This window comes from Balearica regulorum, chromosome 1, assembly GCF_011004875.1.
Source record: "Balearica regulorum gibbericeps isolate bBalReg1 chromosome 1, bBalReg1.pri, whole genome shotgun sequence".
NCBI lineage: Eukaryota > Metazoa > Chordata > Aves > Gruiformes > Gruidae > Balearica > Balearica regulorum.
The window spans coordinates 84,223,443-84,293,473 of record NC_046184.1 but is presented as its reverse complement, the minus strand read 5'-3'; the positions used below and the strand labels follow the sequence as shown (position 1 = coordinate 84,293,473).

Genomic DNA, 70,031 nt, shown 5'->3' with positions numbered 1-70,031 from the left:
GGGGAGCTGCTCCCCATCGCTCACCCCATGCACTTTCCACCCAGCAGAGGCATGTGTCTGCCTCCAAGGCGACTTTGTCCTCCAGAAGAAGACACAGCAAGGACAGCCCTGGTGATCTCTCCCTGTGCCCCATCTCTTCCAGAGCATCACAGCACTGGCCCTGCCCATGCACATATGTGCACATATGCATGGTGGGGGCCATATGGAGTTTAGGCAAGGATGGTATTCTCTGAGGGGTTCTTCCCACTGGCAAGATGCAGCTTCTTCTGTGCCTACAGCATTGATGGCCATGTCACAGGTAGTTAACTAACAACCACTAACCAGCATGATGGATAGAGCCATGTGAACCTGGTGTCCTACACAGCCCTCTCATGCTCCATCACTGTCCTGTCACAGGGAGTTGTCTCACCTCCCCCTCATGCACCGTCAGACACCTTCACATCTCTCCTACTCTCTCACATTACCAGGAGCCGCACCAAACACTCTCCATCCAAGGATACTCACGCTCCCTCTTCATTAAATGGAGTCTGGTCCACCCAGCGCCACTTGCCCACCTCCTGCGCATGCAGACCAATGTAGTAATTTGCTCTTGTTGGAGACTGTGGTAGCTCTTTGGTGAGGAAAGCCTGGAAATCAGGGAGAGTGCAATGTCCATGAGGTGCAGGACTGAGCAGAGGGAGGCAGCAGGAGTCCCTGTGGGCTGGGGCTGGTGGCAGAGGGGAGCCGGTGCTGAAAGGGTGCAGAAAGGATATCTCCCCTCAGCTGCAGGAGCAAAGAGGGCTCTGAGTCCCCTCCGGGGCCTGGCACTGTGTCTCTGGCTGCTGTGCCCCTCTCTCAGCCCTGCACCTACCTGCTCTGCTTTGCTGTTAATCACCACCAGGTGGGAGCCCATCCCAGTGCAGTTCTGCACACTCTCAGCCCAGCGCATCATATCTTCTGACAGGTAATAGCAGCTTTCTTGAAAGCGTTTCCAGCCCTTTGGGCAGCATGTCCAGCCTTGCTCTGTGCAGGGAGAGACCACAGAGATAAATGCTAATAATGAGAGAGATGGTGACTGCAAGGATCCCTATTCTCCAGGGACAATGCTTGTGTTCTCCTTAGATCACTCTTCCTGACAGAAAGAGCTTGAATAACAAGGATAGTACAGATATTTCTTCCCATTGCTTTGCGGTATGACCAATGAGATTTATATACACAAAGCCATCATAATCCTTGTAAATTATTTCAGGTCTTGACTTGTCAAAGTTATTTTGGTGATCTGGTTTGACGTCTGCTTGTAGAGTCTCCTTTAGGCCCCAGGAAACAGGGAATACTGCTTTTTTTTCCTTGACTAGAGCTGCACTTTTATTATTGCTCCATTGTTAACCTTCCCTGTGGCTCTGTATCTGCCGCTTTTGTTTTGTCAGTGTTCACAGCCACCCTGCCCTCCAGGACATCACTAACATGGCCCTCTCCTCCCCCTAAGCTGCTAGCAGGAAATCCTTTTTCTTTCCACCCATCTCCTCTGGAATCTGCCTCCGAAGAGTCTGCTTCCGCTGCTGCTTGCTGTCAGAGCAGACCCAGTATTCATTGTCCCCATCCCAAAGACCTCCTGCAACCGTGCCAGCACTACTGACCTTTGCCTTGCGACACTGCCAAGATGCACTGCCACTCTGTGAATTTCTGCTGCAGTACTGTGGGCTGGGTACTGCTATGGGAGCGGGAAACAACTGGAAAGGGAGAGGAAAGGCAGCAGAATTAGCCCTTCTTGTGCTGTCATCTCCAGGTTTTTTTTTTTTCCCTCTGCTGAATGTAATTAAGTTCTTTTTTGTGTGGTATGCAGGTAGAGAATTGTTCCACGATTTCAAAGAGCCAAGATGGGGATGTGCAATCTGGGAACACTGAAGAGGCCTCAGGGAAAACAGTGGAAGATCTGGGGGATGTATGCAGACATATACAAAGTCAGGGCAGAAAAGCCTGAGACCTTTCAGAAAGCCCAAGTAACCCTGAAATTCTGAAGATGGCCATGCTTCAAATAAGACATGAGACTAGAGACCACCAGAAGTTAGTTCCCACATAACTCTTTTCATCATTCTAAGAAAGAGGATGTGTATAACAGAACTATCTGGTGTAATGCTGTGGTAGTCCTAGCTCCCACATACCATTTGGCCAAAACATCTGGTTTGTCTGGCCTGCAAGAGAAGAGTTTGTGCCATGTCACAACTGTACCCTTAAATCCCCAATGTTTAAGTAGTCAGGAAAGATTTTGCTGCTTAGTTTTCAAATATTCAACAGTTGGGTTTTCTGAGTCCAAATGTTGGTGCTTGCATCCTTTCTCATGACAGAACAGTTCCTGAGTAAAAGCTCCCTTCTGGTTGGAAGATGTTCCCCTGTGGGCTCTGATTTCTCTGCTTTTCTCCCAGCACTTATCCCAGACCTCTATCTGTAACCAACCTGCACGTACTCACCAAGGAGAACAACAACAAGGGCAATGCACACCAAGAGAAGCAGCAGTGAGATCAGCCACGGGAGCCAAGGTGGGTATTTCTGGGGATGGTGCTCATGCTTCTTGGTCTCAGGAGGTACTAAAAGTGAAGGAACACACCAAACACAATACCACCGTCACTTATGCTTCAGTCAGGCCACATACCAAGGATGTACAACTCAAGGGAGAGCTGCTCAAAAAAAAAAAAAAATGCAGTTTCAGTTCTGATATGGAAGTTTTGGAGAGGGGCACGTTGGGACAGAGCAGGGGACCTCTGTGGTTTCTGGAGAAGAACAGGTTCAGTGACGCTGTTCACAGCCCCAGCCCCATCAGTGAGCTAGCAATGCTAATTGCTGGTATTTGGAGGTGAGGCCTTCACATGGCCTCAAAATCTCACGTGAAACCACGTCTTTCTAGACTGAGACAAAAGCTGCCAAATGCAACATCGCTCTATCTATCTGTAATACTTGAGACATTCACATGAAGATTTCATGTTGACTTCCCCAAGAAACTTTTTATGCCTGCTTCAGTTCCTTCTTAGCTTTTTGGACTTTCTGTGTAGGAGAAGGTTGGTGTAAGTTGAATGAGGGCAGGAGACAAAAAATGTGCAAAGGTAGGATGGCACAGAATCACTGGAAGAGAAAAAAAAAATTCCCTTACATCTCTGCTTTCCAAGTCAGGTTCAGAGATCTGCTGTAGTAAAACTAGGCTGTGCTAGGCTAGATGCCTGGGGAGAACAGAGGGCTGAAGTCAACGTATAAGCTACAAGTAGTGTGTGATCACTTGGACAGACACACCCCAAAGACAGACCCTGAGCACACATCCAAACCTATAGCATGAGCTTGGCATCAGCAGAAAAAGCATACATGGCTGGATCAGGTGTCTTTGGAAGAGGTCATTGGGAACACCATGGGGAACTTCCACCACCTCACCATGATGGAAATTCTAGCTGTAATTAGCACCAGCTAATCTTGGTGCATCGAAAACAGTAAGCTTTCAAGTCAGTCAGGAGTATGTACATGCTTTATTTCCATGACTCATGCCTCGGAGCAGGCAAGGAATAACCTGGAGTTGATGCTTGCTCTGTCTGAGATTGTAAAACTGAGATAAAGCTGTAACTAGGCAAGTTAATATCCTTAACAGCAATAACAATTTATTTATTTATTCATTCATTCATTTATGCACACATACTTTCACACCTCTGGAACCTGCTGTTGTGTAGGGTCCTGTATGTAAGGGTGGAAGCAATGAGCCATACATGGAACATCTCTATGCATTTCTACTTGTGGCATAATGATTACAGAATACATACTGATCAGAACATGCCTTAAATTTGCACAAAGCCTAGTAAAGGCACCATTTTATAACCATGATTTTTAATAGCAATAAAAATTTGTCTGTTTGGTGTGTTATTTATTTTCAGGAGTGGTAGACATCAATTGCAGGATTGGATCTTCCTCTAGATCTTGGATAAGACTTCATCTGTGTATTTTAGGTTGTTTTGTTCGAGCCCATTCTTCCTTTTAACTTTTAGGTCTCTCTTCTCCAAGGACCATTTCTCAATCAACCAAGGACAATGGGGCTATAAGTTTCTGCAGCCAATGCCACCTCTCACAAAGCCGCAGAGGGCAACTGCTCTACTGTAAGGAGGCAGGTTGGTTCTCTACTCCTGCTCTCTCCATAAGCAGGAATCTGTAGCCTCACTCTCTCAGATGCAAGGGCAGTAAGCAGCCAGGCCTTATTTGCTGCCATTTGCTGCCCTGGGAGCCCCTCCACCTTTCTGACATATCAGATTGTTTGTAATAAACCATAGTCTCTAGTGTTGGTACTTAGTATTTGTCAAAAATAGTGTTGTCATCCAAGACTAGATAACATATAGAGAGGCAGCTACTGCCTGCATCGTACCAGGGTTATGCACCCATCCTGGACCCTCTACCATTCACCACTGTTGGTGTTGCAACCAGGAGACTAAGGGAGCCCAAATATGTTTCTTACTGAATGCTCACTTGAAACCTACTGCTTGTGCCCCTAGTAGTTATCTTTGTTCATGTTGCAACTCCAACCATCTAAAGATTCTCACCTTTCCTCTTGTAGACATTCCTTGAACCTTCAAAACTCCCCCAGTGTCCTGTTTATGTAGTGGTAGACAACTCCTTTTGCTCACCAATTTGTCAAGATCAGGTAGGAACCAGAGTCACAGAAGGAAAAGACTCCATTCCCTATTCTTCAGCCCCCCTCCCTCCAGGTCCCCTTCCCCTGCATAACCCACTCTTTTCTTACCTTCGACCACTGGAGCTGGTGATGCATTCTTGAATTTCAGCTCAGCGTAGGTGATTTCTGATGCCATTTAATCATATGGATCCCTGTCCTTAGTTTTGATATGTAAAAGGTGGGTCTTTTTGGTCCCTGGTTCTAGAGGGAGACACCAATAAGTTACTGAGCCTTTCCCATCTGTTCATTCACCCTCTGTCTGTCAAAGAAGGCTGTGCTGAACACTGGAAGCACTGGCAATAACCTGAGAATTCCTGGGAACTCAGAAATGCTCTGAACAGATCTTCAGTTTCTTGGCCCAGGAAATCAGCGTTGGAACAATGGAAACTTCTGAGAGAAAAAACAAAATAAGAACCTAACAACTGAAAAGGAAGTTGCACTCCTTCTTCCCCATATCAGATTCTCAGCTGACGGGTTTCCTTTTTAAGATCTCTTGTTTTTTTCTTTTTTCATACTTCTTCTTTGCCCTCTCTCCTACCCTTATTTTCATGCCTTTCTTTGTATGTTAGTAATTCTGCCATTGCTCTTAGGTTTGCACCTATCATGGGTCTTAGTCCAGCTTAACCTGCAGCACAGCCCAATACAAAATGCATTCTGCCCTCACTTGTCTCTTGTGGTTAAGCTGCATTTACTACATCATATATCGCATGCTATGTCTCATCCTGGAAAGTCAGCCCCAGTTGGCAGCTAGCACTAGAATAAATCTCAGATGAGGAACTGTTCCTGTAGAAGTGAGATTGGGGAGTTGCAGCCTTAGGCAGAGCAACAGAAATAATCAGAAGTTTGATATATCCAAGGAGAAACAGAAGGATGAGGCCAGGGTCAGGGAGGAGAACAAGCAAAGTGGAATAAAAAAAATTGGTGTTGATGGTTGAAGAGGTTATTGGGAAGAGCACACACAGAGACCTCTCTATCACAACCTGATTTACAGTCTGTGGAAGTTCAGAGTAGTGCTTGCTTCAGAGAGTCAGGCTGCATTTCTGAGGCCGAAAAGGGCTGCTTTATATTTTTTGTTGTCATTTATCTCCCTTTTCTGCTGTCTGGTAAAGGCCTCTGATATTGGAGAAAATGTCAGCCTACTGTTTAGCCTGATTTCAAGCTGGGGCAAATGTTGAAAGGAGGCAGTTAAGGGAAATGGCTACTGAGATACACTCTGAATCAGAAAGACTTCTCAGAAGAAAAGCCAATAAGTCAGGATACCCTGGAGAAAAAGGGTGAGAAGGGCTCAGTCAGCAGATAGGACTCAAGAATCACAGAATGGTTTGGGTTGGAGGGGACCTTTAAAGCTCATCTAGTTCCAACCCCTCTGCCATGGGCAGGGACATCTTCCACTAGGCCATGTTGCCCAAAGACCCATCCAACCTGGCCTTGAACACTTCCAGGGAGGGGGCATCCACAGCTTCTCTAGGCAACCTGTTCCAGTGCCTCACCACCCTCAACGTAAAAAAATTCTTCCTTATATCTAATCTGGATCTAGCTTCCTTCAATTTAAAATCTTTGCCCCTTGTCCTGTCACTACAGGTGCTAGTAAAAAGTCTCCCTCCATCTTTCTTATAAGCCCCCTCTAAGTATTTAAAAGCCACGATAAGGTCTCAAAACAACCAGAAAGGAGGTTGGTTAGTTTGGCTAGCTAGAATTTCCTCAAGGCAGATCAGAATGACCCACTAGCAGGACATCCAGGGAGCTAGCATGGAGGGTACACAGGGCAGAGTTGGAGGTGACCTAGGACAGTGCAAGGAAGAACATGTAACAGAGGGGAACAATGTGACAGAAGGTAAAGGGCAAGGGAAGGATGTAGTGGACATCTGAACACAGACTATGGAGAACTGCCCCTAAACAGAATGGTGCATATGTAGCTGGATTTCTTTACCAAGGAGCCTCCTCATGTGCACTGAGCTGGCTTCACTTCTCCTTTTTGTATTGTGTGCAAAGAGGGTGACTTTTATACAAGAAGAAGAGCAGTTACAGGACAGAAGCCCGGTCCCTTGAGAAGATGCATGCTGCCTGCTTTTCTTTCCAACATCCTTCCAGCACTTCCCTTCATCTTCAGGCTTGGCCCTCTCACTGGAATTAAGCCTCCCTAAGTGTTTGCTGAAACCTAGTTATGCTCTAAGATTTCACGCTGAGATTTCAGTCAGGCTAATCCTCTGCGTGGTTCCCCCTGCCCCTCGCCACTGAAACCACAACAGGCTCACAGTCCAATGAGGCTTACTTCCTGGCAGGGTTTCACACTTTCCACCGTGAGGAAATGGGAAGTACAATCAGCAGACAGAGAAGGAAGTCACAGTGTAGCTTCATGAGTTTTTTGCCATTGCCACCTGCAAACATAGCTGAGGAATTTCAAATGCAAATTCAGGATCTAACTGCTGATTTTATTAGAATACACTAGATTGTACTCAAACATCAGGAGACAGCTCAATTCTTCCTGCGCAGCCATCAGAGTTGTTGCTTGCTGTTAGAATTCAACCCTGAACCACACTTCCATAGTATACAATGCTGGGCTCTTGTACAACAACAGTGAAGTGATATTCCTGAAGGTAAAAATTGTGCTTTGAATTTCATATGCACTAATGGCATGTAAATGGGTGGGAGACACGGAGAATCAAGCCTAGCAGTTAGTTGTGGGGCTGAAAATAGCCTTGTCCTCTCACAATACCTGTGTTTCCTCACAGACATCTTTTATCTTATCCCCACTCAGCACTGCCAGGTACCTCGCATGGTACTAACTCCCACATACCTTGCAAGTCCCCTCCTTTCTAGGACTTGTATGTTTGCTTGCCACAACAGTCCTGCTTTGCTTTCCCTCATTACTTATGCTCCAGCTGCTGCCTTTAGGTGGTTGCTCTTCAGTGGGCACCACTTGGGTAGCTGACCCAAACAGAAGGCAGCAGAAGCACTAACACTCTTTCTCCCCTACTTGTCAATGAAGTTTGCATAAGGTAGTATCTGCAAGCCTTTCACCTCACAGCCAGTTTCACCCAATTTAGCAAGCAGGTCCACTTCACAGCAGAGGAGACAGCACCATTGCACGTGCCTTACTTCTTTTAAAAATCAAGTTGAACCAGTTGAGTTAAAATTGAATTTGTAAGCAAAGAGAAGGACTTGAATCCTAAAGCTGTGACCGCACACATTCCAAAAAAATCCCCTTTTGAAGTTGAGCACAGCTGTGGTGGAAGCTGCAGGGAAGTGAGACACTTGTTACAAGCCAGTCAGAATGGAGAGGGGCAGCTGAGGGAATTCAGTCATCACAAGTGGCATGGAGGTTACAGAGGGGCATCACATTGGCAGCCCAAAGACAATACCTAGTACCTCCTGAGAAGATTTGACAAAAGGCAAAAGAAGCTGATGTGGCTAAAATGTTAAGCCAAAGGGATTATCAGTATGCATTCTTCAACAAGCTGACCTTGCATCCAAATGAGGAAAATTGAAATGATCATGACTGCCATTAAGTGTAAAACCACAACAAAGCAAAGGTAAAATAGAGTCTAAAAACCAACTATCAGAAGCCATCAGAACTAGTAATAAATCATTTCCTATGGCTACTGAAGTTAGAAACCTTTTCACAAGCTTTGAAGACAACTGAAGAGCAGGGTATAAAAGAAGCAGTGAGAGAGAACAAGGACATTGAAACAATGCTAAATTAATTAATTGTGACAGTGGAAGAAATTGGAGAAATTCCCACACAAGAACCCTGGTTTTTTTGGACCTGTCCAAAATAAAAGTGATTCTGCATAAGGCATGGAATTAGCATGATGCTGGGCATGCTGAAAGCTTACTTGGCTTAAAGGTGGAAACTGGGGAAAAAATAATGGGAAAGAAATGCACTGAGGACTTAATGCAAAGTAACCATACCCTACCTGGCAAGTTGCTATGCTGATAACATTTGGAATGGGGCAAAAGATAAAGAAGAACATCTTGGATGCTTGCCCTGTGTCTATCAGGTGGAGGTTAGTCAGGAAACAGCATAGCATGAGATTCTGTAGCCAGCAGCATGAAGAATGTTGCTGATGTGGCTGTCATCCTCTTTAGCAGGCTTCAGCTCCCCCAGCCAGCTGGGCTGCCAGTGGTGCAGCCTTTGGTATGAGAGCAATCTTCCAAGGAGAATACCTCTGCTGTTCTGCCAGTTGTGGGGTCTCCCCCTGAGCACAGACAAAGGGAAGGCAACTTGATGCATTCTGGAAAGCAAAGCAGAGAGCAAAAAAAGCAGAAAGACAGAAATAAGGTGGGAAAATTCTCCAGCCAAATTATATTCCGTCCATTTAATGTCATTCATGTAAGTATTTATCATCACTCAGCCTTATGTGTGGTTTTGTTCAGTTTCCTGAATGGAGCACTGATAGAGAAGACCTTCCCACAAGACCTCTGACCTCTTATTCAAGCACAGCCCACACCCAATCCTTTTGTAAAACTCTCTGCTCTGATCTTACCTGGACCCTAGCTGCCCGCTGATAGGACAGTCCTGCCATTACCTGCTCTTATGGTACCTCTAGCTAACACAGTTCTCCAGGTCACTTGGATAAAGACAGCCTAAACCCAGGCCTGGCTTTTTTGTCCCTGCACCTTGGCGAGCAGAGCATCAGAAGTGAATGCACACCACCCTCTTGGTCTTCCCCCTCCACATCACCTTGCTCCTCTCCCAGGGATTAAAGCCCTGGGGGTAAAAAAAGGGAGAGCAGACCCCTCGCAGCCAAGGGAAGAACATAAAAAGGTACGAAGCATGGACAATGGGGCCCCAAGGCCCAATATTGGGCCCTTAGTAAGGGATGGCAGATATCTAATCAAAGGGATTCAGGCAGTGACGGGTCCTTGAGAGCTCCTGAGGGATTTGGCTGGTTAGAGGGGATCTAGCAATAAAGGATCCTACTGTGTACCCTGTTGCAAGGAACCTGCTAGAGAAGGGAGGAGCAGGATGCTGCACTTCTCACTGTAGCAGCTGAGTTCCCCCAGCTTCAGGGGACAGTGTGAGAGCACTGCAGCCTGCTGGGACCTGAGAGAAGGGCATCTTATGCCCTTCTCATGTGTGGCTGACAACAGTGGCCAGAGCTGCAGAGAGAAGACACCTCTCCTGGAAGGCAGTCACCCCTGCTGATGACAGAAGGTGAACCAGGGTGCCATACAGATATACCATGAGACCTAGGAAGAAATGGGTTGTATGGAGCTGTGAAACCTCATAGAAAAGGACATTTGAGCATCCAGGACTGAAGAGGAAACAGAGGAGAACTGAATGGAGAGTAAGAAAGAGAGGTAAAAGCAGAGAGTGGGACAGATAAAACAGAAGGTAGTACTGCAAAGCCACACTAATTTCTGGCAGGTGGCAGCACTTCACCACAGGCAGGCCTGAGTCAGCGGCAGCACTGTGTCCTGAACAAAACCACATCAAGTGACGAGCACTTTGACAGAGCCCAGCAGCTCCCCAAAATGCTGCTGTTACAGTACCACACAGAACATGGTGGAAGGAAAGAAAAGTAGGAGAGATAAGAAAGAAATGTTCCTCCCCAAAAGGGTTTGTGCATTCCTTCTCCCCCCCTGCCCCCATCTCTGTCACATTTTAGCAAGAGCTGAAGTTTTCAAGCAGAACAGACTATGTCCCAAAGCTATCTGAGCTGAGGGAACTCAAATTCAGTCAGCTGCGGAAAGGGAAAAAGTAGTGTGCTCACCTGCGATGACAGACTTCCAGAATCCCTCAGGTATAAAGGGAACCTTCAAACAGACAAGAAGCCCCAACCTACCTCTTTACATATACCATTAACCCAGGATTGTTTCTGCAGAACAGAAAATTTATGTTTCATTTATTTCCCCTAATTAACAAATTATCCAACCAAAACCAACAGAGAACACATTCGGATACGTTACCTCACAGCTTTGGTTTATGCCATTACTAGGAACATCACACCTTCACCTCCTTCCTCTTTTGGATCTGAGTCACAAGTCTCAAGGCCAGAAATTGTTGGAGGTCAGATCCAGATACTGTAGTTGCTTGCCACAGCTGCACATCTGACTCCAAACCTGGGCCAGATCCAAGTCCTGGTCAGACTCAGTGGCCTGTTTCAGAGGCAGAGCTGTGAAGTTTAGTTTCTTAGAATGGGTACAAGGCATTTGCATGAACAAACTGTGGCCACATAATGCCTCCCCACAGAAGCAATCCTTCATGCTTCATTGTCAGTTCTGTCCAAGGATTGCACAGATCTCAATAGCCTTGAATTCAGTTTGGCTACGCCTCTGCCCAGTGAGGTGAATGCACATCATGTCCCTCTCTTGAAGGGGGAGTGGGGGGAGTGGAAGGAAAAGCACAAAAAAATGGAAAACAATCACAGTCACCAAGCAAGGGTGCTATCAGGTAAGGTCACCCAGACCCATGCTGTAACTTTAGGGCCACTCTTATTTGATCTCAAGCTGTTTCCCCTCCACATCCTCATATCCTCTGCATCCATATGCAGTAAAACCTTCTTGGAGGGAGGTTTTGGGGAGAGCTGCACTGGTTAGGCTGTCCCACCAGATGGCACTGGAACAGCAGCATAAACCTCCCAGGACCTGCAGAGCTTCCCTCAGCGCTAGCATCGCGTGGCTCCCTCATGCTGCTCCTATCCTCAAGGACAGATTTATCAGAAAGATTGTAAATGGCCTGCACTGACCCTTGCCCTGCGCCCTAGCAGCACCCAATAGCCAAAAAGGCCCTGCCATTTGGAGCCTCTGCGCCCATCACGTGCTACACTGACAGCGGGGCGAGGGACACCACCTGCCTCCGGAGCAGCATAGCCATCCTTCACGTCCAGTCAGGATGGGACAAGGCAAAGGCCATCTGGAAACAACCATAGAAAACTGAATTAAACCCAGGGAGTAGAGTCACCTCAGCCGGACACTCCCTGGCACCTCGTCACTGAAATACACTAGGGAAGTTTTAATGCCAGTCAGTGAAGGCTCTAGATTTGGGGTTCAACCACATACAGGAGCCTCCTCACAACACAGATGTCAGCATGCTCAGATGGGGAAGGGGACTTTTTTGGTTTTTGAAGGGCACACTCTCCCAGTGCCTGCGTCAGCCATTTCTACCATGCTAGGACACTGAAGTCAGCATCAGCCACAGTAAAGCAAAAGGCTGGCAAACTGCACTCCCGGGTGCCAGCCTCCAGCATGGAGCTGGTGTTGACTCAGAGGGCGAAGGGCCCTGATGCTGACTCCCTGAAGGCCCCGGAGCTGCCAGCTGGCCCTGACGCAGAGGGCAAAGTGCCCCTTGCTGACTCACGCTGGCCTGTGGCACCATGGCCCACGTCTCTTAGGATCTCCCTCCAGTTCACAGTTATTTGCGCATTTAGCCTTTTAAGACTGGGCAGGCATAACACACCACACTGGTCCTTGCACAGTCTCTGCCCTTCCTGAGCTGAAGAACCACCATCAGACTTCAGCATTCCCCACCACCTACCAACCCCCCATGTCAGCTGTCTTGCCAGACACTGCTGGGCCACCACAGGACCCACCTCACCACAGCTGAGCAAAAAAGTTGTCCTAGGAAATAGTTCAGGCTGGAATTATCTTGTCCAACCCTTGCTCAAAGCAGCACTACGTTTGAAGCTAGACCAGACTACTCAGGGCAGGTTCTCTGCTTACAGAAATCTTGTTTCTTATGGAATATATTGCTTAAGGACTTTTCCTGTTCTTCTACCCAAAAAGTATGCAGGGGTCATTTCCAAGAATGCTTTGTACATGTACCCATCATATTGACTTCAGCTTTAGGTACTAGTGACAGCACCCCCTAACTCTGGGCCAGACATGCAACCTATGCTGCCGTAGCTGTAGCCCCTTAGCACATATTCTCCAAAGAAAATGCTCTCCTATCCCTCTCTTCTTGGCACTGCTGCTCACTGGAATCCAGTTCCTTGTCCCTGCCAGCTAATCAAAGCAATGGTTTGTGTAGCACTACTGATGTAGCATCTCCAGGCATCTTTGAACAGTTTGCTTAACACCCTAAGCTCATGGGCAAGTGCTTAGAGTTTACTTCAAAAAAGACCAGGAGGAGTTCAGTTCCTATGGGGCAAATTCTAAAGACAACACACATATGCACAAGTATACGCACTGGCAGATCACAAGACTGGGACATTTCAATTCCAAGCCCTATACTACTGCCTGTGCATGATGGCACTGAAGTGCAGATGTCATTAAGATAGCAGAACATGTCTGCATTTGGAAGCACCAGTTCCATTACTGCCAAACTGTCGGTGGAGTGGGACAGAAGGAGGGGAGAAAAAAATCTGTAAACCGTGCTTCTGTAAACTTGACCAGGGGTCAGTTTTAAGACATTCAGGAAAGCATTTGAATGACAAGTTATGATACCAGTGGATATAAAGGCAAAGCTACTATGGAACTGAGGGTAGCATTCAATAAAAGCCAATACAAACTCTGCTGTCACCCAAAGCTATTCTCAGCCATTTAAAACCAGACCCACCAAAGTTTTTGTTCTGGCATGTTGCAGTTGCCTACCTCCTTCTCCTTTGTGCCTCCTGTGTGCTAAAGTCAAGATATCCTTTCCTTTCCCTTCCATCTCAGATGCTCCTGGGGACACCTGCAGATGCTGCAGTTCTGCTTTGTGGCTTGTTCCTGTCCTGGTTTCAGCAGGGATAAGGTTAATTTTCTTTCTGGCAGCTGGCGTAGTGCTGTGTTTTGGATTTAGGATGAGAAAAATGTTGGTAACACACTGATGCCAAGCAGTCAAGGACTTTTCAGCTTCTCATACTGCCCTGCCAATGAGAAGATGGGGGGTTGCCCAAGAAGCTGGGAGGGGACACAGCCAGGGCACCAGGGCAGCTGACCCCAATTGCCAAAGGGATATTCTGTACCATGTGACATCATGTTCCATTTGTAACAGGGGGGTGGCCAGGAGGCAGGGCAGCTCAGGAACTAGCTAGGTGTCAACATCAGGTGGTGAGAAATTGTGCTGTTCATCACTCGTTTTGTATATTCTTTTATTATCATTATTATTAATCTTCCTTTTCTGTCCTATTAGACTGGCTTTATCTCAACCCTTGAGTCTTAACTTTTTTTTTTTCCCTTTTTCAATTCTGTCCCTCATCCCACTGGGAGGGAGGGAGGGAGGGAGGGAATGGCTGCGTGGTTGTTTTAGTTGCTGGCTGGGTTAAACCCATGACAGTTCCATACCCAGGTCCAGCCCTCGCTCACACCCGGCCCCAGGCACAGGTCTGCCCTGCCCCGAGGAGGTCACTGCAGGCAGCCAGCCCACACTCTTGCTTGCAGGTGCCAGCTGCGATTTCTTTTCAGAGAGCACTTCACCAGTGCTCGCCAGGTCCCAGGTGATGTTTGCCTGTGTCCCCCCACTCCCGACTGCTGGGGGTCCCAGCCGGTCCCTGGAGATGGCGTTTGAGCCCAGAGGTTGCCAGAAGCCTCCCAACATGGGGGTTCAGCAGCAGATGGCAGCACATGGTCACAGGTGGGAAGTGAACTTGCAAGCCCTGGTCGGGGGTGTCACCAACCCAGCAGGCCAGGCAAGGGAGCACCACACCTCCTTACATCCTAAAAAACAAGGCTCAAGCAAAGCCTGCAAGTTACAGGCAGCTCCCTCCTCCAGGGAATGTCTCTTCACACTTCTTCAAGGATTAAAAGACAATCTCCTAAAAAAGTCAGCTGCCTCTGCCCCAACATGCAGGAGCTGCCATACTATAATGCCTGGAAAAGGCAAAGCAGGCTGTTGCAAACTCAGTTAAGGCTCATATCTGTTTTAATCCATTGGAGAAACCAGCACTCCCTCTTATCCACTTCACAGCTGAGAAAGCCACATCCTTTTTAGGCATTTTATCACATGATAAAACTGCAAGGCTGGTTCAATTTCCATTGCTTTTTATGGACTTACAGAACCCTAGGTGACACTGGTTTGGTTCGGATCTCCTCGTATAGCACAGCATGCACTGGGTCTAGTGGGAATAGACTGGGCCAGTTTTAGTTGATTGTCCTGAGCAAAGATATTAGGCAGCTAAGGAATAGACATTGGCCTGCACGAGGGTGATTTTGGGTGGAATTTCCTCATGGCTTTCCTCATTCAGGTCCCTCTCTCCCATGTTTCCCTCTTCTACAGGGGCAAGCGCTGTTGATGGGTGCTGTTCCTGATGGAACAAGTGCAAACACACAAGGCCAAGTGCAGGACCTGGCACTTAGCCTTGCTGAACCTCGTACAATTGGCCTCGGCCCATCAATCCCTCTGAAGAGCCTTCCTACCCTCAAGTAGCTCAACATTCCCACCCACTTGGTGTTGTCTGCAGAGTTGCTGAGGGTGCACCTCATGCCCTTCCTTGGAGGTATTTAGAAGACATGTAGATGTGGTGCTCATGGACATGGTTTAGTGCTGGCCTTAGCAGTGCTAGGTTTACAGTTGGACTCCATCTTAAAGGTCTTCTCCAACCTAAATGATTCTAAGTTACCTGGCTGGCCTGCCCCAAACACAAGTGAAACAAGAAGTTCACCACAGGGTCCCACCAGTGACAGCTGGCAAAATGTGGCCCTGGTCAGGAGCCAGTTACAGGCATCAGCTGCTGCTGACTGATCTTCTCATGCTCAGAGGCAGCTTCGATGAATGTCAAGAGCCCCCACTCTGAATGAGGACACACAGCTATAGGTAATGGCAGCTGGCAAAATAAAGCTGTCAAACTATAAGGGCCCTACATCCTGTAATGTGCTTGTCCACGCTAACAGGAAAAAGATATTAACTTGGAAGAAAGAGACCTAGAACAGTCTCTAGACTGAGGATCTATTGTTCACATAATGTAATGAGCCTAGACCTTGAGGCATTACAATGTACATTACCTACACAGGCTCCAGCGCTCTGCTTTTACACATTAACAGCCCTGTTGTGGTCCCTCCTAGAGCTTTGGAGGGTTATGCTAATTTAACAGGATGAGTTCAGGTTCAGATCCTGTTCCCCCATCACTGAAGCTCAGGAAGACTTTGTCGGTTTTGGTTTCTTGTTTTGTTTTTAAATTTGTTCAGATTTCCTCCAATGGACATATACTCACCTCCATTTCTTTGGGAGTCCACGCACAGCACCAAGGCTTTGTTAAAGCTAGCAAGTTTGTGCTGGAGATGTATAGACCTTCAATCTGAAGGGCTTCCAAAGCAACAACAATTTGACAACTTAGAAGACTCATGACATTCTTTTCCCCAATATTACTTGTTTAATAACCATTTGCACCACTACATCTTATGCTTTATATACATATATCTTTAATTTTTGCTTCTTCAGCTTTTCAAATACATAATATATTATCTCCAGAATACTAACACAATACAGAAGAGGCTCTTAGTTAGTTGTTAATTGGTGCTATGAACTTCCTTGTTTTGGGGAACTGATACGTAGTTGAAATGACAGGACCTCACAATGACTTAAGCAAAAAAGGAGGAAGGAAACAAAAAGCTAACCAGCAGATTATAGCCACGCACAAACTCAGAGGAGACAAGGAGTTTAAGTACAATGAGACTGCAGGAGTGACTATGAAGGCAAGGGAGGGGCACGCAGGGGGGAACACTAAGAGAGCCAGGGGGTCAGGATTAAATGACTACTTAAAATACATCCAAGAGCAGTCTGGTCCCCACTTCCACAAGTGGAACTGTACCAGCTTTAGAGCTATTTTCAAGAATTTTGCTTCCTGGAGGGATGGTCTCAGTGAAACTTTGTCCCCAAAATGCCCTCAGTGTAGTAAGACAAAAAGGACTAGAGACCTTTGCAAGTTGAAGGTGCATATAGCTAAGTACTCTTTTAAAAGCTTCACCAGGAAATCTTTGCCCAAAGGGAAAAACTCACTTGCACAGGTGTGCTAGCAAAGCACACCCCAGTTATAAAAGTGTTGCTGCTGGTTGAGTGTTCAAAACAGGAAGAAGCCTTCCAGTGAAGTAGCAAAACCCTAGTGTTCTAGTAATGGGGTACAGCTGTAGAAGAGTCATTTGAGACCACCTTACCAGCTAGCGTTTTGGCTTATCAGCTGGAATTGAGAGGTTTCCAGCCTGCCCACGGGCTTTGCCCAGAGTAATCAGCAGACATACATGCCAGATCACATCCATAGCTGATGAAGATGGAATAGTGTCCAGATCCAAGTGCCTCAGGAAACTCTTCCAAAGAGAAGAGCAGAGAGTAAGGGCCTTCTACCTCTTTCTAACCCCCTAAACCACACAGGAAACTGAGGGTGTTTGAGGCACATTTAAAAAAAAAAAAATCCAAGTTAAAATAACCAGCTAACTTCCCTAGAAAGTTAGCCTCAGAAGAAAAGCCACAAGAAGGAACACAGGTGGGAGAATTTTGCTGCCACAATCCTCAAGATTTGGCCTACTATACATTTCTTGCCCAAGTGATCAGTGTGAGCTGAAAAGGAGAAGACAACTGTCCCTTCACCAGAGACTAGTCCACTGTCCCACCATAGTTCTTACTGTGGCATGGATATGCAATACTTGTAATACAGTGCCAAGTCACAACACAAGGCCAGGGCTCAGGATAGTGATGCAGGAACACGAAATGCTGAGTGGTGGGATTACCTGGTTGTCATCTAGTGCAAGTAACTACCAAATTATAAAAACAGGCTCTTTTGTGTTTTGTTTGTTTGTTTTTAAAGCTATTTCCAGTTAAAACAGCTCAATGACAATGAGGCCTTTGCATGGGGCAGGAGGGAGAAAGGAGTGAAATGAGAGAAGTTCCTCCAGTGAACCTGCAAGCCAAACAAAAAGCCTCAAGATGAGGTGCCCACCTGGAGCTACAGCACAATGGCAGCAGGTCTACTCAAGGACTTGCATGACTCCTCCCACAAGAGCACAGGAACATCCAGCACTATCAAGAATTGCATGAAAGAGAGGACAAGTAGTGTGTGCATGGGGAGGTCCACTCCTCACCACAGACGTAATTAATCAAAGAGGGTTTTGTGCTAAGACAAGACCTATCTCCTTACAGATTCCATTTACAAGCTGCAGCCAAATGCAGCTGCCCTTAGCACTGCAGGCCAAGCTGCAGAAACTTAAGTCACTATTGAAAGCAGCCACAAAAAGCAACAGTCTAACCAGAGAAAATTTAAAGGACAAGGAACCCAGAGGCACCTACCCAGCTTCCTCCTGCACCTACCTTCTTCAGGATTCTTGCTTTCCCTGTATGGAAAGATAGGGAAAAAGAGCTAGGATGTACCATGTAATGGCCAAGTGGGTGGAAGAAATGAGACTACCTCTCTCCTCCTTGCACATCTTGTAAGGAGTCAGTATGTTCTCTTTAGATTCAGTGGTTTCACTGTGGAATCAAAAATAGTAAGTTTTGACTGAAGTGAAGATCTAGTTTAAAAAGGAAGGATTGTCCTGAATTGTTTTTTTGATTGAAGACTAGAGAGGTTTGTGTCCCCTCTGATCCCATTTGGTGCCTCTAGAGCCTCTTGGTCATCAGTTTGTCCCGTTCCACTGCTTTGACCATTCAGAACTGGACCCAGTTGGACTGCTGAGGAGCTTGATTGGGAACAGCACTGAAATAAAGGAGAATCAAAGGAACAGATATAATTGGACTTCTCAACTTATGGCTCTTCCAGTGCCCATCAAGACACAACCCTTCTCAAGTGCAGTTCCCTTCACCACAGTTTACCTGGATGCAGTGCTGAAGTCTCCCCAGAGGTCTGTGGTAGCTGATGCTGGTGCCTTGGATGCAGATGCAGGAGCATCTAAGTCTAACAGAATATCTAAGGCAGAAGGGGGAGGGGGGAAAAAAAAAAAAAATCAAGCTAATCAAGAAGAAAACCCCACAGGCATTTAAACTGTTGCCTTACACAAACTGCTGGATGCAGGTGCAAAGAATCTTTTGAAGGGACTTCAGCTCTGCTTCCAGAAGAAGGAAGTTAAGACTTTTTAAGGATTTTGTTATAACAGCAGCTCCTTTTGCTGAATGTGCATGAAGCCTCCAGCTCATGCTGCAGGGGTACATTGTCTTCAAGAAGTATTCAGTCTCCATCTAACATACCAACTGGCATATTTGACACACATTACCTCTCCCAGCAGACATAAAGCTCAGACTCAGCCCAAGCTCAGCAATTTTAACAGTTGCGCAACAGGCATCATCTTAACAGTACAAATCACACACTGGAGCCCAGACTTATTCAGAAGCTGTGTACAGCATTGCTAAAGTCTCTGCCTTCACAAGATTATCATCAGCTCTCCAGACACCTTTTAGTACAGCATCCAGAAGACTGCAGTAACCTCAGAATGGTTTGGGTTGGAAGGGACCTTTAAAGATCATCTAGTCCAATCCCCCCTGCCATGGGCAGGGACACCCTCCACTAGACCAGGTTGCCCAAATCCTCATCCAATCTGGCCTTGAACACTTCCAAGGAGAGTGCATCCACAATGTCTCCAGGAAATATGTTACAGTGCCTCACCACACTCATAAAGAATGTCTTCCTTATATCCAATCTAAATCTACCCTCTTTCAGTTTAAAGATTTTTCCCTTGTCCTATCACTACAGGCCCTGGTAAAAAAGTCTTTCTCCATCTTTCTTATAAGCTCCCTTTATATACTGAAAGGCTGCAATAAGGTCTCCCCAGAGCCTTCTCTTCTCCAGGCTGAAGAACCCCAACTCTCTCAGCCTGTCCTCATAGGAGAGGTGCTCCAGCCCTCTGGTCATTTTCACAGCCCTCCTCTGAACCCACTCCAACAGCTCCATGTCTTTCTTGTACTGGGGCCCCCAGAGTTGGATGCAGTACTCCAGGTGGGGTCTCACCAGAGCAGAGGGGCAGGATCACCTCCCTTGACCTGCTGGTCACACCTCTTTTGATGCAGCCCAGGATACGGTTGGCTTTCTGGGCTGCAAGCGCACGTTGCTGGCTCATATCCAATGTCTCATCCACCAGTATCCCTAAGTCCTTATCTGCAGGGCTACTCTCAATCCATTCATCCCCTAGTGTGTATTGATACAGGTGATTGCCGCACTGCAGGTGCAGGACCCTAAACCTGTTGAACTTCATATGTATGTATGAAGTTCAACATATATAATTTTTATATTTTTATTATTTTAATATATAAATAGTATATTATATTAAGTTATATATTTTTAAAATAACCAACTAAACCCAGAATCCCACTATATTCTGCACCTCTTTCTGCTGCTCATACTAAAGCTTCCACATTCCCCATTCCAAACCACTCACAAAAAGTGCTTTTCCAGCATCTTTCAACAAGTCTGTCTATATATTTCTGCAGAAAGCAAGTGACTGTGCAGTACTCTTCTAGACACCCTACACAGCTCTGCCAGTGCCCCTAAAGCACATACAAATTCAGAAAAATCCAGCTATTTAAATTTCATACCCACCCACATCCCCCACCCCCCATCTTTTTGACCAAATCGCTTGGTTTCTCCTTTTGCAAGGACAGGAGCTACAATGCTGTCCTCCTTGCAAGAACAAGCAGGTATTATTAAACAAGCATGGAGGTCCTCAGGTCAAAGAGAGCAAAGCCCTCAGGACACATCATGTCTCATAGGGTACCGCTGGCACTAGATTGAACACCAGTTCCCTGAAGCAGGCCTCAGTCCTCTCTATGCACCTACTAGCACGTGACAGACTGTTTGTTCTATACTAATGTTTACCTGCACTGTTCACATTACTGGATTTCAGCACGGGTGGTGGTGTGACATGGTTGGCAATGGCTGTGGAAGAAGGGGGAGGTATAGGAGGGACTGCAATTTTGCCTCCTGGTGGGGGTGGCAGCAGGCTTAGGCCCCCTGATCCAGACACACGGGGCTTGGCTGCTCCTCCTTTCTTTGTCGTCATGTTCTGTAGAAAAAGAAAAGACAAGTGAGGAAGTCTCTGTTGGCATATCCAGAGAAAGAAGCAGGGTAAACTGGGCTGCTTACCCCAATGTTCAGTTTGATGGTTTGCCCCTCCTTAAACCCTAAGTCTAATTTAGGACGTGTGTCAGCTTCCTGGGACTCCTTGGATATCTCAGTCTCCTGCTTCACCCACCTAAAAAGAAGAGAGGAAGGCATAAGACCCTATAGCAAAGGAGAACAAGGGTTTCAGAAAAATGCACAGTTCCACTCCCCATCCCGCCAAAGAACTACCTTGCCTTGTCAAACCAGCTACTTTCCTACTCTCAGTGTAGTGCAGCAAAAAGCTGGGACCACCACAAACCCAAGAGACTGTCTAACACTGCACCTGTAGCATCACAGGACCTAAGCTTAAGACTTCCAGATCTGACCCTGCAGGACTCTCAGCTTGCATGACAGTTAGCAGCACACTCAAGTGTCCTTGATAGAGCCAGAGTAGGGCTTCATGACCATCCCAGGAAACCCTGTGCTAAATGAACATGCACCACCCCCCACCATGTTCTACAGGCCAGAGGAAAAACAACATTCCAGAAAAGCACAACTCACTTGAAGTGATCCTGCAAAGAGACGTTGAAGTCAAAGGCATCACCACGATCCGTGAAGCCAATGCCTATAAAAGCACTTCGTCCTAGCAAGGAGACAGGAGGAGTCATTGGAGGTGCCCTGCAAATGGGTCCTTGTGTTCATTCACTCCAAAATCCTTCTGCTTCTCCTAAACCACTCTCCTACCTCCATCTGACACACCTGCTGCTGGACACCAGCTCATAGCAGTTCATTGTTCCTAGCCTTCAGGACACACACTTCTTCCCATATGGCACTCTCAGAAACTCAATGTTCCTTCCCAGCTCCTGGACTCCGTGCAATGTAGAGAACCCTCCTCTGTTAACCTTGCCTGCCTACCCCTCCAGGCACACTACCCAGACTTTTCAGTGCTCCCAACACCATTTCAATCCACCTGGCATACATCCAGCTCCATCAGTCTAAGCCTTCTCCACCCCTAGCACTTGGCACGTACACGACCCCTCAACTCACCAGTCCCATCCTGAATTCGAATGACAAAATAGCGGCTGGAATCTGTCACAGTCTCTACTGCAATGCCAGGGTATTGATCTATAGGAGCTTGGGCGAAGAGTTCTCCTGCGGACAAAGAATTGGGTGTTAAGGAGAACAACCTCTTGCTAAAGTGCTGCCAGGGCTGCCATGCACAGCTCTGAGCAGGCTTAGAAGCACAGGCCCATAAGCAGCAACCAGAGTCACAGTCTTGCCAAGCCACAGCCTTTCCCTTACCTGAAACCTTATCCTCCAGTTTTATGTAGGCAGTTTTGCCTTTGGAGGTGACACGAAGCCGCCCTGTCCAGTCCGGATGGTCCAGTTTCCAATCAGATGCCCTGAAAAAAAAAAAAGCAACTGTTCACTGACCATACATCAACCCCCTCCACTTCTGCAAACCTCAACAAAAGTGTCTGCCATCAACACATGCGGCTGCCTTATTCCACTTCTCTCCCCAAACAATATACGAGGTCTCAGCTCCTCTCTGTTGCTGCCAGTCGACACATGTGGCTCTGACTGGCCTCTCTTTCCTCTGGGTAAAGGGAAACAGATACAGTCCAGAGAGCATCAACTCTGTCTTCACCTTCATAAGCTTGCAGAAGAGGGGAGACTGAAACCCAGAAACTCATGTAGAACAGTAAACCCAAAAGCAACTAATAAGTGACTTGTGAGCACAAGGAAGACCCCAAAAACTTAATTAATAGCATGCTGAAAAGCCACTGTATTATTCTACCTTGTTGTTGTAAAATAATGTCAAGTACCTCTGAACCTAGAGGCAGCTAGCTTACACTAACTAAAACATCATACACACTGCCATCTTGACTAGCCCATCAAAGTCTTTACTACAGGCTGTTGTAAAGGGGAAAAAAAAAAGAAAAAAAAGAGAGAAAACAACCCCCAACCTACAGGATTCTACAACTGGAAACAGACAGTTGTGGCCAGGCACAGCATCCACTTGGCAACAGTTTGCCAAGTTCAGCGAGTACCAACAACACCCATCGCTACTTCAGAGCACAAGCCCATTTCTCCAGCAAGCCTGCGGGCAAAGCTTATGAAGTTACACTCCACTGGTTTCAGCTAAAGAGAGAGAGAGAGCATTTGTAACTCCTGGTTCTACAGTCTCTTCTTAAAAGACATGCTGAACTCCTTCTGGCTTCCTCCTTGCTACTGCAAGAGCCAACAGGCCGATTTCAGCACACCGTTATACCACATCAGACTTGCACCCCAGGGAACTGGGCAACCTCGGAACAGAGATTGGCTCTGCCTGGAAGAGCCCTCATCTCCTCCACCCAAATAAAGGGGCAGCCGCTACTGCTACGCGGCACGGAGTGAAGACTCCTGCTTTTAGGCACAGACCACCTACAAGAGGGGACTCAAGCCGGCACGTCCCCCGAAGCTGCAGCCGGTGGGGGGTGAGGCCTCAGGGAACAGGCCTAACCTGCTTGGGGCCACAGACCACGGACTCCCAAAGCCCCGCTCGGCGCAAGGAAGCCCCTTCCCAAGCCCAGCCCCTGGCTGCCCTGCCCGCGGGGCTGCGGGCAGGGCGGGCAGGGCAGCCAGGGGCTGGGCCGCACTAAGCCGGAACGGCCCCGGGCACCACACACTCCCTCACCTGTACCCCCGGTTGGAGGTGCGCGGCGGGATACGATAGACGTTGACATCGGGCTTCACACAGAGGACAGACTCGTACTCCAGCTCCGCCGCCGCCATCTCGGCCGCGAACCCCAACAAAACAGCGAGGAGCGAGGGGTGGGAGCCTAATAACCAGGGGCGCTTCCGACCGCCATCTTTGATGAGGGCAGACGCCACCTAGGGGCGCTGAGGCGGTCGGGCGAGAAACAAGCTACGTTGAAGGCGTGGAGGAAGGCATCTTGGATTCTGGCAGGCAAAGCGCAGGGGTGGGGAAGGCGGCCATGTTGGAGCCAGTTCTGACACAGCAGCGGAGGCCGGCGTCATCTTGGACCCTGGCAGGCCCCCTCCTCCTAGGGCCTGGCGCGGCCATGTTTAGTTCGGGCTGATGAGGCGGTACTGGGCGCTGTCCGGGACCCGGGCGCAGCCATGCCGGGAGCGGGCAGAGCAGGGCGGGCTCACGCGCCCTTGGGGAGGCCGGGTCCCTGCCCTGGGTGCTGGGGAGGTGCTGAGCTGCCGCCTCCCGTCAGCCCGGTGCGCGGGGAGGGGGGGCCAAGACGCCGGCCGCGGCCTACGAACCGCGGTGGCACCGAGCAAAAGACGCGGGTGTCATGCTGAGCTGGGAAGCCACGGCTGGGCCCCCCGTATAGGGCTGGGTTTTGTGCCACCACACGAATATCTGGGGGGAGCTTGTGAATCCCTGTGTGCCCTCGGCAGTGGGCCTGGGCGCTTCTCCTCTGCGCGGTTTTCTTTCCTGCAGCCTTGGGTCAAAGCTTGGGTTTTAGGTGAAAAATGGGGTTTTGTGTGGCCTGTGGTGCTGGGATCAGGATGCCTTTGGTAAAACAGCAAGCCAAAGAGAGAACACAATTGCAAGTCTTGCAGCTAGAAGTGGTGAAAATGCCTGCTATGTTAATTTCAGGAGTGTAACTTCCCAGAAACGTGGCCAGAATAAGTCTATAGATACTATTTTATTTATCAAATAAGATAGACACTATTAGTATTTAAACTGCTGTTTTTAATAGTGACTTCTCATTGAGGACTGGCGTTAAAAGTGTATTGCTATGCAGCAGGCTGTGACTGAGTCTCAAAAATACTAAATGTTTACTCTGAAAACTGGAAGAAGGTGTAAGAGAAGTTACAAAGTTATATATCCACAGAACCAGGGGTGGGCAAATTGTGCTGAGGAGTAATTTAAAGTTTCCATGAGTGAACACAGTTTATTGCTGAGGGTAAAGCAAAAAGTGAATGAAACAGCACAAAGTTTGAGGAATTTTTTTTTTTTTTTTTTTTCTGGTATGGAATAGTGTTAGTTAATGCAGTGAGAGCTGAAATGGTATCTGGAGATTTGTTTCTTGCTGTTTCTAGAGATAAGTGGAAAAGGATGGCAATGAACACCAATCATAGCTGTCAAACAGGCTGTCCTGTCAGGTCAAGCATCGAATTATCCCAGCATTGTATCTCTGGCAGTGCCTGGTGCAGAAAAACTTTGAAACACAGTCAGTCTGTGCTGCTGATTCCATAGATCTGGTAAGTGGAGCTTAGGACAGGAATAGTCTTGTGTCATAAATAGGATACTTGTAGTTTAACTAGCACATCTAAATGTAACTGGCCAAGTTTTCCCCAGAAATGATGTTCACAGCTGATGAGTAGATACATGGGAAAGGCCTGCGAGCCAAGTACCTGAAGAGATACAGAATGATGCAAATGCACATCTTCCTTTTCCCCTTCCCCTCTGCTAGCTTGGTCTGCCTCCCTGCAGCGGGAAGTGGGTGCTGACACACTTGGTGTGGTGGCAGATCTTGATGCCCCAGGGAGCAGAGGCCCAGGCTCTGCTGTGTGGGTGCCCTGCCAGGCTGCACGCTGGGGTGAACAGAGACCTGCCCAGGAAAAGAGATTTGAACCCTTTCATGCAGCCTGCGCAAGAACTAGTAGGAGTACATGGCACGAATGCTTCATGCAGATATGTGCCATAGTGTAAAAGAAGGCTCTGTCACCCTGCTTGCACTATGCCAATGTGACATTGGTTGCCAGGCCAGTGTTAAGGCAAAGAGGTTGATGAGAGGCAAACCTTGGAGAAGAACAGAGCTGCTTAAGGAAACCCTATAAAACAGTACAGAATTACACTTTCCTAGTATACTAGCCTAGCAATCTGTAGTGTAAGGGCTTTGTGGACCAGGGGTTTGGTGTGCATTTGTTAGAGTTAGTGCATTTTATAGACTTCTTCTACAGATTCATCTAATTGCTTCTTTTAAACTTATTTATGCTTTTGATTACCCATATCATCCCTGGAGCCATGAATATAATTGTGCAATATGGAAAAAAATGTAGTTTTTTGTTTTCAAACTTCTACCTGATCATTTCATTTGATACCTCCTAGTTCTTTTGTGCTATAGGAATTAATGTCACCTTCTCTATGTGTCTCTCATACTGCCACTTAGATGTCTCTCTCCCAAGGTGAAGCATTCTCGTCTATTTAGCTTGTCTACCAAAATAAGCCATTCTGAGCCATGGATGTCTAGCTGTGGTGGGTTGACCCTGGCTGAGGGCCAGGTGCCCACCAGAGCCACTCTATCACTCCCCTCCTTCTCTAGACAGGGGAGAAAAAGTGTAACGAAAAGCTTGTGGGTTGAGATAAGGACAGGGAGAGATCATTCTCTAATTATCATCACGAGCAAAACAGACTGAACTTAGAAAGGAAATTCATCTAATTTATTACTAAGCAAAACAGAGTAGAGGAATGAGAAATAAAACCAAAACTTAAAACACCTCCCCCCACCCCTCCCATCTTCCCGGGCTCAACTTCACTCCTGGCTTCAACCTCCTCCCCCCCCAGCGGCACAGGGGGATGGGGAATGGGGGTTACGGTCAGTTCATCACACGTTGTTTCTGCTGCTTCCTCATCCTCAGGGGGAGGACTCTTCTCATCGTTCCCCTGCTCCAGCATGCGGTCCCTCTCATGGGAGACAGTCCTTCACGACCTTCTCCAATGTGAGTCCTTCCCACGGGCTACTCCACGAACTGCTCCAGCATGGTCTCTCCCACGGGGTGCAGACCTTCAGGACCAGACTGCTCCAGCGTGGGTCCCCCACGGGGTCACAAGTCCTGCCAGCAAACCTGCTCTGGCGTGGGCTCCTCTCTCCACAGGTCCTGCCAGGAGCTTGCTCCAGTGTGGGCTTCCCACAGGGTCACAGCTTCCTTCAGGTGTCTCCACCTGCTCCGGCGTGGGGTCCTCCACGGGCTGCAGGTGGAATCTCTACACCCCCTCATCCTTCCTCCATGGGCTGCAGGGGGACAGCCTGCTTCACCATGGTCTTCACCACAGGCTGTAGGGGAATCTCTGCTCCAGCGCCTGGAGCACCTCCTCCCCCTCCTTCTGCACCGATCTTGGTGTCTGCAGAGTTTCTTACATCTCACTCCTCTCTCTGGCTGCAAAAGCGCTCTCCAACTGTTTTTCTCTTTCTTAAATATGTGATCACAGAGGCGCTGATTGGCCAAGGCCTTGGCCAGCGGCGGGTCCGTCTTGGAGCTGGCTGGCACTGGCTCTGTCAGACACAGGGGAAGCTTCTGGCAGCTTCTCACAGAAGCCACCCCTGTAGCCCCCCCCCCCCCTACCAAAACCTTGCCACGCAAAACCAACACACTAGCCATCATTTTCTGTATAATTTCTGAGTCTATAATTGTTTTTAAGATCGAGGACCACCACAGCATTCAGCATTCAAGAAGCAACTGAATACTTCCAGTTACATTTAACTTTTGAATAGCATTGCATGTTGACATGATTTTTAATAGAACCTCCTGCAGTGACTGCTAAGTTTTTTCTTTGAATGGTAACAATTTATTTAGAGTATATCACTTTGTGTATATAGTTATGGTTGCTTTTCCAAATTTAATAATTCATAATTAGCAATATTAAATTTTGCCTGCCTCTTTATTGTGCTATCATTCAGTGTGCTACAGTCCTACAATTCTTCTAGAAGGAGAGTATCTAAGATGAGAGCATGGCAAAGGGCCAACTTCTCTAAGGCACGCAAGGAAAGGTGCACAAGTAGCACCAGCACACCAGGAATACATCCCCCATTCAATTCCATTGAGCCTTAACCAGCAGAGAACATAAAATTCTTCTATGTTTTTCAAATAAGCATCTCTGGACCAAGAAAATACAAAGCACTGCCAATAATAGCTGAAGGTTTGTGTTTTGTTTTGTTTTGCTTTTAAAGGATTAAGCAGTGAGGTTGAAATCTTAAAGGAGAACATATTTAAAATCAGAGTATGAAAGCAATGGAAGATCCATATTCTTCCCACACAGAAATCTTCAATGAATGAAAAGCAAGGAATAGCAGAAATCTTGGATGGAACTCCACAATGTTCAATCATATGAGGTGTGCAAACAAAAAAGCCTATGCAAGCAGGGTAAAATGCACAATTCATGCCAATCCATAGGTAGCTTCATAATAAACCATACAGAAGAATAATTTGGGGGTTTGCTTTGCTTTTTGTTTTCTCACTTAAGAGAAAAGAAAAATAAGGCATTTTCTAGGAACGTACTTAATGGATGGACCCAACACTTGGAATTTTCCTTCTCTGCACAGCAGGTACAGGGGAAACCAGTCTCATAAAATGACTCATTAGATAACTTAAATGTTAATCCCAAGATCAGCATTTTTACAGTCCAGATAATATTTCAAATGGTGCTTCCTTCACTGCAAATGCCCTGGCAAAACATCTGACCTGAACACTCACCCAGTACTGAGAACCTGTTATAGTGAAGAGCTACTCTTTTAATTATGTATGATCTATGTATGTATCATTTTTGCCAAGCTTTGTTCCCTTCTTGGTGTCCAAAGCTTGTGCTTACCTGAGTTTACTCAGCAATGTACAAAAATACCTTGAGGTCATACAGTGGATTTTCTAAAGAGGAGAGTCTGAGGAATACCAGGGCAGGGCAGATACTTGATGTTACTGGAGGGTCCCTATGAAACTATGTGCATGGTTTTGACAATGAAAACAAGCACATAGCAAAGACTGACCACCAGACCACTGCAGTGTGCTGTCTAGAGAAACAGTTGTGCTACTTATGGCTGAGCTTTATATGGAGAGTTTTGGACAGGTTTTTTTTTTAGGAAGATGGGTTTGCCATATACACAAGGAATATTAAGGGTCTGTGAAAGATCATAACTCTCTGGTGACTCCACCTGCAGAGAAACAGATGGGAAGTCTGAGAGGGGCTGCAAAGCTTTGTAGAACTGCAGAAGTAGTAGTAGAAATATGAAATACAAGCGGAATTCTCAGTTCTTGCCAAAGTGTTTTGGAGACAACCTGCATACTCTTGCAGGAGGGAGGCTTTTGTAAATATACTGATCACATTTTTAGGATTGTATATGGGTATAACTATTTAGTAACTGATAGACTGGTGCAATTTTGTAATAACAAACCTGAAACAGCAGTATAAATGGTAACTTGCATCGAGGTTTTAGCCAACCTGGACATGCTGGAAAACTGAGCAGGCAGGAACCTCGTGAAGGTCAGCAACAAGTGCAGAGTTCTGCACCTGGGGAGGAACAACCCCATGCACTAACACACGCTGGGGGCTGACCACCTGGAAAGCAGCTTTGCGGAGAACAATGATGGTGTGGTCCTGGTGGACAAAAAAAATGAACATAAGCCAGCAATGCGCCCTTGCAGCAAAGAATGCCAATAGCTGCCAGGGCTAGATTAGGAGGAGTCCTGCCAGCAGGTCGAGGGAGGTGATCTTTTCCCCTCTGCTCAGATTTGGTGAGGCCACATGTGGTCTGCTGGCTCCAGTTCTGGGCTGCCCAGTACTAGAGAGACATGGACATAGTGGAGCAAAACTCTGAGGAGAGCCATTAAGGTAGTTAAGGGGCTGGTACACCTGTCATGCAAGGAGCAGCTGAGAGAGCTGAGACTGTTCAGCCTGGAGAAGGCTGAGGGGAATCTTATCATCTATCTGATGGGAGTGTTTAATGGCGATGGAGTCAGACTCTTCTCAGTGGTGCCTGATGACAGGACAGGAGGCAGTAGGCACAAACTGAAACACAGGAAGTTCCATCTGAACACAATAAAAGTTTTTTTACTGTGAGGGTGGTTGAACACTGGAACAGGATGCCCAGAGAGTTTGTGGCATCTCCTTCTGTGGAGAAACTCAAACCCAACTGGACATAGTCCTGGACAATCTTCCCTGTCTGTCCCTGCTTTGAGCAGTGGAGTTGGGCTAGACAGTTTCCAGACAGTCTTCCAACTTCAGCTATTCAGTGATTCTGTGAATTAGGGCCTTTCTAAGCTAACTCAGTCTGTTTATCATGAGAGGAAAGGAGAGATCCAGAAGAGAAGAATGCAGTATGCTGATTTGGGATTACCATCAAAGCTGCAAGTCAAAGGTCTGGTCTGATGAAAGTAACAAAATGTCTTTTTTTCCTCCTTGCACCATCTCCTTTGAGAGTCTACATCATTAGGCCCTTTATGTGGAGGTGCAAAACACTTCACTAGTCAAACCATTTAAAAGGTTCATTGATCTGTAAAGTTATACAGAGAGGTACCACATCATCTCATCACCATCCAGGGTGAGCTGGCTGGACTAAAAGTGCTTACTGTGTCAAGGTTGGCTGCAGGGGAGAGGTTTTAACTGGGAGGATCAGAGCTGGCCAACTGGTGGAGAAGGACCTTCTTGCAAAGGAGGGTTTGACTAGAGCTAGCGAGTCATATGGTGGTGAAAAAGCCAGGCGTCCCTTGGCCAACAGGAGCCGATAGGAGTATCCTCCTATCAACACTTTTATCTGGGTCTGAGGAGTCCCCCAGGAAAGATGGCAGCTGAGAATAAGATGCATCTAGAAGAATTTTCCTGGCTGGTTGCTGACAGATCGTCCATCTTTGGGGGTACAGCACAGCCCTGGCCTGCCTTTCTGTTTCTGGTTTCATGGATTTTTGTGTTGGAGGCAGCATTCCTGTGTTTCACAGAGACATGCTCAGGAGCAGAAATCTGCGCTGTCCTGGTTCATTTTCCAGACCAAAACCAAAATAACAAGGCTGATTCTTGTATGTCTGGGCTTTGTAATTTCTTGATTTCCCAAACTGGGAGGGGTGAGGGCAAACCCCATTGTTGCCATTTTGAAATGCCTTGCCTTAGATGTCTTGTCTTTTTATAGTCTTGCCACATTTTATGCTATCAGCATTTCAGTTCACTACTTCTAACTTTTCATCAGTCAAGTTCCTTCTTTAAAAAAAAAAAAAAAAAAAAAAAAAAAAAAAAACACAACTTTAAATACCCTAAAAAGGTCAAAAATCAGATTAAAATCCCTTTGACATGACCAATTATGGTTTGCTGAGTACAATGTTCTGTATTTGGTGAACTATGCTGTCTCAAGCTGGGACAGAAGCTGATCTGGATTTATAAGAATCCTAGAAATTAGATTAGCTAGGTGAATGTGCTGATCTGATAAAACATGGAAGTGGCTACAAGACAACGGATCAGACAGCTGATAGTGGCATGGCAAGGTTTGGAATTATGAATTACATCTGTGGTGGGTTGGCCTTGGCTGGATACCAGGTGCCCACCAAGCCGCTCTATCACTCCCCTCCTCAGCAGAACTGCAGGGGGAAAAAATAAGATGGAAAAAAACTTGTGCGTCAATATAAAGTCAGTTTAATAAAGCAGAAGCAAAGGTCATGTGTGGAAGTAAAGGAAAACAAAAGATTTATTCTCTACTTCACATCTGCAGGCAATGTCCGGCCACTTGCTGGGAAGCAGGGCTTTGGTACACTTAGAAGACAAATGTCATAGTAACAAATGCCCCCACTTCCTCCTCCTTTTTGCTCAGCTTTTATTGCTGAGCAGACATCCTATGGTATGGAATTTCCCTTTGATCATTTTGGGTCAGCTGTCCTGCCTATATGTCCTCTCCCAAGATCTTGCCCACCCCCAGCCTAATGGTGAGGAGGGGGAATGTTGGAAAGACAGCCCTGATGCTGTGCCAGCACTGCTCAGCAGTAGCCACAACGCTAGTGTGTTACCAACACCTCGCTGACTGCCCGTACACAGCACAGCACTGAGGGCTGCTGTGAGGAAAATTAACTCTATCTATCTCAGCCAGAGCCAATACAACGTCAAGCAAAGATCAGCATTATGCCACTAGGCAAGACATCTGATTCAGTCATCTTATGGAAACTATAGTAAAGTATATATCTATGCCTGTCATTCCCTTGCTTTCTATTATTCTTTAACTCAGGGCACTTACATTTTGACAGTGTTTGGACAGCTGCTTTTGGTTCGATTGATTATTTTATCAGCAGATCATATCTAAAACTTCAAATAGGAGTCATTCTAAACCTTTCCGTCAGGGTGAAAGAACATACTTGGCACACACGTGCACATAGAGGAAAAAAACAGTTCCTAAAATGTCATGTGAGTTTCTTTTTTCAGTCACTCCAGAGACAGGACTGACGATACTTGCTCCCTCACACACCGAAATATCTGCTTCACTCGGGTAAGTATAATAAGCTGCAGAATTCTGCTTTCCTCTTGAACTTGCAATTTCTTATTCTTCACTTCTGAAAACCTCTCTCTCTCCCCTCCAGTTCCCCCTTCCATTTTCATAACCACATAGCTGCCCTTTTAGCACTCTTGAAAACATAGTGTGGGCAGTATCTTCTTATTGATTCATCCCTCAGTTTGCTTTGGAATAGGATTTGTATACCTATCTTTACAGCATTCCTTGATTCCCTATCCCCTTCATACCATCTTCTGTAGCTATCCGGGGAGGCAGTAAGATTCATCTCCTGCAGCACTGTTCTCCAGCTATCTCTGTAAAAGTTGCTTCTGCAAGACCACAGGAAATGTAACAAACTTGTTAGAATTTTAAGTTAAGTCCCCAGCTGCCTTCCAGTGACTTCTTTCATAGCTTTCCTTGCAGGTCACCCTCAACTAAAAGCCTCTTAGCAGTTATTACCAAAAAGTGGTAAATTGCAAAGTTTCTTACAACTGTTTATCTCATTTTCTTCCTGACGAAGCGGTTCTAACACGCATCACTCCACATTTAGACTATATGTTATGCAAGAAAGAGATTGATGATTTGGAATATTATTTTTAATAATACTGATATTTAGTCCTGCATACAACAGTCCCTGACTGGCATTTAAGTACTGGCATAACAGAGGTTAAAATAGATTCAGTCTGGGTTGTCTTATTCATGTCTCCTGAGTTGCTTCTGCAGCCTGTATCCAGCTCTTACCTATGCAGTTTCCTTGCACTCTGGTAATGCTTTTAGGGACCTTTCAGCAACACAACTGTCTTCATTGATTTGGCAAGAGTTTAGTTAACAGGATTTTATAAACAATTCTATTAATGCCTAAAGGATGAAGATCAGGCTCTTCTTCTCAGTTCTATTTTGACATTACTAGATTTCCTTTCCTTTCTAAATTTACTAATATCTAAGTCGAAGAATAATTGAGCAATTAAAGTTTTTCCACTACTATTCTCATAGTTTTGAAACATCACTTTGGTATTCTGTGGCTCAAATTCATTGTCTTACAATAAGATGCCTTTTCTTATATCTAAAATGGCTCAAGAATATTACTGTTTTTACTCTGTATTTTAATTTTTATTTCTATGACTAAATCTGTCTGTTCTTCTTAAACCATTCATTTCTTGCCTTTCTCCTCATCAAGACTAGCTTTTCAAGGTACCAGCAGACAGCTCAGAACAAAAGCAGGGAAAAGGAAGTGGTCACTGAGACTTCCCTAAAAATACCCCTTAGCAAACAGAGTTGCTGTCCTATCTGTTCTATTTGTAATGTCCAGAAAGTGACGCAGGGTTATTTCATTACGACAAGCATTGCTTTCTTAATGTAAACCAATTTCACTGGTTATGCCAGAAGAAATCACTTGTTTTAAAGGGGAAAAGGAACTAAAATGCTGACTTACCTTTCGGAAGAAAAGCGTATGCAAAGCTGGAAGTCAATCAGGAAAGACATCTGGTGACAGTGTGGGCATGTGAATAGAGAGTTCCACTTTAGAGTGGAGATTAAGAAGCAGCAGACTGAAATCAAAGGGAATGGCAGAGATAGGAGAACTTAAGTGTATACAATCCGTGTGTTTGAATAGAGAGGCTTACTAGCTTAGCCATCATGAGAATGATGAAGGTGTATAATGGTCAGATTAGCAAGAATTTAGCACAAACTTGCATAGACCGAAGCCTTTGTACCCTGCCAGCTCTGTACTCTCACCTGACTCACAGATGCTTCAGTACAGATAAAGAGAAGAATGTGGGGAAGAGGGTGTGAATTGCTTACTAATTTTCTTTCTGTTTTATAGCTACAGCATGCCTGGACTCCTGGGTAACAGCAGTTCATATGAACAGGCTGCTGCATATTATGCACCAGAATCCATTGTCTCCATGGCTATCTTCATCATCGTTTTCATCGTAGGTATCCCAGGCAATGGACTGGTAATCTGGGTAGCTGGTCTGAAAATGAAAAGGTCTGTGAACATTGTCTGGTTTCTAAACCTTGCCGTGGCTGACTTCATGTGCTGCCTGTCCTTGCCATTTTTCATTGTTCACCTGGCCCTCCATGAACACTGGCCGTATGGTTGGTTCCTCTGCAAAGTCATTCCATCAGTCATAACGTTCACTATGTTTGCTAGTGTCTTCCTACTCATGGCCATCAGCATTGACCGGTGCCTCCTCGTGATGAAACCTATCTGGTGTCAAAATCATCGAACGCTGAAATTTACATCACTAATATACAGTGGCATTTGGATCCTGGCCTTCATTTTCTGCTGTCCTGTCTTCCACTACCGTGAGACTAGCACTCATGATGGCAAAATTGAGTGTGGATACAATTTTGGAGGTGACGAGGGGGTAGATTACATAGATGAATACTCACCTTTAGCCTACAATGGTAATGACTCATGGGTAAATTTCTATGATGAAAATGATTATTCTGTATCCCTTGCCTTAGTGGTAATAAACATCACTAGGGCTGTCTTTGGCTTTGTACTCCCCTTTGGCATAATGGCAGTTTGCTATGCCCTTATTGCTTTCAGAATGCATGCAAGTCAGTTTCACAAGCCACGCAACAGGACGCTGCGAACAATTGTGCTCGTGGTAACTGCATTCTTTATCTGCTGGGCTCCATATCACATAGTTGGGATTCTGTCCCTTGTACCTACTCTTGGAACAGGACTGAAGGAGTCATTGATCCTCTGGGATCACCTCTCTACAGCACTTGCATATGCCAACAGCTGTATCAATCCCTTGCTCTATGTTTTTGTGGGACGGGACTTCAGGGCAAAGGCACAGCAATCAGTGCGTGGAATCTTGGAAGGTGCCTTTAGTGAGGAACCAACACGTTCGATCCCGTACTCCCTTGACAGAAGCAAGACTTCAACAGAGAAGGACATTAGCAGTGCAGTGTAAACGCAGGACTGCCAATCAGCACAGCAGAAAAAGCAAGCTATGGCCCTGCACTTCAATCACTCTCCACCTAACAGCTTTTCTTGCTCCAACACATTTGATTAATCGGCAGATCCACACACATGGCACCAGAACAGCTAACTCCTATTATATCCTACTCTGGAGAGAGGGGAAGTACCAAGAGTAATAATCTGAGGGAAGATTCCTGGTAAAGCAGGAGACACAGAGTACTTGAACCTTTAAAGAAGAAAGCAGGTTTGCAGAATGATTTGTGGTGGGATCATGTAGTTTAACCTCTGAATTGCTAGATGAGAATATCCTGTTATTTGCATATGTCTATGTTCTACATCTCCTGTCTCTGATAAACTGCAGATGAAACTAACTTCGAATGTCTCTCCTTGGAATCTGTCATCCCATCTTTCCTCTCCTTGGACTATACTTTGGTTCTGAGGGTTTTTTTTCTGAAGATTTCCCTGGAGAGTAGTGCTACATTTTCTTACAGCCATGCATTAGAATAGCACTTGCCCCAGTCAGCTGCATTGAACTGACTTTTATGCCCTTGTAGATGCCCAAGATACTTCTTTGTCCCAACAAATACATCACTGTACTTAGCACATGCTGTAGCTATGTTCATTAGCATCCACTCACTCATTGTCTCCCTGACACTCCCTCTACCACCAGAGTCCCAAATCTTCCCTTTAGGAAGTAGTCTGAGATTATCCAAATGTACCTACTGCATTGTAAAATGGCACACAAGCAGAATTTGAGCAACTGCAGCCACTGATGAACCAGATTAGGTGGCTGCTGGACTATCAGCCATTTGGTAAAACCGTGGCATTGAGAAGCGTTACCCTCCAGTCTGATCCCAAGAAGGTGGGCAGCGAGCCTGTTGCAGCACAGTCAAGTCCTGCTCTCTACAAGAGAGATGTGCTTCTCATGTCTTTCTGGTGGTCAAAGATAAAATTTTCATCCAGTCAGACTATTTGGGGGTGTTACCCAAGCTTGAATGTTCCCTGCTCCTGAAAAGCAGAAGTATGTTTACTAGGTACTCTAAGGAAGTGATTTAAAATTTGCTTTCTGTGTTAGTCTTTTCTTAGAGGAGTAGGGTCAACAAATGGTATGACAAAACAGCCACTACACATCGGTATAGTTTTTTTCATTTTGCCTTTCTGGTGAGCATGAGTTGAAAGACTCACTGATCCAAGTGCCCTGCGAACAGTCAACTGTGAGAACTTTTGACTTTGTCTTGACATCCTAAGTACATATAGGTGCAGGCTGTTAATTTAGCCATGTCCACACCCAAATTCTAAGGTAAGCAGGTGGGAACCGAGCCCACCTGACAGGCGTCGCTGAAAAAAAAGTCAACACTGGCACCAAAAGCGTTAAACCATAAACATTCACTTTTTCTTTTTATTAAGAAAGCATGCACAAAAATAAACTCGTGAGACCACGCCCCTCTCTCCCTGACCACTGACACAAAGCATGGGGGGGCTGCACCGTGCTGGAGGGGCTGCAGGAACCCCTCTGGGTGACAGGCTGGCATCCTGCCCCTCCCTGCAGAGCTCCACACCACCCACCCAATGCCTTCCCACACACTAACAACGCACATTTATTTCAGGGGCAGAGGAACGAGGCTAATTTGCACACTGACCGGCATGTATTTACATATGCAAATGAGGCACAACTTAATATGCAAATGAGGCAAATATGCAAATGAGGAGCACTTGGATACGCAGAAGGAGCCATCTCTGTTTTAATTCTGGTGGTGTTTTCAGACTTCCACAGGGCCAGCTCTCAGTAACATCCTCTGCAAAGCACTAACTGGCACCTACCAAAGGTAGTCTCTCATGGTTGTCTCTGGTGCCACTTTCCACAGAAACCTATTATCACACGTGCTTCCAAGTAGTAGCTTCATTCCCATCATGAGGCAGCACGGATAACAGCTGACTCCACACTGAAGTTGGCTCTGGGATTCCTCATTTCTCTTGGAAACACTCAATGATGAACTCCCCCCAAAACACACACTTAAAGAAAGAAAAAAAAAAGGAAACAAATGTCGTGTTCCCCCCCACCCCACAGTACAATGAGATTCTGTCCACTTCCCTGACAAAGATCCAATTGGTTTATCCCTACAGCAAATTTAAGAAGCAATGCCAGTTCCCCACCTTCCTGCAGTCGGAGTAGAGGTTATTATTCCCCTGCCCCAGGTCTGTCAAGCGGCCGTGATGTTTTATTTATTTCTATCTTGGTTCCCTTCACTGGTAAACAGGGAATAAGGGCTGGGGGGAGGCTTTACAAAATATGAAGAGGAAACAAGAGGTTTAAAAGAACAGAGCCATACCAGAAAAAAGGAGAACACAGGACACAGCTTTGGGGAGGAGGCATCTCAACACTCACTCCTGCACCTTTTCCACCTTCCCAATTTGCAAGTGCTGACAAAACTCATCCTTCTAGATTTACACTAGATTCCATCATCTCCCCAGCTGAACTGAAAGGGGTCTGACCCACCCTCCTCCCTTTTATACTACACTCCTTGGCTGTTTGATTTAGAAATCTGCCCCACTTCATCTTCTCTTCTAATGCACCTCTTGCAAAAACAAGTGGTTTTTGTAACGAGCCTCCTCATTACTTGACCAGAGGGTCCAGCCCCGTGACCAGAAGTCTCCTAATTCACCTCCCCTCTGAGCAGCAGCTTACTCTTCTCACATTCACAAAGGGGGAACCACTGATGGAGAATCTGTTGCTGGCACTCTCAAACCACAGGCAAGGACAGTCTTCAAAGAAATATGAAGGGCAGAGAGCCAAATAACAACTGAACAAATACTGATGGGAGAAAACGTCCAAATTTGCATATGCAAGTAAGAGCCTCACTACATATTTTGAGGAAGGGCTTGAAGGGGTGGGGGGGTGAAATTAAAAGCTCTGGGGAATATAATTTGCTGAATCACACGTGACACCCCTGACTGCTTCTTTTACCTGATGGGTATGTAGGCTTCACCTGGAGACTGCAAAAGGCAGTGTAGAAAATAGGTCAGGATTCCCTCAAAATCTCTCAGTCCTCACAGGTGGTGCTGCATTCTGAAACCCAACTCCTTGCTGAAATACCACCTCTGCTACATTCTCCTTTCTCCAAACTCAGGTCTACCTTCCCAGCTCAGCTCAGCTCTCCCTACCTCAGGGATTACCCTCTCTTTGTGCTAAGGAACTCTACTTCTTTTCTTGCTTTTCCTGCTGGTACGAGAAAGTTCACAGAGCTAAGATCACCCCTCCAGTGTCCCTTTAGCCCCCTGACCTTTACAACATTTACGAAACAACATGACTACAGGCTCCCAGGGTCCACTAGGCTCTCTCACTCCAGTAGCCAATACGACAGATTCACCGGCCACCTTGAAGGGAAAGAGGGATTGTTAAACGCAAAATGACGGAGGCAGAGAAAGATGCACTCGAGGATTCAGCCTTCCGAGGTCTTTTGATGGCACCAAGGACCCATCTTTCCACCCTCCACAGGGCACCACGCAACATGAAAGAGCCGATCTGATGCGTCTGAGGCCACCAGAAGAGGGGGAGGGCTGTGCTCAATTATTGGTAATAATAATAATAATAACAATAATAATAATAAACAAAAGAAGAAAAAGAAGATAAAACAGGACGCAAGGAAGGATTATCTTCGGCAGCATCTTGCGGTGGCTTCTCTGGCAGAGATAGAGAATATATATCTATATACAGGCAAGGCAGGGAGGCTGGGGAGGGTGGTGCTGGCACCATTCACCCCACGTCCCCCTCCCCTCCCTCGTCCTTCACAAAGGACGGGCTATCAAGTCTGTAACTCGCTAGGTGATCAAGTCCCAGTCGAAATCATCGGGGATTTCCTCATTGGCGCCTGGAGGAGGCCCTGGAGGCCGAGGGACCAGATGGTGAGCTGAGCCAAAAACAAGAAGGAAAAAAAAAAGAAAGGAAAGAGAACATTTAGAATAAAAAAAGTCACACTTTTTCACAGTAGGGCCTTGGGCAAAAGAAAGCATAAGGGATTCAGGCCTTCTCCCTTCCAACAGTCTAACAAGCAAGAACACTCCTGGCATGAATTCCTCCCTGTCAGACAGCACCTACCAATGTCTGTAGGTGGTCTGCTGTGAAATTCTCCACAGCAGCTTCTACAGAGGTTAAGCTTCAGCCTCCTTAACTTTCCTTACAGCTGACTGCTGACAAGACTGCAAAGGACTTCATCAACAGAGGCTTCACATGTAAAGTTGCCTTCAAGCAACGAACTAAAGGTGAGGCTGAGCTAGAAGACTATTTATGTGAAGTGAAAGAAATCAGGCCACTGATATCCTAAACCTTGCCAGACCTATGGCAGAGGCCTAAATGGAGGGTCCCTTGCAGTCCAGGCTCCCTCTCTACCCTCAGTGCTTCACTTGATTAGTATATGCTTTGGGAGAAACGCACAAAGGTCTTGGGAACTGGTTCTTTAATGTTCATTGGTATACTATGCATTAATGTCACCCCTTACCTGGGCGATTATATCCTGGAGAGTCCTGGGTGGAAATCTGGTACATAGGAGATGGCCCAGAGAAGAGATGGGGAGGCTGGGGCTGACCATAGGAGTTCACTGTGAAAGGAAAGGAATAAAACAACCTGTTAACGTTCTGGTCAGCTGTCTTGGCCCTGACTGGGTGGCAGCTCAGCCACAGAGCAACTCACTCAGACCCACGGGATACTGAGGAGATGTTCAGCTGTTGGGTCCTAACTGCAAGCTATAGCTTGGTCAGGGATCTTGTTCTTGGAACCAGCAGGAGTTTCTCTATTATTATAAAAGAAGAAAATTTTCATCCAGAAACACCACAAGCTGGCTCATTATCATCCATTTAGTTCAGTACTAGATGACACACACCACCACAGTTCTGTCAAGACCATCATATCCTCTGTGCTCTCCTCAGAGTGCATCCTCCTATTCCTTGTCCAGTCAGTATTACTCCAACATGTGTGCAAGAGCTTTCTTCTTTACAGCTCCTGCCATCTGGAATAGCACTCTCTCTACCTTGCCATTCCTTTCTGTTGGTCACCTACAAAAAACACCACCCCCTTCTCCTTCTATGGGTTTACCTTTAAAGGTATTTCTGCCTGGAGAGGTTGCCTGTCAATGGTATGCATCACACAATAACAGTCCGTCTAGGCCACAGATATGGGACACCCTAATTCTTTAAAGCCAGAGGAAGCTAAGTTGCTATGAACTGCTCTGACAGCCCAGCCCTGAGTTGCTCAGTGCTACGTTGCCTGGCAATGCAGCAAGTAGCTTAGGGTATTGACAAAATTGGGCCTTCATTTACATGTCATTTTTAGTCTCCCTCCTAATTACCTTGGTTCATGGATTGCTCCTGTTTGCCACTGTTCAGGGCACAAGAATCAGAGATTCGGGGGGGTTGCTGTGGGCCAACCAGATGAGGGAGCTGACCAGTCTGGGTGAGGAAGTGATTAAGGGAGTCACAGAGGTTGGCAATATGGTGTTGATCCAGCGTCCAGTTCTTCCGCTCAGCCTGGCGCAGACTTTCCATCAGCTCTGCAGGAGACAAAGGTCAATGTCAAAGACAGCACTCACACTGTGGTCTTCCCTGCAAAGAGTTTCTGTCTTCTACCCCTAAATCCTACCTTCTCCCCACAAACCCAACTTCATCGCTTCGAATCTGTCACCAAACTCCTGGAGAGCTCCATATCTAGGATACTGTCTCACTGACTCAGGTAGGGGAGGGAAGAGTAGGAGGGAAAAATCTGTTAGCTTTCTGACATACTTTTATGCAGTAATTCCCCCTGCCCCAAATTCCTGCAGTATTCAAGTACTTCAGGGTCTTTAACAGAACCCATGAAGCAGGACACCACGTTTTACAAATAGGAGAGTTGAGTCACTGAGAAACCCATGAACTTGACATGGTTACATTGAAAAAAATATCTGGGCATAGCACTCTCATATCCTAGACTACAGCCCTAGTCACTGAGTCACTAGACCTAGTCACTAGGCCAACACTGACCTGAGAATTGGGAGTGCTCAATGCTAGACCAGTTCAGCCGGTTTACCATCTTGAAGCTTTCCTTCAGGGAATCAATGTTGGAGCACCAATCAGGAGGAAATGCTGGAATGAAATGGGGACAAGATTATTACAATACAGACTGCCCTTTCCCTCAGCCCCTTAATATAAAATGATTGGCCCCTCTTCACCAAAGGGCCTGATACTACAGTAGCTAGAAATCATTTCTCCCTTGGAAGACCATGGACGGTGCCTCCTTTTTCATTTAGCTCCTGACTTCATCCTGCATCCCTAAGGAGAATTCCAAACCCAATGTGGATACATCCTCCTTTCCTTTAGTAAGGGAGCAATTTCCCTCCCAGATTTCAATCCTAACTGCCTTTCACCCTTTTTCCACACACAACGTAGGCACCACTTAGGGAAAGCTTGCTTGTGGAATTTCTGTCTGGGGGGTCCTCACCACTCCCTTTTCCCCAGCTGTTCTTTCCATCACCCCTGACTCACCAAAGCCAGCATTGTTGATTGAAGCCTGTGACTGCTGCTGCTGCTGGTGCTGATGTGGCTGCTGCTGTGGGTGGGAGTGTGGGTGATGTTGTTGATGCTGATGGTAGCCTCCATGCTGCATTGGAGGTGGGTGCATGGACATCACTGGTGGAGGGCCATAACCTTCACCACCCTGCTGCTTTCCCCCTTGGGATGGGCAACCCTCTGGGGTTGGAGTGTGGAGTGGGGGAGCAGCACCCACTGATGAGGGGCCTTGCTGCTGCTGCTGCTGGTACATGTAGTAGTTGTGGTTGGAGGGCTGCATGTCACCAAGGAGAGAAGAGAAACCTGCCAAGTAAAAGAAAGAGGAGGGAGCTTTAAGAGCTGCCTGGATCAGACCTCTGCTTAAATTATCCATGTCTAATTTCAAACGGCTCATCCTGCTATTTATGAAGCTTTTGGAGTGCCCTCTACAGGCTGCCAACAACTGTCACCTGCACAGTTTTGCTCTGACTGCACTCTAGATTCTGTTCAAAACAAAAGGCTGTACAACAAAGCCCCAGCAGCAGTTAAACTTTTAGTACAGAGTGAGGCACTTAAACTCCTCCCTGAACGTTTCCTATATTTACCAAAGTAACCCATGCTCTCCTGAAATTTCACATGCATGTTGTTTTCCTAGAAATGACCATTAAGCAAACCTAAACAACAAAACATTCAGAAAACAGATAACTTGATAGACCTGACTTGCTGTTTCCAAAAGCTCCCTTCAGTTCCTATCTTACAAGCAGCTTGGTTGGGAACCTTCACAATTTTTCTCACACAGATCATTAGAGGTCATTTTACTGCTTTTGTACACAGAGCACATTGCACACATCAGGGCTCCTTTATTACTTTCATTCCTCCTGACTCATTGGGTGTGTCATTTCTATCCTCTCAGGCATCCCCATGCAAGAGCATCAGGTGTTGCCATTCTTCGCCACATCAGGAGCTAAGCATATTTCTTATGTCTGCTTCCCTGGTTCATTTTCCCCTTATAATGTGGAACCTCTAAGAAAAATCAGAGTGAAGGGCATTACATATCACTAACCTGAGCTACTCATTTCTTACTGTGAGTGCCCTTACCTGACCATCCACAAGAAAGCCTCCATTTTTCACCAGATCCAAAACCAACCCTTACAGCATCCTATTACTGCTATGGGGCAAAAGCATGAATGCTGCCATCCTGAATCAAAAGTTGCCCACAAAATTTCCCCAAAAATTCTAAGTTTTCCTAGACTACCTTACAGCTGAAGACTTGGGAAAAAAAGAAAAACAAAACAAAACAACAGACCGCTGCTAAGCTTTTAAAACAGAGGCACACACCAAGTCAAAGTTCTTCTCTACATTTTTGTATCATAGAATCATAGAATGGTTTGGGTTGGAAGGGATCTCAAAAATCACCTAGTTCCAACCCCCCTGCTGCAGGCAGGGACACCCTCCACTAGACCAGGTTGCCCAAAGCCTCATCCAACCTGTCCTTGAACACTTCCAGGGATGGGGCCTCCACAACCTCCCTGGACAACCTGTTCCAGTACCTCACCACCCTCACAGTAAAGAATTTCTTTCTAACATCAAATCTAAATTGACCCTCCTTCAGCTTAAACCCATTACCCCATGTCCTGTCACTACACTCCCTGATAAACTGTCCCTCACCAGCTTTCCTGTAGGCCCCTTCAGGTACTGGTAAGCTGCAATTAGGTCTCCCCAGAGCCTTCTTTTCTCCAGGCTGAACAATCCCAACTCTCTCAGCCTGTCCTCATAGGAGAGGTGCTCCAGCCCTCTGATCAGATTCATGGCCCTCCTCTGGACTCTCTCCAACAGCTCCATGTTTCTCCTGTACTGGGGCCCCCAGAGCTGGACGCAGTACTCCAGGTGGGGTCTCACCAGAGCAGAGTAGAGGGGCAGGATCACCTCCCTCGACCTGCTGGTCACACCTCTTTTGATGCAGCCCAGGACACGGTTGGCTTTCTGGGCTGCAAGCGCACACTGCCGGCTCATGTTGAGCTTCTCATCAATCAATACCCCCAAGTCCTTCTCCTCAGGGCTGCTTTCAATCCATTCCTCGCCCAGCCCATAGTCATGCTTGGGATTGTGCTGACCCACGTGCAGGACCTTGCACTTGGCCTTGTTGAACTTCATGCGGTTTGCACGAGCCCACCTCTTCAGCCTGTCAAGGTCCCTCTGGATGGCATCCTTTCCCTCCAGCATGTTGACCACACCACACAGCTTGGTGTCGTCGGCAAACTTGCTGAGGGTGCACTCGATCCCACTGTCCGTGTCACTGATAAAGATATTAAACAGCGCCAGTCCCAATACTGACCCCTGAGGAATGCCACTTGTCACTGTTCTCCACTTGGACATTGAGCCGTTAACTGCAACTCTTTGAGTGGGACCATCCAGCCAATTCCTTATCCACCGAGTGGTCCATCCATCGAATCCACGTCTCTCCAATTTAGACACAAGGATGTCATGTGGGACAGTGCCAAATGCCTTGCACAAGTCCAGGTAGATGACGTCAGTTGCCCTTCCCTTATCCACCAACGCTGTCACCCCATCATAGAAGGCCACCAAGTTTGTCAGGCATGATTTGCCCTTAGTGAAGCTGTGTTGGCTGTCACCAATCACCTCCTTATGTTCCATGTGCCTGAGCACAGTCTCCAGGAGGGTCTGCTCCATAATCTTGCCAGGCACGGAGGTGAGACTGACCAGTCTGTAGTTCCCTGGGTCTTCCTTTTTTCCCTTCTTAAAAATGGGGGTTATGTTCCCCCTCTTCCAGTCAGCGGGAACTTTGCCAAACTGCCAGGACTTCTCAAATATGATGGCGAGTGGCCTGGCCACTTCATCGGCCAGTTTCCTCAAGACCCGCGGATGCATGTCATCAGGTCCTATGGACTTGTGCACCTTCAGGTTCCTTAGATGGTCTCAAACCTGATCTTCTCCTACAGTGGGCGGTTCTGGACTCTCCCAGTCCCTGCCTTCTGTGACCTGGGCAGTGTGGCTCAAGCATTTGCCAGTGAAGACTGAGGCAAAGAAGTTGTTGAGTACCTCAGCCTTCTCCATATCCCGGGTAACCAGGTCACCCGTTTCACTCTGGAGGGGATCCACATTTTCCCTCATCCTCCTTTTCTCACTAACATACCTATAGAAGCTTTTCTTGTTGTCCTTGACATCCCTGGCCAGACTAATTTCTACCAGGGCTTTGGCTTTCCTAATCTGATCCCTGGCTGCTCTGACAGTTTCTCTGTATTCCTCCCAGGCTACCTGCCCTTGCTTCCACTCTCTGAAGACTTCCTTTTTTTGTTTTACTTTGCAGAGTAGTTTGTAGCTTGCTCATTCTACATCTCACACAACAGGCTCTTACTAGGAATCTCAAGTGCCAGCATAATAAAAGCAGTAAAAGTAATAAATTTTTATTTCACTGAAACTACAAGTTCAGGAGGCTTCTCCTAGAGTAGCAAACTTTGCCTGCACTATATGATGGCTGACAGGACAGGTGAGAGGCTCATCTATTAATATATTCCTTTTTACATCAGGCTAATATTTAGAAGAGTGTTTCAAGGTGGGAACAACTGGAGATTTTTCTGAAGTGTTTTCTGTGGACATCACATCTCATCCCTACAGCGATTCTGCCCTCTGGTGGCTGCTCCCTCAGTCCCAGAAATGCAAGCTATGAATGGAGTTGTAGGCTCGCTCTTCCATGCTTTCAATCCAACAAAGCTCAATTCTCTAAGGCCTTGTACAATCCTACTTTTAACAGATCTGAGAAATGATGACTTTCCGCTCTCCTTTCAGAGAAACTCCACTGCCTACATGGAACAATCCCCTCCCTCTTATGGTTTCTAGCCTGACAGATTGTGAATACTGCTCCGACATGCTTTTCTTCAGGACTTCATTTCTCTAAGTGTCTGCCATTTCAGTATTTGCTTTTGTATCAACACGAGGTATTTTTAAATCGTTATCCTCTGTATTCTGAGAAAGCTAAGGGGAGCAATAGATAAAGGACATGCAGATTTCTTATCTGCTCCTGGCAGAACTAATTACAGCATGCCAAAGAAGGAAAGTCTGTTTGCACAGGCTCCTAAACGAGGAAAGATCTGAGAGATACCAAGGATAGATCAGTGGACAAGACTGTGTGGGCAGATACCTGCCCACCCCACATGACGCATATGGTTACTCACCGTGCTGAGAGGAAGATGATTTCTCCAGCATGGATTTGTAGAGATTTCGGAAGGACCAGCTAAGATCCTGGAAGTTGATCTCAGAGTAGGAGAACTTGAAGTCATGGTTGGCACTGTACAGCGGGGGTGGCACATCAGCCCCTTCACGGCCCTGCCCCCCTGCTACAGTAGAGGCAACATCCACAGGCCCCGCACTCTGCTAAGGAAGGTAGAAGTAAGGCCTTTAGTTTGCACTAGGCTTTGTAACTTGAGACAGGGATCCAGAGACTAGATACAGGTAGAACATGCACTGATATTCCATATCACTTAGCTCATCTCCCAGCAAATCTTCCCAAATGCCATCTTCCTTGACAAAAATCAACCACCGCCCTCCCTCTGCAGCAGACTGGCTCCAGCCTATTCTTCAGCTATCTAACACCATCATGCCTTTATTCCTTATCCCCATCCAGCCCCGTGTTAAAATTCACTTCCTCCTTATTTTCTGTCTGTGCAATTTCAGCTTCTTCCCTTCTTTTTATTTTTGCCTCTGTATCATCATTTTCATGATTCCCTCTCTTCTCACCACTTTGCTTTTCCATTCATGCACCCCTTCCCCTCTCCTTTTCCCCTTTTTCCCCCCCACCGTAAGGCTTCTATCCTTTTCCCAGCTGCTCACCTGACTGTAGTTGGCAATGGGGGTGGTGCTCTGGAGTGACAGCTGAGGGGTGGCCTCAGGTGGCAAAGAGGCTTCTGAGCTGACTGGAACAGCCCCTCGGGGGCTCTTACTCGCCTCTTGCTCTGGGGAGTCTTGTGGTATCTGTGGATAGGAAGAAAGAGAAAAGGAAAGGAGCAGAAATCAAGAGCAGATGGAGAAGTGAAACTGCAGATGGGAAGCCAGCTCCCCCACTGTAGAAGTTCATGGCTTAGAAAAGGACTGGGCCTTAGTCACTAAAGAGTCAGGATAAATGACTTTAAACAAGATTAACTTTGCTACTGAACACCAGCAACAACAGCCAATCAGCAGGACATACATGCTAGTTAATTCAGTCCTAGCCTTTGTCTCCCCATCTGTATACCCTGCCCCCAAAACAATAGCATGGTCTGGTGCTGGAAGGACTCCTTGGAACAAGAGGGAAATTCCCCCTCCTGCTCCATGCTGTCTGGGAAGAACAACACTCACGTCATCATCTGGAGGATGCCGCCTCTTGCGAGATATATCTGGACACGTATCTATTGTCCAATAAGAGCCCTGGAAAGAAGACCCATTGGTGAATGCATGATTAAATCAGAGAGCTTCCTGCAGCAGGGGGTTACTGACTCAAAGAACCCAGCACACACTAAACACTAGGACCACAATGACCACCTTCCAGAACCTCAGACTGCTGAGACTTGGGTGTTGGAAGGAGATTCCTCTCTTGCATTGGGGTGTACTGAACAATGAGGTATGATGCTACTGGGGGAAGGCAGAATGCTCTACATTTCTATCACTCTGAGACAGGACACCAAGAAGAGCAAAGGACATTTTGATCCAAGTTAGACCAACTCTTTTGAGCCTGCACACCCCTTTCAATGCCTTCCTCACAACATGAATTTGTTATTGACTGATGAGAACCAATTCAATGTTCAGACTGGGCAGAGGCAGCTAGAAGGATCACTCTTATGGTGGTGATACTCCACTTTGAGTACTGTACCCATTTGGGAGGTTCCCAGTGTAAGACAGACACTGATGTTCTAGAATGCATCCACAGAAGGGCCACCACAATAGGCAGGAACTAAAACACAGGATGTACATGCATGTACACACAGAAAGATCTGTTTAGCATCGACAATAGAAGGCTAAGGGAATCTAACCAACTGTCTTCAATTGTGTAAGGAGATTATAAAGACAACAGAATCAAACTCTTCTCAAAAATGCACAGCACAAGAATAAGAGGCAACAAACACAAGTTACAGCAATGGAAATTACAATCAGATATAAAGAAAAAAATTCTTCACAATGGTGGTGATGCAGCACTGGAACAAGTTCCCAGTTGTTGTATCTGCATCCTGGGAGATATTCAAAGCTCAGTGAACACCTCAACAACTCAATCTAATTGTCTCTGTCTGGGAGGAGGGTGGAGGCACTTGCTGACCTTCAGAGGTCCCTTTCAACATAAAATAGTCTATAATTATGTCTGTTGTTTTCTGAATCAGTATAAAGAGAACTTTAGAATGTGATTTAGCTCATTTTAACTTCCAATTGAAATCTGAATAGTCAGTGAAAAACAATATAAACCAGTCCAACATGTCAATGAGCACCTGTAAACATGTACAGTGAAGTCAGTTAGGATTTCCTGGAATAAGCCATATAATCAATGGTATTTTTGAGCACAGATCTTCAAAGATATATTACTTCCATTTATAGATGTCAACTGAACACCACTTAGTCCTTTAAATATAACCTGAAATAAAAGGCCTGCACAAGAGGCCCTTTCTGGTAACTTTAGGATGGGGGCGTAAAGAGACAAACTTTCTGTCTGAATACATAGCTTCTTGTCCCCAACATCTTCTGCTTGTTTGTTTTTTAACAGTAGTATCTACATGCCAAGATGCCAAGTCTTGGTTTTGCTAGCAATTCCCCTTTACAATCTATATAAACTATCAGAGCTTTATTAGCCCTTACTTAGCCAACAAATTCCTAAATTCTTGAGTTCTACTTGTAACTGATTTCTACAGATTTGAACTATCCGATGGTAACATTTTTTCCCCAACACCAAATGTTTTACAGTCTAAATAAGTAGTAGTTCTGCTCTCACTTCCATGGACCTTGCCTCCACGAAACCCATGATGTCACGTCATAGTCCTGCCATTCACCAGCAGCCACTATGGTCTTTCATAATAGAACAGGTTGGACTAGACCCACATTTTACACAGAAAAATCAAGAAGAAAAAGAAACAAAACTGAAACTACATTCAACCTCATTTTTTTCCTTCGTCCAGTATCTTTAGAGTCAATTGAAGATCACAGTTAAGAAAAAATAATTGCTAGAACCATTAAGGCCCCTTCACATGTTCCCTTTAAGTGAGCGCTTCTGTAGCCAAAGCCCTGCAGTAAATCTTACTACTGCTTCCATTTTTGCCTACACTTTAGGTTTCAAATTCCAACCATGAGTTAGAAAGGGCAACCCTGGCTTATTCCCTGCAGTTTTAAATTGCTTGTCCAGGAGCATGCAGATTTCTTACCTTCCCAGGATCATCCCTCGGTCGAGGCACCTTCCGAAAACATTTATTCAGAGAGAGGTTATGACGAATAGAGTTCTGATGAGAGATTGAGAGATACAGGTAAGTGCTACAACAAAAACATACAGCCTTCTGAGTATGCCCAGGAGCGCGTAGAGAAAATAGAAGAATAGTGCATACTCAAAAGCCAAAGCTCACTACATATACCCAGAATGGGGCAGAACAGAAGCTGTGGATAGGAGAGGGATTGATTAGGATGAATAATATGGGGTTAAACCACCTATACATCTACAGAAGGTGCAATGAAAATAGTATTGGTGTGATACAGAGGTTGGTGGTAATGTGGGGTTTGTGGGGGTTTTTTATTTTGTTTTTCTTGGTTGTTGTTGTTGGGGGTTTTTTTGCAGGCTCCTTCTTAAGGGGCCACCACACACATACAATAAAATTCTCAGAGTAAATGGGACTTCTCTTCTGGCTCTGCATTTTCTCCAGTTGGTCAACTTAGTTGCACATCTTTTTTATTTTGCTCAGTGAGGATATTTTGCACAGAGTTAGTGTCTTGTAAGTAGGCAAAAAGGGTACTTTCGCAATGCAAGTCCTCACCTTCCAACCAATACCAGCATTTTTGTAGTAGGGAAAGTTGTCACAGATCCAACGGTAGATCTCACTAAGCGTCATCTTCTTGGCAGGTGATGAGTTGATGGCATATGTGATCAAAGTGGCATAGCTGTAACGTGGCTTCCCATCTTGGTGCACTGCTGCCTCATCCTTACTCAGGGTGGCATTAGGATCTGTCGGTGAGCCTGGGGGACACTTTCGGGCAGCCCCTGGAGGTCCTGCTTGTGAGGAACCCCCTAATTTTTCAATAGTAGCCCTTAAAGTAAGCTGTGGGAGCCAGTCTATGGAAGTGAGGCTGCTTTCCAGGTCAGAGGCCATGATACTGGAAGCAGGAGTATCTGTGAGGAGAAAGGAGCAGAAAGGGAACTCCTGAGATAGAAACAAGGTGAACCCTAAGAATAGAAACATCCATTTGCATTCCTCCTCTGCTTCTCCCCCTATCACAAATACCTGTGTGAAGATCATCCTACTTCATATACTTTATTCACAGCCAGACAGAATAATCCAAAAAGGCCTATAACTGTGTCTCTGGGAGGACCATCCTCGATGATAGTAGCTGGGACAGTGCTGATGGTAACATTGCTACGACAGTCTTACCCAGAGCATCCCAACTGTTCCCAGGTAAAGAACTAAGATCTACTTAAAGGAAGTGGAGCCTTTTCAGCAGCTGTATCACAGTCACTCATTTACTATGTAAGCAATATAACCTTGGGACACTTCACCAAGTTTACCTGTAATCCAGTAGGTTTACTGTGTCAGGTTAGAGGAAAATCACAGCTAAAAGTGAATACTCCTTCATGCCACATACAAGCCACAATTTAATTAGATCATCTGGAAAAGTCAGGACTGTGACTATCTTAATTTTGGGGGGAAATTCTTTTCTCTAAGGTCTAGCCTCTCTTTTTGCATCAGGTGACATTATAATGAATCCTATTCCTTACAGCTAGGATTACATATCTCATTTTAAAACACGAAGATCATGCATAATACTATATATAGATAATTACATCTAGCATGTCGAAGTGGAACAGACTATATTAAGCTCATAATAGTTAAAGCTTTGATTACCATAACCCACTTTTCCTAAACATACATATCATTTTATTGAATTAAATCTTGCTTAATTCACAACATAACAGGCAAGTATTTTCCCCAAATCTGAGACACAAGAAAAACTTACTTGTCCAAGGTCACACAACAAGCTTGCCACAGGGTGGAAACAGACTCCGTATCTTTCCTCTCATAAATATTATATATTTCCCCTCATAAAACACACCTGTCCAACATGGCTAGCACTTGTACCCAGGGTGTTCTACTTAACAATTCTTTTATATGAAGAAAATATTTAGCAGCATGAACTTGCATGAACTTGTACACTTAGCACACAAACTTGTATGCTGTCTTTTGCAGTACTGACTACAAAAAGGCAGCAGAAAGATCATCGTTCTTACTTGTAATTGGCTGCATGACTGTACTAGGAGCAATCCCTTGAAGTCTGGAGACTGAGGTAGCTAAGTTTCCATGGCCACAACCTGCACTGCTCTGCGCTTATTCTTTGCATAAAGAGAAGAATCACGTCTTGAAGGGCTGCAAGTTTTGTATCTTTCATTTTTGAAATTAATCTTCTAAGAGGATTAGATGATAGTATCTTTGAGCATGCTAGTGCATACAAAAGGTAAACATACAAAGATGTGCACATACTTATGTACACACTCTGTAACAAATTGAACACGTATATGTAAGAGAGAACAGACCAACACGAACACACTCTGCTTAGGAAAGATTCATCAGCAGACACCTCCCACCAAGTGCATCACTCATCTGAGTGGATCAGATGAGACAGGGAGACACCCATCTGCATGAATACCAATTAGATACTCATTCTAAAAATAGGTATTTGACAATAACACAGTGTGGATGCACAGATCCAGAGACAGATGCACCCAGCATTTTGACACAGAAGCTTCCCGTTCTTCCCCCATCACCACATGCGTTATACCTTGCACTTCTGCACTGAAGTGCTCTAACAGCACAAAAGCACTGAAGAGTCTACACTCCAACATGTTTGTATGCACTAAACCTTTCATTTTTGTACATGTGCTCATCACACCTCTTAGGGCTCAAACACCTACACAATACCCCAACAAAATCCATTCCTCAACCATCACAAGCAGTGGCTCCAAAGCCTTGGGCTCAGAAAACACCTCCTAACTGCACAGCTAACATCATCACTCGCACTCATATGCATGCACAGACTGAAAAGTAAAACTGCAGCACTACAGTATCTGTAGTGAGTGGAAACATTTTTCTGTCTGTGGAGGAAAGGAAAAGCCCAACTGCTACTAACTTATCTATCTACTCATCTGCCACACTATCACATATGATAGCAATGACTACTTGCTACACAGCTAACCAGACGATCAGAGCTGCAAAAGGCTTGCCATTTATCCACCCTCCTCAACTTGTTGTTTATTGAATATAGCTCTTTTTGGCTGAATTGACCTAATCTCAAACATTTTAAATTCTAAAAAAAAAAAAAAAAAAAAAGAAGAAGAAGAAGAAGAAACAGCACTATTCCTTCCTGAATTATACAAGGGTAAAGCAACAATGTATTTTCATCCGGTGGGGATGGACAGATTGCTGAGGTATCCATGTACCTGAAATGCAGGCACATCTGCATGGTAACTTTACAGGCACAGCCCTCACTAAAAGTAGCGTTTACCTTGGGAGAAAACAAACATGAACTAAATATCAGCTGAATGCTTAATTTTGTAAGTGTGCCTCATATAAATTTTAATTACCACAGTGCAATCGGAGAACAAATTACTTCTGCTTGTCATATGCACGTTAAGCCATTATGAAATAGCAGTTGTGCTAACAATACAAATCCAAAGGAAAATAAATACAAATTTTGCAGCCACCCCCCTCCTTTTTTTTTTTTTTTTTTTTTTTTTTTTTTTTTTAAGACAAGCACAGAAATCAAGAACATTAGGTTATAAAAGCCTATGGCAGATTAAGATACCAATTCGAAACATCAGAAATTTGAGAAGCAGAAGAAAACACTGCAGTTTTCACAGAGCTTCAGATTTGCCCAGGTTATGTCAGTAGAGCACTTGGGATGAGTGGTTATGCAGTAAAATGTAAGGTTGATATGCAACACATCAATGGTCAAATGCACAAACTTTTGTGTATTCTTGTAAAATACACTTGTCATCGAGACAAGCAAGGTTGTTACACTAAGAATCTGAATATTTTCATTCCCTGGTTTATAAAAATCTTTGACAGGAAAACGCGCTCCCAAAATCTTAAATAAAGAAATTCTGTGTATACATATGCACTAATCACCCAGTACTGAAACAACTACTTTCCAGTAAAATACAGCAGCTCTTAAGAACATATATACTAGACAGTAATTTAGGACAGAAAGTGAAGACTCAGACCCAACAACAATCACATGGGAAATTTCAAAGCAGTGGAATAACCTCTTTTTTTTTCCCCAAGTTTAAACTTGATCATGTTATTGGATTTATAAGCCTGTATCCTGGCAATATGGGATCTGTAATAATCAGACATAGTCAAACCTTAAGTGGCAATTCCAGAACACTGTCAGTTCAAAAATAATTTGGTATAATTAGCTATGAAATTATTTGAAAGAATACTTACTATAACAGTAATACTTGCTATAATTTGTACTGCATATCTCATTCACTTTATCCAAGCAGTACACCAGCTTGACACTACTTAACGGTACAATAAAACAAGACTGCAGCCAAACCAGAGCAGCTGATGATTCTTCCAACTTTCCCTTCCCAGTTTATTGCCTGGCAAATCTTCTTTCAAACTCTTCTCTTATGATCCCACTCAAACAAAGAAAAAAAAAATTACTAATGACTAACAAACACACTGAACTGAAATCAAGGGTGTTAAAAAAAAAAGTCCTACCGCATTAGCAAGCCAGAATTAACTTTGAAGAAGTAAAAAAAGTCAAAGACTAGAATTCATAGTCTCCACTTTACATGGTAAATGGTATCTGTTTATGTATTTGGCTGACTTTAAAAGCCAAGGATAAGGTAGCCAAGTCATAACCACCATCAACAGCTGGAAATTGACAGCAGAGTCTTCGTTTCTGAAGAACTAACTAGTTCCAGTACAACCTCAAGTCAAGACAGGTCAGAGAGATACAAAAATGACAGCCAAGCACTGATCCAAAACTACAATTAAATAGACGAGAATCTGTCTGATTCATAAGAAAAATGTATTAATCATTAAAGAAAATCCTAGCATTGAATACCTTTTAATAACCACTAATTCACTTGGGATTAGTAATACTTCACTACAGCTTTCCAGGAAAGCTACTGCCTTACTTTGAATATTTGCAAATACTTGCAAATTGAACCTCAGGCTGAAAATGCAAGGCGGCCTTCTGTCTATCAGACTGTACTATCCCTGCCACTGGACTGAAGAAATCTGTACTTTGCCTGCCCTGCTATTTTGCAAATACTTGCTCTCAGCCAGTCAGATCTTATCCAAGATTGCTGCTACTTATATATCAGGACTGAAAAAAATGTATGAGATCTGGGGAACAGCACTCTAAGGGTCATATTGAATGTAGTTAATAAACATTTATAGCCCGAAATATTCTCTAAGGCTGAACTCAAAGGCTGGCCAGTCAGAATCATTTTTGACTGAAGCAGAGTGTCATACAATGAATGCAACTACACTGTGCACAGCCTACAGAAGATGCATATTCTAGAATAAATCTCTACATTTACTCTTCTATATTTACTTTCACTGTTGCTTTATTTGCTGCTATTCTAACCCAATGAAACGCAACTGGCAAAATATTCAAAGGAGATTCAACTTAGGTTTCTCAACATAAATGTTGAGAAGGAAGAAATGCACAATAGACTACCAAGCAGTGAGAGACATTGCTGTAGAACACCTATAAAAATAAGGCCACTTCTATTTAGGTGCCTGAAACACAGATCCAGTCATCTAACTAACAATATCCATCTACTATACTCAGAGATACACCTAAACTGGCAAAAAACCCCCATCTGACTGCCAACCTTTCTGAAACTGAAAGGTGAGTGGGATGTCAATTAGAGGAAACTGCCTCAAAAAGTAAGGAAGAAAAGTAACACATAAGAATACCACGTGCATGGAGAAACAGCTAGCTTCTACTTTCATGGAAAAAGGCAATTTTGACATACTTGTGTAAATTACACATGCGAGAAACCTATATTGTTACACCAATACAGAAAGGGGAAAAGAATAAATTTTGCTAACTCTAGCAGGAAGAAAAATTTGCCATTTTAAGACAAGTGCTTTCCCTCAAAAATAAGGAGGTGTAAACTAACAGGGCAAGAAAAAAATCACTTAAAAATCTTATCTTCTCTAAGCAAACATCCTCCCTGAGAGATATTTGTTTCATGTAAGACATTAGAAAAAAAGGATACTGATTACCTGCATAGTCTGAAATCATTATCCGTCATTTTGGTAACTACTTGTGAGAGCCTTGAGGAAATGTTCCTGTTTCTGGTATCAAATCCAGAAGGAAGAGTGAGGCTGCTGAGTATTGTTCAAAAAAATCAAACTTAACCTGAAGGAGCGGTAGGTGTCACGTTAGTATATCAGCAAACCAAAAGAAAAGCACTGCAGTTTGAAAGTACTTCTGTCTGCAGTGCGATATGAAAGGAGGAAAACCACTCCCCGGGGCAAAGAGGTAAGAGAAATCATCATACCCTAGAACTACATTTCCTTTCTTTGGGAGCACTAGAACAAGCCAAAAAAACATTTTCCCAATAAACTATAGGCTTGCAGATGTGGTAATAGGAGGGCACACAGTTCTCATTAGTCATGAACCACAAAGGAAAAAAGAATTCAACCAAAGGAAGTTACTGTCACCCAAGAGCACACAGCATGGTATCACCTATACGAACTGCCACAATCTGCACTTTTCCATGTCACAGTGGTTTGACTCTGTACCACTACTCAAAAATACTTAGTGTGCAAGATGGAATGGTTTTGAATGTTCAGCGCTATTTTGTGTAAAAGAACACAGGTGGTACAGTAATTGTGGCATCCTGAACTGGAAATTTGCTAAAAGTTGTAACGCAATGCACAAAGATGGTACTGAAAAAATCACAGTTAGAGGAAGATGAAAGCTTTTAGACCATGTACAGCTTAATATAAATCACTGAACTAATTGTTTTAATGAAATTCTTATACAGATATGGTTTTCCTTTAGTGAACAAATCTCAACAACATACGGTTCATATTAAGTCTTGAGGAAAAATAAAAAGAAAACAAATTTGTTTTCATAATATTTACTACTTACATAAATATCATAACAGTACATTTTAACACAGGACCTTTCAATTCCCTCCATTTTGTGAAAGGTGCATGAGCAAGGTATAATCTTGTATTTTTAATTTAGTGAATGAACGGCACTGACTGTGCACACATTCTTGGTACTAATGAAGCACGAAGTCTCATGGGGACCATAAAGTCACCAAAACCCCCATGTTGGAAGTACATCAGGATCCAATTCCAAAAGCAATTATGTACAAAACTGACAAAATGGTATAGTTTACAAAACTTGACTTGCTTATTTAAACTTATCAACAGATGGCATTATAGCCAAAGTCTCAAATATTCTCAGATCAAGGGAGACAGTATCTTTACAGGCATAGAAGGCTAGGATCAAGCACAGCTAGTGCCTTGCCAGATTTTAATAAGACCAACTAATCAAATATTTTTGTTGTCTCCTATATAAACATGCAGCAAAAATGCAGAGAGAAATACTACACAAATGTTGCAGAAACCCCTCAGACAGTCTGAAAATACGTGTTAAAAGTTAAGATTAGTTTGCTTATTTATGGTGCTGCATAAGTGGGGAATACATAACACCTGTCAAAAGAAACAACAAATGATATTGAGAATACTGGTATGCCTAAAATACTTTTGAGCCGAAAATTATTTTCTTTGTAATAAGACTACTATAAAAGATTTATTCTAATAATAAGCCAAATGTTCCATGACAATCCTCCCAGTAACGGATTTGAAGTAAAAAGTAAACCAAGCACTTTGAAGAAGCACAATGAAAATATATCACCACAGTAGAAATGTCTCTACAGCACCCCTCCACCCTCACTACCACTATGCAACATTTTACCATTGGAAGTAGAAGCTGTAATTCTAAACATACGCCAATGCAGGCAAGAGAAATCTTTGGCATTTGCTTTAAGAATATTAACAGAACAATTATTCTTACACTGAGAAAGGTACAAGGTATTGTTTTTGGAATAATTCAAATTTATGAGCACATATCTGGAATGAAATTTTCCCTTGGAAACCAGGAAGTCCGTGGGAGAGAAACTGTATCTAAGGGAAGGTATTTTCCACAGCCTTGTGGGAGCACCCAGGTTGAAGAGAAGGATTTCAATTTTAACTGCCTAACAGAATCACATCCAATAGTAAACCTTCAGTATAGAATACTGATGATACCCAGATTGTCTCTGAAATTAGAGACAACATCAGAAGTAGATCAGCATGCAGAAAATCCTGCTCAGAAGATCTTCACATCATTGCAAAGACAGGTACAGAAACCCAGGTTAAAAGAATGCACATGCACTTACAAATGAAAACTGTATTCTTATTCCCATTAAAAAATGTGTCTATCAATGAAAAGTGACTGTTAACCTTGCAGTTTAGTAATAGTAATACTACAAAGCTTCTATGTAAGAGAGCTCCCATGGCTAAATGAACGCCAGCCCTGCATAGCGAAAATGAAAATCTGACTGCAGTGGTCAGAACCAAAGCCTGAACCACTGAAAATAAATTAGTCAATACTCTGCAACAGTTGCTGGAACAAGCCACAACCCATCCCATCCTACTTGTAGAAATAGGTATCAAGCACTAGCAAGAACTATGTACTGAATTTACAGAAAATAGGGAAATTGGTATCAAGTGCAGATCAGTTATGTACCATGCGGTCAAAGTGTACATACAGCAGATGCTCCCAGAGTTAAGATTACCAAAGCACTGCAGAAAAGCCTGCTAAAGAGGAGTTTGGAAGCAAAGCATAGCTGAAACTGAAGTTGGAAAATGATCAGAAGAATCAAGTAATACTGTGTGAAGGTCATAAATTAGGTCTCAACCACTGTTTTAACATAATTCCTTTTCACTATTCTGCTAGCTGTTATTCTGAACTAAAGTGACTGAACTGTCTTCCAGGAGACAGAACACCTGACAATCCCTAGCCAGGCTCACAACTTGTAAAGATTTGTACCAAGCTTGAAGGTCAAGAGGATTCAGAACCACACTAGCAAGGAACACACACACATTAACAGTTTCAACTGGCTTAAAACACTAATATTGCTACTTGACTTTCTGCAACCTACTCATAAAATGCTTCATTTTGTGTATCATCCTAAATCTCCTGTTCATTTCTTAAAGAAGCCCCTTTCTTCCACGCACATACTTGCCACAGTTGCAACCTTGCAACTGCAATAAATATTCTGCTCCAATCCCGACCTTCCTAGTCTTTGAGATGTTGTGTCTTTGCTTATAATCATCTCTATTTACTTTTGGAATCATCCTTCTTTACAAAAGAAGCCAGGGAGAGGAGGGTACACGTAATAAGACAATAACCTCTGAGTATCAGTTAGACCTTTTGAATAATTTTAAAATATGCAAATAAGTAGTTTCCAGTATGTCCAGCCTCTATTGGCTGGCAGCTTTCCTATATGTATCAAGGTATGAGTCAGCTGAGGAAGAATGTGAAGAGATGCTTATGCAAGAAATGGAAAAGCACAAAGTCATGCTTGTGCTCCTGGCAGAGCAAAGGACAATACAGTAAGAGACAGCAACAGATAGAGGAGAAACATAAGTGTGAAGAGCCCTTCGAGTACAAGAAGCTGGAACCTTATACGGTGGATGACAGCCAACAAACACGCTTGTCAAGGAGGAGATGGAAACATGTTGAGAAAACATGGAAGGAGGATATATTCAGTAGTTGCATTTTTAACAAGACAAGAAAGTAACAATTGTCAGAGGCCAGCAAGAACAGCTAGCAGTAACTGAGATGGTAAATGAAGGAGAAAGCATAAGGGTTACTCAGAGAGACTCAGAAAGCAGCAGCAGATTTAGGCCATGAAACTGGAAGATGAGTCCCTATCCTCCATGTGCAGAGCAAGATGAGTGCGAGAAAACCCATGTTATAGGCCCAACTGTGGAGGCTCACAACAGAAGAAAGCAAGAAACAAAGGGAAATCTCAAAGGAGGTTTCTGGAGTTCCATCTTGGCCTCAGCAGTCTTAAGCTTGTAGCAAATCATTTAAAAAAGATGTTAAGGTAGTATGCCAGGTTGCATAATTTAATATCACTGGCATGAAGGAGGTAAAGAAAAGCAAAGAAAGGACACCAGAGATGAGTCTTTGTGTCTAACTTATGAAACTAATAAATGGAGGAAGGTAAATAGCTTAGTGCAGAAGCTACTGAATGAATGACTAGAACAGTAGGACAGAAACCAGGAAAATACAGACACAAAAGTCAAGGGAGGACAAGATTTCAAGACTGGGCATGATCAAGTGTCAAAAACAGCAGGGAAGCCAAGAAGGATGAAGATGGAATAGAGACCCTGAGACCTGGCCAAGAAAAGGTCATTAGAGATCTTAGAAGAAGCTTCAAGGGAGTCAGAATATCTATACTTAAGTCAACTTAAAAAACAGGTCTAGGCTGCAGACATGTTACAGGATCTTTCAGTTTTGGAGTCACAGATCCTTCCATGAAACAAAAATTAATTGGAGCATTGTGCTTTCACTGTTTCATAATGCTACAAAAAGCAGCATACAGAGGTTTTGAGTTCAGTATCACATTGTAATTAAGGTAATCAACAGCAAGAAGAACAGCCAACCTTTATAAAGTGTTTTTCATCTTTATACTTTGGAATCCTTATAAAGGATCAATAGCCTATTCCAGGATAAATGAGAAGCCATGCATGGGGAAGCATGCAGCCCAAGGTCACCCAGCAAAGGAGTAGCAGAATCATGCAGAGAACACAGGTCTCCCAAATCCCAGACCAGTTCTCTACATTCAAAGCTTGTCTGCTTTGTTCAGGTAGAGATAAAGGGAATTTCAGAAGTAACTATTTTAGCAGCTTGTTTATTTTTCTCTGCAAGTTCCTGATGGGGAGGGAGAATTGTTTTGGTTTTACTTAATTTTTTGGGGGGGAAACTGAGAATTCAGAAACTTTGCTCTTTAATTTGTAACCACAGAAAGTTCAGATTCCTTCCCAATTATTCAGATTTGAACTTTTAATAGTAATTACATATTTCTACTATAATCAGCCACAGTCTTCATACAGCAGAGAGCATAAACAAAATTTGAATTGCTAATTGTAAAAAAAAAAAAAAAAAAAAAAAAAAAGCAAATATTTTTTTCCTGGAGGTATAAAAGCTCTTGCTCCTCATCTCTCCCTCATTACTCAGTCTCTCTTATACATAAAAAGGGCCAAAAAAAGAATACACATTCCTTTATTTCTTGACTTCACATCAAGTAAAATGACCAGCTTAGAAAGACAAAGAACGAGGTACTGGGCCTTGCATGAATTGCTCACCCCAATTCTCAAAAGATCCTCGAGTGCTGGAAGGAACCAGAGAACACAACGCATGGGCTTTTCATTCTAACCAACTAAAATCCAGCTATTCCTGAGGAAGGGAAGGAGGCCGGGAAAAAGGGAGGGTGGAAGAATGAATGAGTCAGATGGATTATGGAGAAAAAGTGCCATTCCTCAGCCTAGCAGAACTGAGTATTTTCAGAGGAACAAAATTCTATTTATTATATAATGGTATAAAAGAATAGGTTTCTTGACATAACCTCAGACAAAAACCTCTATGTGTCCACAAGCATATAATCTAATGAAAGCCAAACCAAGAATGGGTCAAAATGCAGGTGTGGAAGTAAGAGCAAGGCCTGTGAGATGTAGTAAGAAAGGATTCCTGCCAAAGAATCCTAGAGAGGAGATGAGGGATGCTTGCTTGATGAAGAAAGAGGCAGCATTCTAGGCTTATAGGACCACAGGACAGAATGCCAAAGGGACAGCATAGAAAATGAGATGCAAAGAGCAGTACAGAGAGAACTGGGAGGAGGAGTGGGGTGTAGGAGGAAATGAGAGTAAAGAAGTAGGCGGGTGGAAACATGCTGGGCCTTAAAGGTGCAGGAGAGGAACCTGACTGTGATATGATGCTAGGTAGCCCAGGACAGGATTCAGGAAAGGGTTCACAAAGGTCAGGAATTAGCAAAATCTGTGCATCATTTACCTTTAAGACACAAACTCCAAGGTTCATAATAGGATGGGGTAGAGGATGGGCCAGGTCAAATACAGAAGGATAAAACAACAGTCTAGCCCAAATCTTGGCAAAGCACCACAGCACACAACATTAAATCAGTCCCAAACTCTGTTGCGAGGTCTCTGAATTTTGAAACATTCCCAGTATTTCACATTTTCATTCCAAACTTAAAAGGAAAACTTGCAATTAATTAATTGTGAAAACGTACTGCAGCATGCCTAATCTCTCTCCGTAATACACATACACGAACTGCCTTTAAAAGTGAAAAGGTAAGTACAGGGCAGAAATATGCTATAGATTTTAAGTTCATCATACATCCCTTAGAAGGAAGAAGGAAACAACAGCAGAATAGATAACATGTAGCAATACAGACTCCTACCAAAATGATAAGCATTTGGAGGTTGAACACATCAACTGGATATTCTTGCAAAAATAACACAATGTGCAACATCCAGCAATACAGAGATTTAAATTCTTTTCTTTAGGGTTCAGAGTTAACACAACTGGAGAGTTCAAACATTTCAGAGATACTATTTCAGCGTCCGTTAATCTGGACAGTACTCATTTTCAAAGTTGGCTTCCAGACCGAAAATGCTAGAAACAGTATTTTTTTAAGTTTCAATTCTGAAGCATCACTCATCAACAGATTCTGCAAGTGGAGTACTACAAAACACAGTGGGTTCTGTGTGAAAGTCATCAGTTACAATTCCATCCAAGGTTGGGAGAAGCGAATGGAAAAATGAGTCTAAAAGCATTTCATCTTTTGGTTGCTAATGACCAAGATGTAATTCCTCCCTGACAGCTGTGTAAAATGAGATAATCATCTCAGTCTTGCTCTTGAGGGACAGCTGTCCATATCACAGTTGCCATTAACCATACCTCCTTTCTGACACCCGAAAGGCCAAAGATCCAAACTGTGATGCAGAATGAATCTCCCACTATATGAAGGTCAGCTGAAGTTTAGGGGAGGAGGTAGTAAGCAAAGATACCTATACCTATACGTCTACCTCTGGGGTAAGAGAAAACTTCTCCAGAGCTACCAGCATTCAGCTGTATTTTTATACAACAAAGTACTACAGTACTCAAACCTCATCTTGGACTGGGAAATTACATCCAAATTCCTCAAACCGTTTACTGTATTTCATTCCAAGTTTTCTGACTCCTTATTGTATCCTAGAAACTTGCCTATAGAACCAGATTTCAAGATAAAACCCAGGAACTTGCAGAACACATACTTAAATATTAATATAACCGCATGATCTTTCAGTAACATAATCCTTTTCCCATAACTCTCTAGACCTTCTCATTTCATTTTACTTAAGGGCTTGACCTGAGAAATGCCACACACGGTTCTCAGATGGGAGCAGAGCGCACATAGGACAGGATCAGACTGCTTCAACTTTACAAGTCAACTTTTGGAAGCATGCATGTCCAAATTTAAATTTACAAACCCGTACACACATAACTGTCTCTACTCAAATGTTGAAGACTTCATTGCTTCTACTGAAGTCAACTCTATGTTCCTGGGCACTTACAAGAATTAGGCTATTTACTTAGGTACCTAAATGAGGTTTTTAAAGTCTAATTTTAGGTGTTCAGGTTTAACATTCTTAATGTAAATTCTTAAAGACGTAACATTTTCATTTAAATGTGTCTATAAAGTACCTTGCACTTTTATGAAGATTAATAATACTCTCCCTTTTTCTTTTATGGATACTTTTGTATAAAATAAATGGTGCAGAACAGCTGCAGTATCCCACCTCAGTGGAAGCTGCATTTTAGTCAGTGATAAACATTTGATGTAAATACCATGATCACACTGAAGAGCTATGCTCTCTAAAAATGATTCCCTCCCTTAAAATTTATCAGTATGTCCTAGCTTTTGTATAGCTATGTTTTAGACTATGAGATCTTCAGAGCAGAGATTGTTTTAATTTTGCGTGTCTAAGTCAGCACTGAATGCCCTGTCAGCAATTAACAAATAAATAACAACTACTCTACAGCATATGACTTTCAGCCTCATATGTCTGTGATGAATATTTAAAACTCAGGCAGCATATACAACATCTTAATCTTTAGCATTAATAATAAAGAAAAAAAAATGTTTCATCTACAGAAAGATAATTGTTGTGGGAAAGCAGAATTTTGTAAGGCTGGCATATAGGTAAAGTGCCCTGGCATCCATCAGAGCCAAAAGCAATTGAAAAATGTCAAGTCATTACTGTGAGGAAGGGGGCAGCATGAGGTAAATTAACCTCAAGAGCATGAAAAGTCAGTTACCCCCTCGAATGTGCAAAGGCCAAAATGCCTCAGTTATCTCTCTTCCCTTGTGCTAGATAACACAGCTGTACTCGAAACAGGCTGATTGCATAACTACGGGGCAACAGGTAGGAGGGCATCTAACAGTACCCCCAGAACATGCGTATGCTTCATGGTTCAGCCTTCCCTTAGAAAGGGGTACCTTCTGAAGCTACGGATAACCGTCAAAATTCTCTGCCAAAATGGGGAATCACTTTGGAGGGACCTGGCATCTTTTGTCTGATGTTGTTAGCAAATTACACCAAGGAGTCCCTTCTTCAGGGACTCCCTGTTAACCATTGTGCTCCCAAATGGATTCCAGAAGGGTTCCTCCCCTGGCCAAGGACCCTTTGATCTTGGATTTCCTCACTGCTATCTAGCTGGAGAACAGAAAAAGGAATATCTCAGGTGAGATATCCCTAGGCATCATTCTTCTGCTACGGAAATCTGCTTTGGCTTCATTTGAGATGTAGCCTCCCTCAGACTTGATTTCTCAGGAAATCACTACATTAGTGTCAGAATACTCATTTAGGACTGGAAATTAACTGCCTCATTTACAAAAAGCAGCCAGCTTGGCTCACCACAGCATTAGCATTAGGATTCACATTCCTAGTCCCTGAACACAGCATAAAATACAAATGAACACTGGTGGCAACGGAATGGCTTCTTTTGGCTTTCAGAGCAGGTTCCACCAGCACTGTCATGACTTTCATTCCCAGGCCCCTGAGCACCACAGAACCCACTCTCAAGGGCATGCTTTCCAGAATTCATCCCACAGCCCCTAGGCACATTAGCACACACATCTTGGAGTACTACCACTGGTATCTGTACGTTTGGCTCCCAAGCACAGTGAGGTCTGCATCGCACAATGGCTTTATTCTCACGGTTACAAACATAGTAGGAGCCACATGGAGAACAACTGACACTCCAACCCCACAGGTGCATCCTTGGACACCAGCACTACAAATCACTGCTCCTGTCTCCTCAACACTTGTTTTGGCCAGTATTATCCATCTCAATGACCCCTAAATGAAAGAAATTAATTTCACACCAGTGATGCTAAAAGCTGAGCCTACCATGAATACCCCAGTGAAAGAAAGCAGAAGAGAAAGGGCAGAGAGATTTCTTACAATTAAATAGGGCTAAGGTTTCCCATAAGCTACACAGCAAGGGAAAGAATCAGGTCAATTCCATATAGCATATAAAGGAGCTAAATGAGAGAGATGGAGAAAGACACGCAGAAAAAAGGCAGCTGGGGAGAGGTTCAGAAACAGAAAGAGAGCAAAAAGATTAAAAGGAAAACAAATATAGTGAGAGAAGAGACATGGAAAACAAGGACAGAAGGCAAAAGAGAAGGACAGCTAGGAATAGAGAGGTGATATAATGTGGTTACTCACTCTGTTTGGAAGATTTTCTGGAGGGAGGTGGATTATCTTCAGTGCTGGTTTCTGGGGTGCTGCCCTTCACACTCCTTCTCTGAGACCCATCCTCAGAGCGTTGTTGTCAGCTATTCCAAGAGCTTCTTCAAGAAATATTTTGAGGACCAATTGTGGATGAAATCAGGATCTTGAGTATTAAAAAAATCTGCTTGGGATTGTCAGTCCCCTAAAACTGCTGGGTTTATCCCAGGATGGAAATCCTCTCTTTTGGCAGCTAACTACTAAAGGGGTGTTCCCCTGGGAGACAGCCTTTTCACTGATTGTCAGATTATTTCAGAGATCAATTTCCCCAATCTCCCTACCTGTAAATCTTTCTTCTCTCTCCTGTAGGTACACCTTGTCCTTAAGGGTGGGCAAATCTTTCTCGGAAAAAATTCTTGCTATCTCTGTGGATATTATCAGCGAAATCTGCCGTTCCTTTCCCTGTAACTGGGAGGTGTGTCTTCTCCTCTCCCTGCACAGGGTATTTGAAGAAAACCCTCCTGGGATTAGGTGATGAGGGATCTTTCCTGGGATGAAGGAGGATGAGGTCAGTATTGGAAGTTACCTTTATGTCCAGTAGTTAACAGCAACTGGAAAAGGGAAGAATATCTAAATCTGCCTCTGCTTTCTCTCCCTCGTTTTGCTTTCTCTGCTGCCTGCTGAGCCAACGTAAATAATTAAAATTACTAGGTAAGTATCTGGAGCTCCTGCTTATTTCTGTCTTGGGGACTGCCTCTCTTGGGAATACAAGTTTTTTTCTGTGGAGACTCCTCTGTCACTATCTGGTCTGGTGATCAGCTGGGGAAGGGCTGTCTCCTCTGCTTCAGGGAATTTCCTCAGTAGCAGGGGGGAGTAGGTGGTAAGGGTTATTCTCACAACCCTCAGAAATTGGGGTCTGAGGACGCCTCTCCCCTAAACAGGTATTGAGAGAGCTCCAGGAGGCTCTATTCCACAGCGAGGAAGAGCAGACCTGCTCCTAGATAGTTACCAGGGCTTGGTGCCGGGGGCCTCTGCCCACCCCTTGGCTCGTTAGTGGAGAAGGGGGCAAGAGTTAAGCTCCTTCGCCAGTAGCGGGGAAGGGGGATGACAGGCGGGTGCGTCCCGGCCTGCCAGCGAGGTGGGGGCGGCGAGGGGCCGCCGAGGCGTCCCCGCCGCCGGGAGCGGGGCTGCCTAACGGGGTGTCCCCTCACGGCCGGGATTGGGCGGGGGGCGGCGGGCAGGGTCTCTCCCCAACCCTGGCAGGCTACGGGGGTGTCCCCCCACCCCGGCTGCCCGGAGGCTGTCCCTGGCTTCCCCCCAGGCCCCAGCTCCTCTTGCCCGGGCCCGGCTACCACAGGAGGCCGCGGCGGCTCACGAGCCTACGCGGGGCTGAGCGACCGCCTCCGCCGCCTTCCGCCGGGCCTTGGCTTCGTCCCCGGGGGCTCCCCGGGCTCCGGTGCGGGGGGCCCCAGCCGGACGGCGCTGAGTCTCTCCAGGCCCCACCGCTCCGGCGGCTGCTGCTCCGGGCTGCGGCTCCACTGCAGGCCCCAGCTCCTCCCCGGCCTCCGCTCCGCCTCCCCCGGCTCCCCCCAGCCGCGGCCGCCCCCGCCTCCCCGGGTTAAGGAGGCGCCGTTCTCCGGGAGCTGCGGCTGTTCAGCGGGGGCCGCGCCCGCTCTACCCGGTGGAGGGAGAGCCCGGTTCCGCCCAGGAAGCCTGGCTGCCCGTCGGGACCAGCCAGGGCTGCGGCCTACTCCAGCACACCTGCCCCTGCCCCGGGGGCTCGATTCACCCCAGAGAGGGCCGGTGGCCCGGGGGGTGTCCTCGCCTGTCAGGGCCGCTGCCAGCAGCAGCCTCTTGCCGCCCCCCAGCTGGCGGCAGCAGCTGTTGAGCCACCCCTGCAACAGCCGCTCACCCAGCCGGTGGTCATCTCTTCCAGCCCGAGGGCACTCCCCATCCCACCCGCGGGACACTGCGGCCAAATGGCCACCTGGGACCGGGCCTGGCAACCCCACCGTGGGTCCGGCTTGATGCTGTTGGTGACCTGCTCCACTCCCTGCCAGCTGTGTAATGGTTGCGGTCAGCTCCAGTCCAGGACACGCAGCCTTCTGTCACCCCCCCAAAAAATCAACTCTCCATCCCTGGTAACCTTCCCTTATGCCTTATATTTGTAGTATTGCAGTAACCTATTGCAGTAACATCCCCAAATCTTAAGAGGTGTTTCTAATCATGACCCCGTTAAAAGTCTCATCGCTATCTCTCCGACATGTTAACAACCAGCCAAAACCGTATAGAGAACCCCATGAATTACATACAGTGTTGTCCCGCTTTCACCCAGTTGGTGGAAAACTGGGAGTCTCCTGTAGGTGTGTTGCAAGGCTGGTCTTGGGGATGCAAAGGCAACCATCCATTCTTTTACAACACTAAAGGGGACTGTGCAGTGAAGTAAATAGCTCCAATACTCCAAAATGTGTGTGTGAGAAGGAACAGCCACAGCCTGGGATCCCCCTGCATCTGAGGCCAATGCCATAGGCAGGCCACTTCTACATGGAAATCTGAAATGCACGATGGTGAAACAGCCTCCCTCAGGGTTCCTACCCCAGTTATCTGAAAGGGTCCCTGTATTTGGTAATCTCTTCTTTCTGTGAGTAGTTTCACATTTGCATCCCTCCAAACAGTAACAGTGCTGTAAGCCTTGGAGGATAGGACACAGGGAGAAAATGGCACTTTCTGAGTAAATTTCTTTTTTTCTTTTTTCTTTCTTCTGGAAACTGTAATATGCTTATGACTTGCTGCTTTTGCAGGGCTTAGCTGATCGTTGCACCTGCAATGACTCCTTCAACAGGTCAAAAGCTGTGCCAAGGTCCGGTGCCTTCATTTTCAGGGAGTCAGAAGAATGAACACTTAACCTGAATCCTCTCAGGACACTATGTCCTCTTCTCCCGCACCAACCCTTTCTTCTGCTCCTATGCCAGCATCTCTGGACATAGCTCTTCTCCCTGTGCTATTATTTGTTCTTCTCTCTGATAAAGAGGGTTTCCTGCCCCTTTTGCCATATTATTATCTCATTACAGATCCCATTACAGCATTCCTAATCATTACCAAGGGCCAACAACCACCTCTTTCCGTCCCACCTCCACAGGCCATGGCAGAGCTCTGTCCTTTTCTGTCCTTTCCCCCAGCCTCACTCCAGTCCTGGGTACACATCTTAGCTCTAGTTCCCTTGGCCTCCTGCCTCTCCTTGGACTTCTCTTTGGCCTGGGTGGTCTTTGGGTCTCCCTGCTATTCCCACACCAAGTTCTCCAGTTCCCCTCTAGCTAGGATTTGTGTCCCTATTGTGCACAGGCTCCTCTCAACTCATACTGAGAGACAAGACGGAAGCATCATTGTGCTGAGAGGCACTGATGGGTGGTATCTGCGAGTTGTTTGATCTATAGCCAACTGCAGAGGTGTTAGAAAACTGCGGTTGGACTTGACACGTGCCAGGCATCCAGCGTGTGTTCCCCATTTATTTTTTCCTTTTGGTTTTCAGGATCCTCTCTCCTAAATCAATGTCTGAAATAGTCTCTGTTTTCTAGACACAAAGATACAATGTAACTAACTTATTCCACTACTTGAATAGATATAAAAGTGCCATCCAACACCAAAAAAAAAAGCCTTGGCAGACCAAAGAATTGGTGTTGCAGAAATACACAGAAGCAAATGGATCGTGATGCAGTTATCATATTTAGCATTCAGAGAACAAAAAGACCTATCTCAAAGCCTTTGCAAGCTAAGTAGAAAACAGGGGCTAGCAGATGGAGACATGGAAAAAACAGTAAACTAGTCACCACTTACTTTTACATTACATTCAATGTATTTTATCTTTCTCTGATTTTTTCAAGATGCCAATGGCTTTGTGCATGACTGAACTGTTAGTATTTGTCTAGGGAAAGCTATAAATTTTGACAGATGGGTAGCGGGCAGTTGGGGATTCTGGTATCCAGGAAAGTGTAGGAAGTGGCTTTGTTTTCTGGCAGTTAGGACACTGAAACTTACGGTGTTCAGGAAGGAATTCTCTTCCACATCCTGGCTGAAGGACTGTTACTTTCATTTGCAGCTAGTAGTAAACATGTACCTCAGTGATCCAGTGTAACATACAGGTATCCTAACATGGTTTTCTTCCCGGGTAGGATTTGGTGGTTGGGTTTTGGTTGTTTTGTTTGGGTTTTTTCCAAAACCTCTTCTCAACCCGGAAAATCTTTCTTTTCTATATCTATGTGTTAACATATACATAAAAAAATTACTTTAGTTACTTTTCACAGTAGCCCCATGTAATGATGTGTCTTACATGATCTAGAGCTTAAAACTGGTGTTTTAAAACTAGGTACTTTAAATACGTGTTTAGGATCTTGACTACAAGAAACAGTATGTACCCTACATCTCTACCAGCGCCAAATGGAACTGCCAGGAGTTTCAAAGGTTGGACAAGTGTCAAGGGATGGTGGGATGCTGGCCCAGCCTCGGACACCTGCAAAGGCAGACACCTCAGCTGCCAGCGGGACAACTCCCCATCTCCACAGCTGGACACCTCATGTCACGGCATCTTCTCTCCCGGTACACAAAGCCAGGAGCAGCCTCGTCCTCCACCCGGCCCCCTCACCCTGACAGCACAGCGGGTTCCTTCTCCCCCAGCCGCCCCCGCCCTGCAATGGAAGCCCGCCGGGCCAGCGAAGCCGCCGGGTACCCCCGCACGCCGCCCTCACACCACGCAGCTCCCGCCTGACGCGATGTCGGCCGCCGTTACCGCGCGTCTCCGCGCAGCGAGGTTTCCCCCGCCGGGGACAGCCCCCTGTCACCCCGGGGCAAAGGCCGCACGCCCCGCTCCCGCCGGCGGTACGGGGCGCGGCACAGGCGGCTCCCCCCCTCCTACCGCGGCCGGACAGGCAGCGCGGGCAGGGCAGCGGGGTGCCGGGCCACCTTAAGAGCGTGAGGAGCCCCCGCACGCAGCGCTCGGGCGGCTCCTCCCCGCCCCGTGTCGCATCCAGCCTGGGAACGTGTGGCGGGCAGCGGACCCGCTGCGGGGACGCGCCGCCGGGGCTGCCCCGGCCCGGGGGCGGCGGGGGCGGCGGGAGCGGCTCCCTCGGGCGGAGACGCGCGGGCGGCGACCCCGCAGCGGGCGGCAGCAGAACAGCCGGGGCAGGGGCGCCTGGCGCGGCCCTCCCTTACACCACCACCCCCCCCCCCCCCGGTTCCGCTAGCGCCTTCATTCCACGGCGCCCATTGGGGGGAGGCGGGGGCAGGGTTAGCCCACAGTCCACTGCCTGGTTGGCTCCTCCATCCATCCATCCAAGGGCGACGGCGACGGAGGAGAATGTGCCCTTCCGATTGGCCGTGGCCCGAGAGAAGGTGGGCCAGACGGGAAGGGAGAAGTAGCTCCCATTGGTCACTCCCCGCGTGTCAGTCAAATGAGTCACAAAGGGCCGCGCAGCCGGCTGGAGCAGAGCGCGGGCAGTGGGCCCCGGCAGCGGGGCTGTTTGTCACCCTGCGCACGGGTCACTTCCTGTCCGGGGCCGACGGCTTCCGGTTAGCTGCACGGCCTGAGGCGGGTCCCGTTGTCCTTCGGCCGGCGGCTGGCGCATGCGCAGCGGGGGTGGCGGTGCCTGGCCGTGCTCCTGCCGCCGTGCACGTCATGTCACGTCACGTCACGTCAGGTTGCAGACGGTAGCCGCGCGGGCGGCGGGGGCCTGTGGTGGCCGTGGGCGGTCCTGGGAAGGCAGCGCTCCGCCCCGGCCC

At 45.5% G+C, this 70,031-nt stretch overlaps 4 protein-coding genes and 1 long non-coding RNA gene across 6 annotated transcripts in view; 1 reads left to right on the top strand and 4 right to left on the bottom strand.

Annotated features, from left to right (window-relative positions):
* The window catches only part of LOC104637950 (C-type lectin domain family 4 member E), a 6,230-nt gene extending 816 nt beyond the window's left edge, over window positions 1-5,414 (bottom strand). The window contains exons 1-5 of the mRNA XM_075762221.1: window positions 4,745-5,414; window positions 2,448-2,564; window positions 1,617-1,709; window positions 851-1,002; window positions 505-626 (exon numbers count right to left, since the gene is read on the bottom strand). Of these exons, the coding sequence (XP_075618336.1) occupies window positions 505-626; window positions 851-1,002; window positions 1,617-1,709; window positions 2,448-2,564; window positions 4,745-4,811 (551 nt within the window). The 5' untranslated portion in view covers window positions 4,812-5,414. The remainder of the gene's footprint in view (window positions 1-504; window positions 627-850; window positions 1,003-1,616; window positions 1,710-2,447; window positions 2,565-4,744) is intronic.
* Window positions 5,415-15,935: 10,521 nt separating this feature from the next.
* On the bottom strand, window positions 15,936-23,443 carry NECAP1 (NECAP endocytosis associated 1). Its single transcript, XM_075762206.1, has 8 exons — window positions 23,234-23,443; window positions 21,859-21,959; window positions 21,604-21,708; window positions 21,118-21,199; window positions 20,599-20,707; window positions 20,332-20,518; window positions 18,339-18,432; window positions 15,936-18,222 (listed from the first exon to the last, which is right to left on the bottom strand). Exons 1-8 carry the CDS (start codon window positions 23,329-23,331, stop codon window positions 18,174-18,176), a joined length of 825 nt encoding a protein of 274 aa, XP_075618321.1. The 5' UTR covers window positions 23,332-23,443; the 3' UTR covers window positions 15,936-18,173.
* An 8,107-nt stretch (window positions 23,444-31,550) lies between these two features.
* Window positions 31,551-35,056, top strand: C3AR1 (complement C3a receptor 1). Its single transcript, XM_010306423.2, has 2 exons — window positions 31,551-31,748; window positions 33,574-35,056. The coding sequence occupies exons 1-2, from the start codon at window positions 31,660-31,662 to the stop codon at window positions 34,676-34,678; spliced, it is 1,194 nt and encodes a 397-aa protein (XP_010304725.2). The 5' UTR covers window positions 31,551-31,659; the 3' UTR covers window positions 34,679-35,056.
* Window positions 35,057-36,057: 1,001 nt separating this feature from the next.
* On the bottom strand, window positions 36,058-65,832 carry FOXJ2 (forkhead box J2). Of its 2 annotated transcripts, none has more exons than XM_075762360.1 (11): window positions 64,257-65,832; window positions 49,194-49,546; window positions 48,594-48,668; window positions 46,552-46,620; window positions 46,048-46,188; window positions 45,393-45,591; window positions 41,197-41,523; window positions 40,696-40,797; window positions 40,029-40,229; window positions 39,183-39,281; window positions 36,058-38,594 (listed from the first exon to the last, which is right to left on the bottom strand). In XM_075762360.1, exons 2-11 carry the CDS (start codon window positions 49,524-49,526, stop codon window positions 38,506-38,508), a joined length of 1,635 nt encoding a protein of 544 aa, XP_075618475.1. In that variant the 5' UTR covers window positions 49,527-49,546; window positions 64,257-65,832; the 3' UTR covers window positions 36,058-38,505. The 2 variants fall into 2 exon arrangements, with proteins under 2 accessions (XP_075618475.1, XP_075618486.1); XM_075762371.1 differs by having other exon boundaries at window positions 45,393-45,588.
* A 2,261-nt stretch (window positions 65,833-68,093) lies between these two features.
* On the bottom strand, window positions 68,094-69,439 carry LOC142603157 (uncharacterized). Its single transcript, XR_012837037.1, has 2 exons — window positions 69,043-69,439; window positions 68,094-68,511 (listed from the first exon to the last, which is right to left on the bottom strand). It is a non-coding gene; the product is annotated as an uncharacterized LOC142603157 (long non-coding RNA).
* Window positions 69,440-70,031: the final 592 nt, after the last annotated feature.

Excerpts from the sequence above, each read along its gene's own strand:
- C3AR1 (XM_010306423.2), top strand. The coding sequence starts at position 31,660 with ATGTCATGTGAGTTTCTTTTTTCAGTCACTCCAGAGACAGGACTGACG. Across the intron at positions 31,749-33,573 it reads GAAATATCTGCTTCACTCGG|CTACAGCATGCCTGGACTCC; the intron begins GTAAGTATAATA and ends TCTGTTTTATAG.
- NECAP1 (XM_075762206.1), bottom strand. The coding sequence starts at position 23,331 with ATGGCGGCGGCGGAGCTGGAGTACGAGTCTGTCCTCTGTGTGAAGCCC. Across the intron at positions 21,200-21,603 it reads TCGAATTCAGGATGGGACTG|GACGAAGTGCTTTTATAGGC; the intron begins GTGAGTTGAGGG and ends TCTCCTTGCTAG. Across the intron at positions 20,708-21,117 it reads TCTTTGCAGGATCACTTCAA|GTGGGTGAAGCAGGAGACTG; the intron begins GTGAGTTGTGCT and ends TCTTCTTTTTAG.
- FOXJ2 (XM_075762360.1), bottom strand. The coding sequence starts at position 49,526 with ATGGCCTCTGACCTGGAAAGCAGCCTCACTTCCATAGACTGGCTCCCA. Across the intron at positions 48,669-49,193 it reads ATGCTGGTATTGGTTGGAAG|AACTCTATTCGTCATAACCT; the intron begins GTGAGGACTTGC and ends ATCTCTCATCAG. Across the intron at positions 45,592-46,047 it reads CCATTGCCAACTACAGTCAG|CAGAGTGCGGGGCCTGTGGA; the intron begins GTGAGCAGCTGG and ends TACCTTCCTTAG.